The 71,916-nt window shown below is 43.2% G+C and overlaps 2 protein-coding genes and 1 pseudogene across 3 annotated transcripts; 2 read left to right on the plus strand and 1 right to left on the minus strand.

Moving 5' to 3' along the window:
• The first annotated feature begins 7,469 nt into the window (after nt 1-7,469).
• Nucleotides 7,470-10,732, plus strand: LOC102911613 (protein kinase C iota type pseudogene; annotated as a pseudogene).
• A 12,472-nt stretch (nt 10,733-23,204) lies between these two features.
• LOC102906846 (cytochrome P450 4A10) lies at nt 23,205-36,887 on the plus strand. 2 transcript variants are annotated; one of them, XM_006986607.4, is made up of 13 exons: nt 23,205-23,485; nt 24,551-24,695; nt 25,265-25,309; nt 28,435-28,562; nt 29,448-29,572; nt 30,353-30,507; nt 30,933-31,039; nt 31,141-31,331; nt 31,428-31,561; nt 33,220-33,284; nt 33,428-33,504; nt 35,819-35,992; nt 36,377-36,887. In XM_006986607.4, the coding sequence occupies exons 1-12, from the start codon at nt 23,297-23,299 to the stop codon at nt 35,985-35,987; spliced, it is 1,530 nt and encodes a 509-aa protein (XP_006986669.2). In that variant the 5' UTR covers nt 23,205-23,296; the 3' UTR covers nt 35,988-35,992; nt 36,377-36,887. The 2 variants fall into 2 exon arrangements, with proteins under 2 accessions (XP_006986669.2, XP_042127557.2); XM_042271623.2 differs by having other exon boundaries at nt 23,215-23,485; nt 36,363-36,887.
• Nucleotides 36,888-38,874: 1,987 nt separating this feature from the next.
• Nucleotides 38,875-56,812, minus strand: Cyp4b1 (cytochrome P450 family 4 subfamily B member 1). Its single transcript, XM_006986606.4, has 12 exons — nt 56,574-56,812; nt 50,018-50,159; nt 49,790-49,834; nt 48,429-48,556; nt 44,851-44,975; nt 44,469-44,620; nt 44,225-44,331; nt 43,280-43,470; nt 41,468-41,601; nt 40,120-40,184; nt 39,939-40,021; nt 38,875-39,582 (listed from the first exon to the last, which is right to left on the minus strand). Exons 1-12 carry the CDS (start codon nt 56,751-56,753, stop codon nt 39,405-39,407), a joined length of 1,530 nt encoding a protein of 509 aa, XP_006986668.2. The 5' UTR covers nt 56,754-56,812; the 3' UTR covers nt 38,875-39,404.
• Between the last annotated feature and the right edge of the window lie 15,104 nt (nt 56,813-71,916).

Raw genomic sequence — 71,916 nt, forward strand, 5'->3', positions numbered from 1 at the left:
TTAAGAAATTTTCTACTCACTCCACATGCTATTCACAGACCCCCCCTTCCTCTCTCCTCCCACCCCCAGCCCTCTTTTCCAAGCCACCCCGCATCCCCACATCCCCCAAATCAAAGTCTTCCAAGGGAATCAGCAGAGCTTGGCACACTGAGCCTAGGCAGGTCCAAGCCAATTACCACTGCACCAAGGCTGTGCAAGGTGTCACACCACAGGCACCAATTTCCAGAAGCCTACCCATAGACTAGGGACAGATCCTGATCTCCCTGCCTGGGTACCCCCCAAACAGTTCGAGCCAAATAACCGTCTTCCATATCCAGAGGGCCTAGTCCAGTCCCATGGGGGCTCCACAGCCACCAATCCACAGTTCATGGGCTTCCACTAATGTGGCTGGTCATCTCTGCATGACCTCCCATCATGATCTCAATGTCCCTCACCTGCAGTATCTCTCCTCTCTCTCATCAATTGGATTCCCGGAGCTCAGCCTGGTGCCTGGCCATGGATCTCTGTATCTGCCTCCATCTGTCACTGGACAAAGGCTTCTATGATAACAGCTAGGTTATTTGCTAGGCTGGTCACCAGAGTAGACCGGTCCAGGCACCTTCTGGACCACTGCCAGCAGACCAAGGTGGGGTCAACCTTGTAGATTCCTGAGAGCCTCCCCAGCACTCTGCCTCTTCCTATTCCCATGATGTCCTCATCTATCATGATATCTTCTTCTCTGCCCTCCCACTCTGTCCCTGTTCCAGCTTGACCCTCTCATTTCCCTATGTTCTCATCCCCCACTCCTCACCCTCTGCCACCCCCGACCCAGTCCACTCATGTAGATATCATCCACTTCTCCTTCACAGGATCATTCATGTGTCCTTCCTAGGGTCTTTTCCTGTTAGATAGCCTCTCTGGAGCTGTGAGTTGCAGTCTGACCATCCCTTCCCTCCCATTTAGTATCCAGTTATGAGTGAGTACATACTATGTTTGTCCTTCTGAGTCTGAGTTACCTCACTCAAGATGATATTTTCTAGATCCATCCATTTGCCTGCAAATATCATTGTTTTTTACTGCTAAGTATTACTCCATCGTGTATATGTGCCATATTTTCTTTATCCATTCTTCAATTGAGGGGCATCTAGGTTGTTTTCAGGTTCTTGGAATACAAAATAATGCTGATATGAACATAGTTGAGCATGTGTCCTTGTGGTAAGATTGAGCATTCCTTGGGTATATGTCCAAGAGTGGTATAACTGGGTCTTGAGGAAGAAATATTCCCAATTTTCTGAGAAACTGCCATACTGATTTCCAGAGTGGCTGTACAAGTTTGCATTCCCACCAACAGTGGAGGAGTGTTCCCCTTACTCCATATCCTCTCCAACATAAGCTGTCTTCAGTGTTTTTGATCTTAGCCATTCTGACAGGTGTTAGATAGTATCTCAGAGTCATTTTGTTTTGCATTTCCCTGATGACTAAGGATGTTGAACAATTCCTTAAATGCCTTTCAGCCATTTGAGATTCTTCTGTTGAGAATTCTCTCTTAAGCTCTGTAGCCCATTTTTTAATTGGATTGTTCAGTATTTTTATGTCTAGCTTTTTTGAGTTCTTTATATATTTTGGAGATCAGCCCCTCTGTCAGATGTAGGGTTGGTGAAGATCTTTTCCCATTCTGTAGGCTGTCGTTTGGTCTTATTGACCATGTCTTTTGCCTTACAAAAGCTTCTCAGTTTCAGGAGGTCCCATTTATTAATTGTCACTCTCAGTGTCTGTGCTACTTGTGTTATATTTAGGAAGTGATCTCCTGTGCCAATTCAGTCCAGGCTACTTCCTACTTTCTCTTCTCAAGTTCAGTGTAACTGGACTTATGTTGAGGTCTTTGATCCACTTGGACTTAAGTTTTGTGCATGGCAACAGATATGGATCTATTTGCAATCTTCTGCATGTTGATATCCAGTTATGCCAGTACCAATTGTTGAAAATATTTTCTTTTTTATGGTACATTTTTGGCTTCTTTGTAAAAAATCATATGTTCACAGGTGTGTGGATTAATATCAGGGTCTTCAATTTGATTCCATTGGTCCACATGTCAGTTTTTATGCCAGTACCAAGCTGTTTTTATTATTATATCTCTATAGTAGAGCTTGAGGTCAGGGATCATGATGCCTCCAGAGGTTGCTTTATTATACAGGATTCTTTTAGCTATCCTAGGTTTTTTGTTTTTCCATATAAACTTAAGTATTGTTCTTTCCAAGTCTGTGAAGAATTGTGTTGGGATTTTGATGGGGATTGCATTGAATCTGTAGATTGCTTTTGGTAAGATTGCCATTTTTACTATGTTGATTCTACCTATCCATGAGCATGGGAGATCTTTCCATTTTCTGAGATCTTCTTCAGTTTCTTTCTTCAGAGACTTAAAGTTCTTATCATACAGGTCTTTCACTTGCTTAGTTAGAGTTACCCCAAGGTATTTTATATTATTTGTAGCTATTGTAAAGGGTGATGTTTCTCTGATTTCTCTCTCAGCCCCTTTTTCATTTGTATATAGGAGGGCTAATGATTTTTTTGAATTAATCTTGTATCCTGCCACCTTACTGAAGGAGTTTATCAGCTGTAGGAGTTCCCTGGTAGAATTTTTGGGGTCACTTATGTATACTATCATATCATCTGCAAATAATTTCTGTAGATATCTATTAAGTCTATTTGAGTCATAATTTCTGTTGTTTTCCTTATTTCTCTGTTAAGTTTCTGTCTGGCAGACCTGTCCATTGGTGAGAGTGGGGTGATGAAGTCTCCCATTACTAGTGTATGGGGTTTGATGTGCGATGTAAGCTTTAGTAATGTTTCTTTTACGAATGCCGTTGCCCTTCTAGTTGGGGCATAAATATTCAGAATTGAGACTTCATCTTGTAGGATTTTCCCTGTGATAAATATGTAGTGTCCTTCCTGATCTCTTTCAGTTGATTTTAGTTTGAAGTCTATTTTATTAGATATTAGGATAGCTACATCAGCTTGCTTCTTAAATCCATTTGATTGCAAAGTCTTCCCAGCCTTTTATTCTGGGGCGGTATCTGTCTTTGAAGTTGAGGTATATTTTTTGTATGCAGCAAATGGATGGATCTTGTTTTTGTATCCATTCTGTTAGCCTATGTCTTTTTATAGGTGAATTGAGACCATTGACATTGATGGATATTAATGACCAGTTATTGTTAATTCCTGTTATTTTTTGGTGGTAGTGTTGTATGTTTCCCTTCTTTGGTATTTGTTGGTATGGGACTATCTATTGCCTGTGTTTTCATGGGTATGTCTAACTTCCTTAGGTTGGATTTTTCCTTTGAGTGCTTTCTGTAGGGCTGGATTTGTGGAAAGATATTGTTTAAATCTGGTTTTATCATGGAATATTTGGTTTACTCTGTCTATGTTGATTGAGAGTTTTGCTGGGTATAATAGTCTGGGTTGGCATCCATGGTCTTTTAGTATCTGCATAACATCTGTCCAGGACCTTCTGGCTTTTAGAGTCTCCATTGAGAAGTCAGGTATTATTCTTATGGGTCTGCCTTTATATGTTACTTGGCCTTTTTCCTTTGCAGCTCTTAATATTTTTTCTTTATTCTGTATGTTTAGTGGTTTGATTATTATATGGCAAGGGGATTTTTTTTGATCCAGTCTATTTGGCATTCTGTAATCTTCTTTTATTTGTATAGGCATTTCCTTCTTTAGGTTGGGAAAGTTTTTTTCTATGATTTTGTTGAGTATATTTTCTGTGCCTTTGAGTTGGTATTCTTCTCCTTCTTCTATCCCTATTCTTCTTCAGTTTATTCTTTTCATAGTGTCCCAAATTTCCTGGACATTTTGGGTTATGACTTTGTTGGTTTTAGTGTTTTCTTTGACTGATGAATCTATTTCTTCTACCGTATCTTCAATGCCAGAGATCTGCTCTTCCATCTCTTGCATTCTGTTGGTTATACTTGCATCTGTAGTTCCTGTTCGTTTATTCAGATTTTCCACTTCCAGCATTCTCTCAGTTTGTGTCTTCTTTATTGTCTTCATTTCAGTTTTGAAATCTTGAACTGTTTCCCTCACTTGTTTAATTGCTTTCTCTTGGCTTTCAAGGGATTTATTGATTTCTTCCCATTTTTTGTTTGACTTTTCCTCGATTTCTTTAAGGGAATTTTTCATTCCTCTTTTAAGATCTCTAATATCTTCTTAAAGTCATTTTATGGTAGATATCTTCTGTTTTTTTCTGTGTTGGGATGTTCAGGTCTTGCTGATGTAGGTTCTGATGGAGCCATATTAGTTTTTATGTTGTTGACTGTATTTTTGCACTGGCATCTACCCATCTCTTTCTCCACTTAGTGCAAGCAGTGTCTGTGTCTGAGGGAGTCTCTCTTGGTCTGATTGATACTCTTGATCCAGTGGGAGCTCTTGGTCTAGTCGATGCTGATGGACTTTTTGTCTTAGGGAGCAGCTCTTAGTCCAACTGGTGCTAGTGGGCTCTGTCTCAGGGAGTAACTGCAGTCTTACCGTGTGGTAGATGGTGGTAGTCTGACCTGTCTGCAGGATGTCTGCCTGCCAACTGGCCTCTTAGTACAGTTGGGTGCTGGCAGGCTCTGTCTCAGAGAACAGTTGCAGTCTTGGAGAGTGGGTGGAATTTGGGGAGGTGGGGCTTGGGTTACAGGGTCTGATGGAGGATGGTGGTGATCTGTCCTGTATGCAGGAGGTCTGCCTGCCAACTGGCCTGAAACTGGAACTGCAATGGGTGGGGGTGGAAGGGAGGAGGGTTGTGCCCCTGGGCCCAAAGCCTAGGGGCTGGGGTGTTTGAGTATGAGGATAAAGACTCACCTCTTAGTCCAGTTGGGTACTGGCAGGCTCTCGAACAACAAATTGTTTAACCAAATATTTTTTTAAATTTTTAATACATCCCTACTGCAGTTTCCCCTCACTTCTCTCCTCCCAGTCCTCCTTCATCTCCTCTCTGCTTTGCCTCTCCTCATTAACTCCTCCAGAAGAGGCAGGCCTCCCCTGGATCAACCAAACGTCATATTAAGTTGCAATGTGATTAGGGATCTCCCCTTGTATTACGGCTGGACAATGCAACCCAGTATGAGTAAAAGGGTCCCCAAAGCCAGTAAGAAAAGTCAGAGACAGCACCTGCTCCTTCTTTAGGAGTCCCACAAGAAGACCAAGCTACACAACTGTAACATATTTGCAGAGGGCCTAGGTCAGTTCTGGGCAGGCTCCATGGTTGTTGAAGATCAACAAACTCTCACCAAAACTAACCAAAAGAAAAGGGAGGCAAGGGCAGCATATCTCTGTGAGTTCAAGGCCAGCCTGATACACAAAGTGAGTTCCAGGCCAGCCAGAGCTACACAGTGAGACTCTATAGAAGGAAAGCAAGAGGGGGCGGGGAGAGGGGGAGTAAGTGAGAGAGAAAGAAAGAGAGAGAAAGAAAGAAAGGAAGGAAGAAAGAAAGAAAGAAAGAAAGAAAGAAAGAAAGAAAGAAAGAAAGAAGAGAGGGGAGGGGGAGAGAGAGAAAGAAAGAAAGAAAGAAAGAAAGAAAGAAAGAAAGAAAGAAAGAAAGAAAGAAAGAAAGAAAGAAGAGAGGGGAGGGGGAGAGAGAGAGAAAGAAAGAAAGAAAGAAAGAAAGAAAGAAAGAAAGAAAGAAAGAAAGAAAGAAAGAAAGAAAGAAAGAAAGGGAGAGAAAGAACAAGTTAATAAAATTAGAGTTTAAAGGTGGAGGAGTTACAATTGATTCCATAAAAAGAATCATTTAAGAACATATACTCAAAAACAAATAAAAACCCTTGAGCCAGGCATAGTAGCACAAGTCTTTAACCCAGCACTCCAGAGGCAGAGGCAGGCAGATTTCTGAGTTCCAGTCCAGGCTGGTCTACCAAGCAAGTTCCAGGACAACCAAGGTTACATAGAAAAACCCTGTCTCAAAAAAGAAAAACCCTGAAAATCTAGAAGAAATTGATAAATTCCTTGTCATGCAACCTACTAAAATTAAATCAAGATGATAAAAATAACTTAAACAGATACATAACAACAAGATCTGAACAATAATTTTTAAAAAGTCTCCCAGACCTGCAAGATAAAGGTGCTTAAAACCAAGCCTGATGATCTGACTTAAAAATTTGGAAGAAACATAGAAAAGGAGAGAAAAAAATCCCCTTGACCTCCGCATGCACACACACATACACATCAATATTTTTGTTTGTTTTACAACAGAGAAAAATCTGACATTGCATAGATTCACAGGTGAATTCCATAAACCCTTAGAGAAGACCTAACACTGATGCTCCTCCAATTGCTCCATGAAATAGAAAAGGGAATACACCTACCAAACTCATTCTCTTAATCAAAGCCAGCACTGCTCTGATGTCAACAGTGGATGGAAAAGACACAAAAAGAAAGAAAACTATAAACTAATTCCCATGATAAAAATAAATGCAAAATTATGTAGTTGGTGTTTCTTGTCTGGGCCATCAGTTCCCCAATAATGACACAGAGACTTATAATTACGAAAGCTCAACTGATAGCTTAGGCTTGTTTCTAACTAGCTCTTATAACTTAAATTAATCCATTACTGTTGATTTACTTTCTGCCTCATGGCTTTATTACCTCATCTCCATAGTGCCCATCCTGCTCGTTCTGCATCTCCTGGTGTCTCTACCTTCTTCCTTCCAGTGTCCTCTCTGCCCCCAAAATCCTGCCTAGCTATTGGCCATTCAGCTTCCTATTAAACCAATCAGAGTGACACATCTTCACAGTGTACAAAAAGATTATTACACAACAATTCCCCCTTTTATCTAAATAAAAAGGAAAGGTTTTAACCCCGACATAGGAAAACTATTAATAATAAGAACAATTATCGAGTAAGAATTACATTCACAATGTCCCATCCATTTGTATTTGGCATATTCAGAGAAAATAATCTATTATCTGTCTTATCTTGATGAACTTAAAGTTTTATACCTAAACTATTTTCTATTATAATTTGTATTACCATCTTAAAACTATCTTTTTAGACCACAAAACATTTTTTTAGATAAACAATTTAAGCTTTTATGTCTCTCAGACTTATACACTTTATACCTCTGTTGTGAATTTCTTTTCTGAATTTGGTAACAAGGAAAACTGTAACTATAACTATTTAGTCTTCAACTCCATCAGAGTTGCAAGAAGGATATATTACCCGAGAAAACAGGAAGTGCAGAGCAAACAACTTCCAAAGCCATAAAAATGACAGAAAGAGCTTTTGCTTTCCACAAATTATCAGGATAGAAAATCAATATGCAAAACCCACCACCTGTTCTTAGACCTATAGTAAGTTTGTTAAAAAATAAATTAGGGGTCAGGGTTCGGGCTGTGGCGGCAAGGCGACCCTTCGCTCAGCGCTGTAGGCAGCGGCCGGGTAGGTGAGGCAGCATCTGGGGGAGCCCCGGCCCCCTCGGCCTCCGGCGGCGAGGCGGGGGAGTGAGGAGATGCCGACCCAGAGGGGCAGCAGCACTATGTCCCACAAGGTCGTGGGCAGCGGCGACGGGAACCATTCCCACCAGGTTCGGGTGAAAGCCTACTATCTCGGAGACATTATGATAACAAACACACTTTGAGCCTTCCATCTCCTTTGAGGGACTTTGCAGTGAGGTTCGAGATAATGTTTTCTTTTGACAATGAACAGCCATTCACCATGAAATGGATAGATGAGGAAGGAGATTCGTGTACAGTGTCTTCTCAGTTGGAATTAGAAGAAGCTTTCCGGCTTTATGAGTTGAACAAGGATTCTGAACTCTTGATCCATGTATTTCCTTGTGTACCAGAACGTCCTGGAATGCCTTGCCCAGGAGAAGACAAATCCATTTACCGAAGAGGGGCACGCCGGTAGAGAAAGCTTTATTGTGCAAATGGCCACACTTTTCAAGCCAAACGGTTCAACAGGAGTGCTCACTGTGCCATCTGCACAGACAGAATCTGGGGGTTTGTATGACAAGGATACAAGTGCATCAATTGCAAACTTTTGGTTCATAAGAAGTGCCACAAGCTTGTCACAATTGAGTGTGGGCGGCATTCTTTGCCACCGGAACCAATGATGCCAATGAACCAGTCATCCATGTGTCCGGACCATGCACAGACACTAATTCCATATAATCCTTCAAGTCATGAAAGTTTGGACCAAGTTGGTGAAGAAAAGGAGGCGACCAACACCAGGGAAAGTGGTAAAGCATCATCAAGTCTGGGTCTCCAGGATTTCGATTTGCTTCGAGTTATAGGGAGAGGAAGCTATGCCAAAGTACTGCTGGTTCGATTAAAAACAAACAAACAAACAAACAAAAAAACAGATCGCATTTATGCAATGAAAGCTGTGAAAAAAGAGCTTGTCAATGATGAGGAGGAGGATATTGACTGGGTGAAGACAGAGAAGCATGTTTTCAAGCAGGCATCCAATCATCCTTTTCTTGTTGGGCTGCATTTTTGCTTCCAGACAGAAAGCAGGTTGTTCTTTGTCATAGAGAATGTCAATGGAGGGAACCTAATGTTCCACATGCAGTGACAGAGAAAGCTTCCTGAAGAGCATGCCCCATTTTACTCTGCAGAAATCAGTCTAGCTCTAAATTATCTTCATGAGCGAGGGATCATTTATAGAGATTTGAAGTTGGACAATGTGCTGCTGGACTCTGAAGGACACATTAAACTCACTGACTACAGCATGTGTAAGGAAGGATTACAGCCTGGAGATACAACTAGCACTTTCTGTGGAACTCCCAATTGCATTGCTCCTGAAATTTTAAGAGAAGACTATGGCTTCAGTGTTGACTGGTGGGCTCTTGGAACGCTCATGTTTGAGATGATGGCGGGAAGGTCTCCATTTGATATTGTTGGAAGCTCAGATAACCCCCATCAAAATACAGAGGATTATCTATTCCAAGTTATTTTGGAAAAGCAAATTCGCATACCACGTTCTCTGTCTGTAAAAGCAGCAAGTGTGCTGAAGAGTTTTCTCAACAAGGACCCAAAGGAATGATTGGGTTGTCACCCTTAAACTGGATTTGCTGACAGCCAAGGACACCCATTCTTCAGAAACGTGGACTGGGACATGATGGAGCAAAAGCAGGTGATGCCACCCTTTAAACCAAACATTTCCGGAGAGTTTGGTTTGGATAACTTTGACTCCCAGTTTACTAATGAACCAGTCCAACTCACTCCAGATGATGATGACATCGTGAGGCAGATTGATCAGTCTGAATTGGAAGGTTTTGAGTATATCAACCCTCTTTTGATGTCTGCAGAAGAATGTGTCTGATCCTCCCTTTCAGCTCTCATTTGCTTACTGTCATTTAGTGCATGGATCAACCTGTTAGCCTGGTCACAGTTGACATTCTGTATCGTCACCTACAGAAATCTCACTGTCCTCTTACAGAGGACAGGACTCATAGAGCTAAGTAGAGCTAAGGGAAAAAAAAATGAAACTAGCTTCCCCACAGATAGGTCAGACTTCAGTTACACTTGCTCTCCAGAGGCCTAGGAATGAGTGAGGAAATTGTCTTTTGTTTAAAGGAAATACCACAGCTTCTCAAATAGAGTCTCTGTTGTGCTCTGACACACGGTGGGATGACATCATCAGTCTCCCACAGTTGGTGCCATCTTGTGTTAAATCAGTTGAAGGCTTGATTGTGTAATGGAGGGTAATTCACAATACATCTTGTATTCCTAGTTTCAGAGTTCCTTGAGTTTAAGAATCCTCCTATAAATTTTCTCATTACTTGGGTAATTATTGCTATTTAAAGGAGCAGTTATCAAATTGATATACAATTGACTAGTTTTACTAAGAATTGGGTTATAAATTAGTAGCCATGTTTGAAAAACTGGCACAATGATTTATTTATTTTGTGTTTTAAAATTCTTTTTTTCAGACTAAGGGCTTAGCTTCTGAGCTTGCCTTTTCAGTGAAAACTAGCATGCTGATACATGTAGTTCAGAGACCCAGAAGGCACATGAATGGACAGTTGTTCAGTACATATAAATGAAAAAATAGACATTTAAAGCTGCAGAAAGAGCAGTGGTGGTGTGTTATTTCTTATTGGGAATGAATCCTACAGTTGGACTTTGAGATTTGGTTTAAATAGTGAGGAGACACTCACTTCTTACCCAATTAGAAGAGCACTCCAGTCATTCAGGGGAGGCAGAATGTACATACATGTTTTATTATTTAGTGTACAGGAAAATAATTTATCTTCTAAGTAAAATGTCTTGACTACTTTTGATTCCTTCCTCAAAGTACATTTCTTGTACTTTTGAGACCTGTTAATGGTGTCTGCAATGAAATCAAGAACAATAGTAAAAGAACTTGAGTATAACACATGTGTACTCACATCACAGTTCTAGCTCTTCCTGAGTTTTTATGTCTTAGGTAACAAATGTAATATATAATAGAATGCATTTCAGGGGCAGAGTTATTTAGTTCTCCACAATATTTTTATTAATAGTAGTAGTTAGCAACATTTTATTTTAAAAAGTACCATTTTTTAGGATCATTCTGCTGTTTATTTTAAATATTTTTATATAAAGAACTTTAAAATAATTATCTAAATAAACTACGGTTATCAAATCAGTAAAATTTAATTTTAGGGATGCTCTCTAGTGTTCTGCTTATAATGATTTAAACCATGTAGGCATTTGAAAATGATCTTTTGGGGGATGCTACATTTCATTAGAAGTGTAAGTGTCCCCAGGTTTGTGTCACGTATTTACTTTTCTTCAAATAATTTACGACTGAGAACAATGAAAACCTCCATTGATTGAGACCAAATAAGGGGCCAGTGAGGTGGCTCAGCAGGGAAAGCCGCTTGCTGCCAAGCCTGATAACCTGAGTTTGATGCCTGAAACTCACATGGTAAAGGAAAGAACCAGATCCCACAAGTTGGTACACATGGCACATGCACACCCCTCCCCTGCAGAAAGGAAATGTGTGGGAGTGGGGAGCAGCCAAATAAATGCAGGAAATGCACATCAGAAAGCAGTTGCTTATGTGCATTTTCATGTTTGAGAGGTATATATGTTTCCCTAATACTTAGAACTTAGTTTAAATCAAAAGGCAATGTTCGCATCATAAACTTGTAGAGAATTCTGGTGTCAGTATGTTTATGACCTTTTAAGTGGTGCTGTTTTCCTTGGGGCATTTTGGAATATAGAATAATCACTGAGAGTTTGTTTAAAAATGCACATCATTGGACCTACCATAAGGTCCAATCTTGAGATTAAGAGGGATAATCAGTGAATTATCATACACATTTGTCAACAAATTTAGATGGATTAATTAAAGTTTTTAATTAATTAAAATTAATTAAAGTTAGATGGATTAATTAATTAAAGTAAATATCTTACCTACCCTCACCCCCAATAAAACCTGTCTGTTTTCTGCCAATACTGTACAAAAATGATGAGCATTTTTCTATGATGAGGTTTTAACCATTATTAATGGTGGTCTTTGTCTTTAAATCTTTTTTTAAATAAGATTTACTGTGTGTATTTTATACAGAACTATTGCAAATGTTTTTAATTGAGTTCTGGTTTTCAGTCCTAACGTGCCATGCCAGCTCTGTGTATGTCCTGTGAAAGTTCTCTCAGAATACTCATCAGGGGTAATGGTATGGATGGGCGGAGTGGTTAGCATTTGGTGTCTTAGAAATCATTTATTTTGCATAAGCTGTGGTCAGATAGTTTTAATCACATGCAGCTGGATTGGATGTCTAGTTCCATGTGTCCTCAGTGCTGGTACATTTAGTTTAGAAATTTGTTTTAATTTTTGTCATGTAGAATACTGCCTTGTTCACTATAATGTAATCTGTATTTGCATAATTTTTTACATTAAAACCTTTCAATAAAATGTTTAATATCTATGGAAAAAAATAAATTAGGAGGAAATGCTTTTTGCAATGGCCTCAAAAATAGTTATGGAGCTGGAGAAATAGTTCAGCAGTTAAGAACACCAGCTGTTCTTTCAGAGGACCTAGGTTTGATTTCCACCACCCACATGGCAGCTTACAACCACCTGTAATTCTTCTTGCCTCCTTGGGTACCAGTCACACACATGGTGCTCACGTACACACACACAGTTTGTGTGTGTGTGTGTGTGTGTGTGTGTGTGTGTGTGTGTGTGTACAAAGCACCAATATGCATAAAATAATTTAAAATTAAAAACAAATACTTAGCAATAAATCTATTCAAGGAAGTGAAAAAAAAACCTCTATAATGAAAACTTTAAGACACTGAAAAATGAAACTGGAGAAGATGGAATTACCTTCATGGTTTGGTAGAATTTATATTGTGAAAATGACTATATTACTGGAAATAATCTACAGATTCAATGCAATCTGCATCAAAATCTCAATGACTCTCTTTACAGAACTAGAAAAAGCAATCCTAAAATCTATATGTATGCACAAAGGACTAAAAATGTCAAAACAATCTTTAGGAGAAAGAAATTCTGGAGATATCACAATACCAGACCTCAAATTACAGAACAGAACCATAATAACAAAAGTAGCATATTACTGTCACAGAAACAGATACAAAACCAACAGAATAAAATCAGGAACTCAGAAAAAAAAAAAGCCTACATAGTTACAGCCACCTACCTAATTTGGAAAAATGGGATGCCCACATTTAAAAGAATAAAATTAGACCCTTATCTCTTACCATGCACAAAAACAAACTCAGATCATATAATACCTGAAACTTTGAAACTTCTAAGAGAAAACATTTCAAAATATAGGCATAAGAAAGGATATCCAGAAAGAATTTCAGTAACACAGGAAATGAACCTCCCCCCAAACAAAACAAAACCCTAAAAATTGGACTACCATATGACCCAACAGTACCACTCTTGGGTATACGCCAAAAGGACTGTAAACCAATATGCAACAGGGATACCTGTATATCCATGTTTCTGTCTGCATTATTCACAATAGCCAGGGGATGGAGCCAACCATATATCCATCCATAGGTGAATGAATAAGAAAAGGCAATACATATGCACCATGGAAATTTGCATATCTCCCCCCCCCCGTGTGTGTGTGTGTGTGTGTGTGTGTGTGTGTGTGTGTGTGTGTGTGTGTGTGTTATATGTGTGTGTTATATGTGTGTGGTATATGTGCATATGTGAGGGAGGCGGGGTTCAGGCACCTGTGCCCCATACACAGAGGCCAGAGAAAAGTGTTCAGTGCCCTCCTCTGTAATTCTCTGTCTTATCCCTTTGAGACAGGTCTCTTGCTGTACCTGCAACTCACGTTTTTCAACTCGCCTGGTAGCCAGCACACCCCAGCGCTCCTCCCCTCTGCCCTACCGTGCTGGGGCTACAGGTGCGTGTGCGAACACATCTGGCTTTCACACGGGTGAGGGGGTCTGATCTGGTCTTCATGCTTTCACAGCAAGCGCTCTTCATTGTTGAGCTATTTCTCTAGTCCCCACACAATGGAATTGTATGTGTCATAAAGAAAAATGAAACCATAACATTTTGTAGGAAATTTGAAACAATTGGAAATCAGTATGCTAAAATAAGCAAGATTCAGAGAGAAAAATACTGAATGTTTTCTCACGTGTGTGTGTGTGTGTGTGTGTGTGTGTGTGTGTGTGTGTGTGTGTGTGTTTACCTATACGTGTGTACAAGTTGTAGAACTAAGAAGGGAACCCTGAGAGGGGAGGAGGAGATCTTAAGGGAGGCAGGAAATAGAGAAGATGATGTAGTACTTGTGATAAGAAAGCAGAAGGGAACTAACTGGGAAAAGAAAGGGAACCAGATGAAGTGGGGGGACAGGCAGGGGAAGGAGAAGTAGAAGGAGAATGAAAGTATAACAACACAGATGTAAAAAGATGTCACTCCAGGTGGCGGTGGGTCATGCCTTTAATCCCAGCCCTCGGGAGGCAGAGCCAGGTGGATCTCTGTGGGTTCGAGGCCAGCCTGGTCTACAGAGTGAGATCCAAGACAGGCACCAAAACTACACAGATGTTACAATGAAGAACATTTGTATGCTAACCTAAAAAATGAATTGTTTTTAAAAAGGCAGAGAGACACAGACTGGTAATCCCAACCTATTAGGAGGCTGAAGAAAGAGGATCACAAGTTCAAAGCATGCCTGGGCTAAAGTGTGATTTCAAGTGCAGCCTGGGTAACTTAATGAAGCCCAGCCTAAAAGTCAAAAGAAGTAGCTCAGTGGTGGAGCACTTGCCTAGCATTGATTAGACCCTGGATTCAACCCTCCCCTACTGCAAAACACAAAAATGAACATAAAATGGGAAACAAAATGTGCCTGGGGTAGTCCATCCACAGGAGTATATAGTTCAAGATGCTACTGTAGAGACACAGAACCATTAAGTACACAAAAAGAAAAGCATTATTTTCTTTTTTAAACTATGGTATCACAAACATAACCTTGCCTATGTAAGATGGAGATCCAACCACTTCAACATCTTACTTAGGGTTGGGGCTGTAGCTCAGTAGTAGAGCACTTGCCTAATATGCTCAAGGCCAACATTCAAAATGGAGTACTTCCTCCCCAAAAAAAAGTTTACTCACTTCCCCTTCATTATTTGCCAAATCAGTCAGTATTTGTTGGACATCATTAATGAGCATTAATAGGTCTCTGATCCATCCTACAAAAATCATCCAGACATGAATGCCTAGTCACAACCTCTCAGGATCATTATTTGAACTGTCGACACCAGTTAGATAGGAAACTATTTATTTGTTAATAAATATTGATGCTACCAGGACAATTTTTGTAAAAATTAAGCTAATCAAAACAAAAAAAAAACTGTAGTGAGTAGCTGTTCCAGCTTTGACCTCTAAGCCCTGCCCCTAGTGTGGCAACAAGTAACTGCCACACTTGCCTATCACCTGCCCCTGGTGTGTGGCCGAGAAGAGACCCCTTAAGACCCAAGATGCATACGTGCTTGCTCTCTTAGCTCCTCATGGTCCTGGAGGCTGGATTGCAGACCAAGTTAGAGTTCTCAAAGAACTACGCTGGATTGTACCTCATCTCTCCTGGATTCTGTAATCAATCCCTTATTGGTTGTAAGTTACCCCTGAAATAAATCTCTTTCAATTACCAGATAAACTACATGGAATTGCCTCATTAATTGCCGCTATACAAAACAAAACAGGTGACAGTGGCACATGCCTTTAATCCCTGCACTGGACGCAGAGGCATGTAATCGGCCTTTCTTATGGAGACTACCAGCCTGCAAATAATGGCATGGAAACTTATTATTAGTTATGAAAGCTTGGCCTTAGCTTAGGCTTGTTCCCAACTAGCTCTTATAACTCAGATTAACATGTTTTTATTAATCTACATTCTGCCATGTGGCTTGTGGCTCACTACTTCTGCTCCATTCTGTATATCCAACTCCTTCCATACCTCATTGGCATCTTTGCCTTTCTTCTTCCCAGAGTCCTCTCTTTCCCCAGAAAGCCTGCCTATTCTTTCCTGCCTAGCTAATGGCCATTCGGCTCTTTATTAAATCAATCAGAAGGCATCTTGGCAAAGACACATCTTCACAGTGTACAAAAAGATTATCCCACAACATAGCCTGGTGGATCTCTGAGTTTGAGCCAGCCTAATCAACAGAGAGAGTTCCAGGACAGCCAGGCAGGGCTACACAGCAAAATCCTATCTCAAAAAACAAAAAAACAAACAAACAAAAAAAGAATTAAGTTAATCTTATACATGTGGGTATATATTCTACTTTCTTGTAAGTTTGACTTATACCCTTTCAAATTCCTCATGAAAATCATTGAAAAGACATGTCCGTATCTAGCCATAAAGCTTGCCATACACCTCACAAGAGCTCCCCAGAAGCTTTGTGCCAACATAGATAATTTGTGACATCTTCTGCTATGTGGGAATATTAAAGGAAATTTGAAATGCCTCCTGGGATGCCATATGGACCAAAGGCTCAACCCAGCCATCACTTTCTTGCATCAATAGTTAACAATAAAGTCTGACAACCAGACAGCCTGGGATAGAATCTTGGCTGTACCTCTCACCAGCAAGGTGATCCTGGGAAAGCAAATTCTATTTTCTATGTTATGTTTATATATCCCATCTATGGTACAAAATATTTATTTAAAAATGCTATGTAGTATTTTGAAAAGAAATGTATGAAAGTTTTTATTAGTACCTGATCCTTTAAACATACTCACTGAATGTTCACTATTATTACATTATGGACCTAACTACAAAGAAGATATGAGGGTTTCTTTTTTTTAAGGATTTTTTTTATTCATTTTACATACCAATCACAGATCTCCCTCTCATCTCTTCTTCAGCTCCCCAATCCTTCCCCTTCCCCACCACCCATTCCCTATTCTGAAAAGGTAAGGCCTCCCATGGGGAGTCAGGAAAGCCTGGTACATTCAGTTGAGGCAGGTCCAAGCCCTTTGCCCCTGCATCAAGGCTGTGCAAGACAAGATGTCTCACCATAGGTAATGGGCTCCAAAAGGCCAGCTCTTGCACCAGGGACAGATCCTGATCTCACAGCCAGGGGTCTCCCAAACAGACCAAGTTATACAACTGTCTCCTGTATGCAGAGGGCCTGGTCCGGTCTCATGCAGGCTCCACAGCTGTCAGTCTAAAGTTCATGAGTTCCCATACACTTGGCTCAGTTGTCTCTGTAGATTTCCCCATCATGACCTTGACCCGCCCTCTTCCCTCTCTTCAACTGGACTCTGGGAGGAGCTCAGCCTGGTGCTTGGCTGTGGATCTCTGTATCTGCTTCCATCAGTTACTGGATGAAGGCTCTATGATGACAGTTAAGGTATTCATCTATCTGATTACTGGGGCAGGCCAGTTTGGGCACCCTTATTTAAAATTTTTATCTTTCTCTCTTTTTTGAGAATTTTATACATGAGTACTGTATTTATAACATTTCTACCCCTCCTGCTCCCTCTCCTACTACTCCCATCCCCCCTCACAGTCTCTCAAATTCAAGATCTTCTTTAAGTATATACTGAGTACGTACTTGCATTTAGGGCTGATGGCTTGACTTATATGGGGGCTCATCCCCAAGATAAAACAAATTCTCCCCTTCTCAGCAGCCATTTATTGCCTAAAGCTCTTCACCTAGGGGTAAATTCTTGTGACATTTTTCACATCCATGTTGGCATGTTGGTTGGTGTTGTGATTATACAAGTCTTGTTTGGGTAACTATATTGTTGAGATTTATGGATATAACTTCCCTGCCATGTCTTGAAGACACTTTACAGCAGCAGGCATCTGATCTTCTGACTCTTAAAATCTTTTCACCACCACCACTTCTATGATGTTCCCAAAGCCTTAGGTATATAGGTTGTATTGTAGGTGTACTAAGAGGTGGCTAAGCATCCCATGATCACTTTCTCTGCATTTTGACAAGAGAATCTGTCTGTTGTAAAAGAAGCAGAAGCGGAAGCAGGAAGAGGAGGAGGAAGAGGAAGAGGAAGAAGAAGAAGAGGAGGAGGAAGAGGAGGAAGTAGAGGAGGTGGAAGAAGATGAGGAGGAGGAAGAGAAAAACAATAGGAGGAGGAGAAGAGAATGGAAAAGAAAAACAAAAGAAGGAGGAGGAAGAGAAGAAGAAGATTTGATAAAGGATGAGAGTGACATTTGTCTGCGGGTATAAGGATAATATTTACAATATATTTAGAAATTGCATTGGTTTTGGAAATTGGAATAGTAAGTTCTCCTCCAAGGACAACACCTAAAGACTTTTGAACATGGAAGGAGGAAAGCTCATGAGGACTCAACCCTATGCAAAGAACTACAGGCAGCTAAGAAATGCTGAGAACAAGGAAGAGCACATCAATTGAATATCCGAAAACAAATAATCAGCCCCCAAACATACATACAAATGACATTATATGGATTGATCAGGTGTTATTTATATATTTAGGATCACACACATATACATATATGTATAAATACATATAAATGTATATATGTGTGTGTAACAACATATATACATTTGAAGAAAGGAGATGAGTTTGAAAGAGAGCAAGGTGGTTTGTGGAAAGGAGAAGGAAAGGGGGAAATGATGCACTTACACTACAATCTCAAAAAACAATTTTAAAATAGGCTATGGGATCTGAACAGAGAATTCTCAAAAGAAAAAATAAACTTCTAGAAAAATGTCTTTTAAGAGTGTCCAACATTCCTAGTTGTTAGAGAAATGCTAATTTTAAGACTCTGTCAAAGCTAAGATCAAAAAAACACTGAAAACAAATTCTGGCAAAGATGTAGGGATAAGGGTCAACCCCTGGTAGGTTCAGTGAATGGCCACACACACAAGTGTATATGGGTAGCACAAATTGGACTTGACAGGGTTAGGGTAGGGGAAGAAGACACTGAGTGGAGTATGTAGGGAAGTGTGGCACAGATCTGGATTGGGAGAGGGGATGAATATGATCAAAATACATTGTATAAAATTCTCAAATAACTCATAAGTAATTTTAAAGAATAAAAGACACATGACTGTAACTGACAGTCAGTTTCAAACTCCAAAACTCTTTCCACTCTATTCCTTCATTTTAAGGGTCAAAAAAATAGATTCTTGGGAAAAAGAGGGAAAAGGTCACAGTCCAAGAGTCCGAGGCCAGAAGGTAATTGCAGGTTATTACAAAAAGTAGGCACGAAACTAGGATAAAGTTCAGTGAGAGGGGAGTGTAAATTGTTACATTCCCCTTTGCTCTAGTTTTTGACGGAGCACAGGATTTAGCAGAGTAAGAAAGAACCTTTGGCCCTGTGGGTTGAGAAATGAATCCCTTGTTATTAGGAAAGGCAGAGGAGAAAACTTTTAGGAGCATGTCAGCAGTTTCTGGGGAGGCAGTCTTGTAGTCCAATAGGGAAGGTGATGAATACTACCATGGACTCTCAATGATTGATTTCCTTTTTACAATGTCACTTTGCCTCTCTGTTATCTGTTTCTCATCATTGAAATAAGGGCAAGGGTACAATTAACCATACTTATTGAACTAGACTGGGTTCTTTTAAGTCAAGGTTAGTATCTGTTTTGCTTGCTGTGTGCAAACCCCCTACCACCCTGCCTGGCACACAGTAAGTGTTCAGTGGAAAGTCACCAGCAAAACAGCTGACTAGATGTATCTGCCATGTTCCCCTCTATAACAAGGGCCAAAACCAAGAAAAATCAAGTATTATTCCATTGGAATAGTGTTTGAAGGGAGTAACAAACATTGCACAGAGCGCAGAGACCCTAGATATCTGTGTAAAAGGGGGATGGAGGACGCAACATGTATTGTTATAGTTCTAACGTGAGAGCAAACCTAAGCTTCACACCTTAGTGAATGCAGATGTTGGAGATGTTTAGCAGTCCCTGTTCAAGACACAAGCATCTAAAACACTTGCTCTCAGGGAAGCCAGAGCCCAGTTAGCAGCACTGTCAGGTAATCTTACACTGCAGCATTAACTCAGGCACAGCCACCACTCCAGCTTCTCCTGCAGGACACCAGCTTGAGCCCCACCCTTCCCCCCAGAATCCCATGATGTAGCCAATCAGCACCAATCAACTTCCTAACTTTCCACAAAGCACCCTGCCCTACCAAGGCCATAGGAAATAGATTAGAGGCCCTTTCCTCCCACCAGAAGCCCTAGGAGTAACTGGGCATTCCTATCCTCATCAATTCAGTGAGTTAAGTCCCCATGAAGAAACAATGTGCAGCCGATTAACATTCACTAGTCTCCTACCTGAGCCTACTGTTATATCTTAGCCCCTGCATGGTCCTCAGACAATTGCGGAGAATGGGAAAGGCCCTGAATAAATGAAGCCTTGAGTGAATGTGTGTTGTTGACATGGGCATGGCTATGGCAAGGACCCTAGCTCAAACATGTACGAAAACGGCAGTTTCACTTTCCTGGGATGAGGCTCAGAGGGATAGCAAAGCCTTTTTTTTTTCTGTCCATGTACAGATACTGATTGCATGTACAGAAAGTGTCCACCATAGCTTTCTCCCCCTGAAGATGCTGAAGAATGCTCCCCTAATAGAGGCTTCAACTACCACGATCAACTAAACCTGCCCCACGGATCAGCTGTGTGCAAAAACCTGCCTCTCTGTTCAACCATATAAGTAAACACAGTGAGCTTAGGAAGGGGAACTTCAGCTTCTCCATCACAGACCCCAGTCCACTCAACTGTAGCTTTTTCTGTGTGTCTGTGTTTCTGTATGTGTTTGTCATTTCTTCACTCCCTCACCACCCCAGTCAGCTCTGTCCCTGGAGCCATGCAAGACAGAGTAGATATGCAAGAGTGCCACATTCCTGCTACCAGGCTTGCTGTGTTCTGTCTGCTCAGAACTTCCAGAGACTGGGCATGGTGGCACAAACCTTTAGTCCCAGCACTCAGGAGGCAGAGGCAGGTGGATCTACATGAGTTCCAGGCCAGCCTGGCCTACAAAGAGAGCTCCAGGATATCAAGGACTACACAGAGAAACCCTGTCTGGAAAAACAAACAAACAAACAAACAAACAAAAAACCTCCAGAGGAGCCTGGACCACCCAGCCCTCAGACGCTGATATATGCCTTTTCATTACTAATCACACAATAATAAACCTTTGTGATCCTTCAGCAGCCTTGTCCCTTGTGGCCCTCAGAAACTGGCTAGCTTGGTCCCTTCCAGTGATATGCCAGTCATGCCTTGCTTTCCTGGGTCCACCACATCAGCCATACCTGGTGGAAACAACAGAAACTAAAATGTGACCTCCCACCCTCAGACACAGCAGCATGCATTGCCCTCACAGCTACAGAGAGGCTAACTTTCTAAGGAGACCTACCAGAAAAACCCCACAAATACCTGTGGGCTAGACCACTGAAACACACACACACACACACACACACACACACACACACACACACACACACGTGTCATCAGTGTTGATATTGTACATGAAGAAGCTTCACAGACACCACGATGCGGGAACTAAAGCCAGTGTAACTATTCTACTGACACACTGGAGCCCATCTCCAGAAAAAAAGTCCCTTGCAAAAAACCAAAAAACAAAACCAAAAACTATCCCACAAAAGCCGCAGAAGCAAGTGATCGACCACAGACACAAGTATAAAAATAAAGACACAACTAACGTAACAAAGAATCTCTTTCTAGCAAGTGTTACAAAAGAAATTAATGGATTGCCTTAAGAAAAAAATCAAAATAATGATTTTAAGGAAACTTGACAAGATGTGGAAGAATACAGATTTTATTAAAACAAAAAAAAAATCCATCACTTGAATAAGAAACTCAAAAAAGAAATTCAGAGCAACATGAGAAGTATTGAGGCTACAAGTCAATCAAACAATCAATTGGTCAATCATTTAAAACAAGTGAGAGTTGGTTATAGATGTTGCTAAATAATTAGAGAAATTGCAATTCATAACAATTAGAGTATATTTTCTATGTTCAAAACATTATGCTGAATTTTCTTTTTCTTAAATAAAGAGGCTTATAGATCATAAAAAGAACCAAACAGATACCACAGAGAACTCAATTAATGAAATAAAAATACCATTTTGAGTCTCAATAGCAGATTACATCATACAGAAGGAAGAGTTCTGAGCTTGAAGACAAGCTTTTGAAATAACCAGACAAAAGAAAAAAAGGGAAAGGAAAAGGACAAAGAATAAAGTAGATAAGGCCAACAAGATGCTCTAAGTGAAAAGTATTCGCATTATAGGAGTTACAGAATGAAAAGAAACCTACTTTGTGAGGGCAGGTGAGGTTGCCCAGTGGTTAGAGGTGCTTGCTTCCAAGTTGACAATATGAGTTCATCTCTGGAAGCCACAAGATAGAGGGAGAAAATCGCCTCCTATAAGCTGTCCTCTGACCTCCACACACACATTATGGCATGTGCAACACACATGCAAATAAATAAATAGGTAGATCTATTTAGTTAAATAATAGCTTAAAGCCTTCCAAATATTGAGAAATATATGGGCACCCAAGTGCAATAAATTCAAAGGACTCTGTTTAAACTGATATGGTCCTATCAAAGACAAACAATATTCAAGCTCTCAAATGTCCAAGGCAAGAACTTCTAAAAACAAGAGAAATATGCCAAGTCACATATGAGAAAGTCTCTAGTAAACATTAGAGTCCACAACAGAAATTTTTTATAAATGGATGAAACTTTTCCATTAAAAGAGTTAGTTTGGCTGAATAGATTTTAAAAGTGGAATTCAACTGTATGCTGTCCACAAATCCTCATAAGAGGGTGTGGAAGAACAGAAAGAAACCCATTAACTCGAAAAAAAGCAAAACAAAACAGAGATGAGGAAGGAAGACCTGCAGTCCATGTTGCTAAAATGGCACTCGTGACCCTGCATAGCCTGACTCCCTTTGCTATTATTGACAGAAATTAGGGCAGAAAGAGTCAACAATCAGAAAAACTTGATGTCAAGGAAAACCAGATCCATGTCATCTATTGCCCCATAGAAATAGAGCCTAGACTGAACTGAAGCAGTAGAAATAATAGAATCCCAAGCATCACTATGACCCTGCAAGAATAAAGGATAACACAGAAAAAAATGCATATGTGTGTGTGTGTGTGTGTGTGTGTTGATATGTTCAGAGAACGTCCCATGAGCTGAAGCTTAGACTTATCCAGTCAAAAGAAACTGGAGATGGAAGATGTGCTCAGTATCCATCTGGGATGCTCAACAACTTTCAGGCAGATGATGAATGCCTCAGGAACAATGCCAGACATTCACTAGAAACTTTAGCATCATGAGGCATGGCCTGCCCATGAAACCTAGAGGGAGAAGGGCAGAAGTGCCTGGATGCTCTGCAGTCTGAATTAGAACCACTCACCATCCACTTGGCATGGACAATTCAGAAGAAACTATGCAAGTGTTGGGTATGCTGTGGGAACTGAAGGACCTCCCAAGAGCAACTAGCAAAGCCACAGACTGGGGAAAGAGTCAGGGTATGGTGACCCCATGTCATATACTACTTCATACTGTACCCCATAAATGTATACAAGAAATAATGAAAAGGAAAAGAAGGCGGCAAATAAATAAATGTTTTTGACTAGCACAAAGAGAGGAAAGTAGGTGCAGTTTGGGCCCTTTGCCACTCTAAGTCGACAAATCATTTCTCCGCCTCCCAAGGTAAAACATTCACTTTAATTGGCCAAGTGCACTTTGAGAGCAAGCTCTATCTGCCTTAACCTTTCTCCCTCCCACTGATGGGTGGGCAGTCCTTACAGGAATTAGGCAGGAGGTAAAAAGGATTCGTGAGAGTGAGGACAGACAGTCTGTGACTCAGGAGTGCCTGCACCATGAGTGTCTCTGCTCTGAGCCCCGTCAGATTCGCAGGCAGCATCTCTGGCTTCCTGCAGGTGGCCTCCGTGCTTGGCTTGCTCCTGCTGCTGCTGCAAGCAGTCCAGTTCTACCTGCGCAGACAATGGCTACTCAAGGCTTTCCAGCAGTTCCCATCCCCACCCTTTCACTGGTTCTTTGGGCACAAGGTATGAAGGAAAGGGAAGGGTGGGTGGGACAGCAGGGAGGATGGGGGTCTCACAGACTGGCCATCAAGTTCACAGGACAAAGCCCCCTGTATAAGAGTCCAAGTACTTCATGAGACACACAGCTCAGGCTGAGACACATTCCAGCATTAGGGTGACTCAACTTGTCTGGCTGTTGCTCAGCTCTGTACTGATAGCCCTGCACTTGCAAGGCTGTGGTTGAGCCTACCTAGTCTCCTCTTCAGACTGAGCCCCTTCAGTAGCCTCTGCTGTTCTCCAATAGCTTCTGGGTGGTTCCTTGCTTAGTGACTCCTGGCTATTCTCTCCCAAGCTTAGAGACTGCCTGGGAATGAAGACATCGGTGAGATGAAACCTTGCCCTGTGGGGTTCCTGGTGTGGCAATGGCACACATCTCAGGAGCTGTCAGACACAGGAAGAGTTCACACTGCTGGGATGAGTGGGTAGCTGGCCTAGAAAACTCCCCCTGGAGGGGAGCAATTTTCAGGATGAATGAATTACAAGATGAAATCCTGAAGCCATGGCACATAAAGGAAAAAGGCTGTGTAGTGTCCTCACATGAGGGCACTGATGTAAGCTACTTGGATTCAAGCACACCATCACTTCCCTGTACCACAGTGCTCAGCTCAAGAGCCAGGCACATGTGTCTGAGATCTCCTAGAAAGGAGATGTTGTAGCACCCTGTCTATTGGGAATGGGCAGTACTGATTCTTTCCACTCTTGCCCCAGGAAACAAGGCACAGAGCCAAGTAGGAGGATACATGGGAAGGTATTCAACAAATGACTGTGCAATGGATGCTCTTAGAAGGAGATGGGTATGAGGGTGCTTGTGTGCAGAACTGAGGATTCACCCAACAGACTATCAAATCCAGCTCAGGAGCAGTCCCTGCTGTAGCAAAGCTCTGAGTGACAGCATACATAATCCACCAAACTGCTCCAAATTTCTGGCTGCCTCTGTAAAATCTAGAACTGTTCCTGTGCTTATCCTGCTCTTGTCTCCAATCCAAAAAACTAAACTAGAGTCCCACTGCTTTGTCTTTCCCTCAACAGCAGTTCCAAAGTGACCAGGAGCTATCGCAGATTATGAAGTGTGTGGAGAACTTTCCAAGTGGCTTCCCTCGCTGGTTCTGGGGGAGCAAAGCTTACTTTACTGTCTACGACCCTGACTACATGAAGGTGATTCTGGGGCGATCAGGTGAGAGAGACATAGCAGTGTGAAGAGATAAGTTCCTCTTTGTAGCTCACCCCAGGCTGTCACATTCCAGAAGAGTGTAGCACTCCACCATTGCCCTACACACTCTACCTACCATTTCTCCCTGGCCACAACCCAGTAAATGGCCAACAACACTCCATACTGAAATTTCCATCCCTTAGCCAAAAGAATTCATCTTTTTTTGTTATTTAATTAAATTAAAATAATAAATCATGAAAATTGTTCCAGGTCTGAAAAACACACTTCTAATGCATATTGGTTTGAGGTTTGAAATCTCTGTTACCTGCCCAGAATCATAAATAAGCCATGATCCACTGTAACACACACACACACACACACACACACACACACACACACACACACACTCCTCATCAATTCATCATCCCTGCTCTGGGGGAGTTCAGCTGCTGGTACATGAATCCTGGCTTCCTAAGCCTGACTGTTTGGACATTTGCCAACAGACAGCCCTTAAAAGATGACAGAAGCCAGTGGCTTCAACCACACCTGCCTTGGAGCTGCCTTATTTATCCCATTCCTTGTTTCTGTTTCAGATCCAAAGGCTAATGGTGCCTACAGATTGCTGGCTCCTTGGATTGGTATGTATGTCTTAATTGGGAATGTGGTCTAGTCTCAATTAGGTTTTTCAAGCGCTGTGACTCTTTTTCACAGAGAACAAAATGTGACAGGCTACCACCATCTTGATCTAGCCCCAATCCCACCTGGAAGAAGTAGGTCTATTGTGACCCTTCACTTCTCCTAACAGTCTTATCTAAACATTGTGTATGTCCCTCGTTGGTGTACCATCAACTCTTTTGTAATTTTTATCTCACAGTGTAACATAAATCTTAAAAGGTCTTATTAATAAAAATTTTTAAAATGGAGCCACTTATTGGAGTGAAAGCTGAAAGATCAGAGAAACAGAACAAGCCAGCCACATTCTTACCTCTACAAAATCCTCAGCCTCAAGAGAGTGAGTTCCTGTTTCCTTGTGCCTTATATACCTTTCTCTACCCAGACATCAATTCCCGGGATTAAAGGCATGTGTGCTTCCTAGTACTGGGATTAAAGTTGTATGCCACCACTTCCTGGCTCTGTTTCCAAGGTGACCTTGAACTCATAGAGATCCAGAAGATATCTGCCTCCCAAGTGATAGGATTATGGGTGTGTGCTACTACTGTCTGGCTTCTACGTCTAATCTAGTGACTGGCTCTGTCCTCTAATCCCCAGGAAAGTTTATTAGGGAACACAATATATCACTAGATTTCCCCTTTTTGTCTAAAATAATAAAAGGTTATAACTAATATAAGAAAAACTATATATAATAAGCACAATAAGTATATACAATATATGCAGTCAAGAATTATATTAACAATGCCCAGTCCATTAATATTTGATAGAATCAGAGAAAATACTCCACTATCTATCTTATTTTGATGAGTCCAAAATGTTGTACCTATTTCACTTTCTATCCTAACTTGTATTACCAGCCAAAAATATCTTTTGATGTCTTTCAATCTTATAGCGCTTTACATCTCTTCAGTGAGTTTCTGTTCTGAATTTGTTAATAATGAAAACTATAACTATTTAATCTTAAACTCCCTCAGAGACCTGAGAAGGAAATAATATTAACTGAGAAAGGAGGAAGTGCAAACAAGCAACTTCCAAAAAATATGAGAAATGACAGAAATAACTGGTTGCCTGGACAGCCACCCAAGGTTTCTCTGCAACGTTAGGGCATCCATCTTCGGCCCACAGGCCTAGCATATTGACAGACTCATCTGTGAAGCAGGATTTTTTAAAGAGCTTTCCTACTTTGTCTTGGCAAGAATCGGCAGTCCTTTCTTTTGTATCCTTCTTATCCATCTTGGACAGCATACTGTCAGCAGTCAAGGCAAGGGCACTTTCTTGCCCAGTGGCTGCAGTGAAAGCAAACTCCCTAAGAGTTTTTTCAATGCCCATCATCTTCTCTGAAGTAGATTGGTGCTGCCATGAGCAGACATGTCTCATTGTCATTAAAAAAAGAAAGAAAGAAAAGAAAAAATGTGTTATTAAAATATCTTAAATGCCATATTCTGTAGGTCTCTGAAGTGTTTGAAGATGGCCTATCTAAAATAAATCTGTTTGACCTTAAAAACATACCTAATACAACTACAAGTTCGATTGTAACAACTAACTACTAACCTGCATTTCTTTATTATCCTAAATTGTTGGTAATAACTTTCAAGGACTAGAAAATTGCATTACATTGTTAAATGAGCTGTATAGTTACAATACCTTGAACAAGAATAGAAATATATGTATAGTATTTTCTAACAAAATCAATCTCAAATTTGTATCAATATACATAATTTGTATACAATATACAAAAATCCAATCCAATGTAAAATATTTAAAACTAGTAGTTGCTTTCTAAAAGCAGATTCAATAATCTCCCTTTTTATCTTATCATATCCATATTCTCCCTTTTTAAAAGTAGATTCAATAATCTACCTTTTTATCTTATCATCCATATTCTCTTTTTTTCTTTTCAGAGTAGATTCAATAATTTTCCCTTTATTCATCATTTCTATAACTTTTTTAGAGTAGATTTAATAATCTACCTTTTATCTTATTATACCTATATCCTCTTTTTTTCTTTTTCTTTTTTTCAAACAAAAACTCTGAATCTAATCTCCTTGTTTAGCTTTTTTTCCTGACCATTATCAATTAACAACTTGTAACCAACCATCATAAACAATGACAATTATCCATAACCCATTGAATGACCAAAAAACCACCCACCCCACCTCTTGGGAATGTGGGCTTCATGTTCTTAAATTACTTCCTGCTGTCTGGGGGCAACAGCATCTTTAAGGGATCCTGTAAAGAAAATTTTTGAGGGTTAATTGTCAAGTCCTGGGAGAGGTAGCTGTATCATTTGTTGTTTAGTCTCCACATAATGCAAAAATGTAGGGCTTGTCTCAAGTCCTTGGATGAGTAGTCTGTGAGGCTGGATCATCTCAGCTAGTCAATCAAATTGTCCTGAGCAGTTTGTAGTCCAAAGCTGATCTGTGGGTGGTTTTTGTCAGCTTGGTGACATTATCATAGTCCTAATGAAATCATTGTTGTGGGGTCCCATCTTTTTTTGTGATATCTTGTGTACCCTTATATACTTTCCTGGAATTGGAAGACAGAACCAGCCACTAGATTAAACATAGAGGCCAGATGCTGGTGTCACACACCCTTAATTCTGTCTTTTGGGAGGCAGAGATCCCTCCAGATTGCTGTGAGTTCAAGGCTACCCTGGAAACAGAGCCAGGCAGTGGTGGCACATACCTTTAATCCTAGTACTGGAAAGCACACATACCTTTAATCTCAGGAAGTGATGTCTGGGTAGAGAAAAGGTATATAAGGCATGAGGAAACAGGAACTCACTCTCTTGAGGCTGAGAATTTCGTAGAGGTAAAAATGTGACTGGCTTGTTCTGTTTCTCTGATCTTTCAGCTTTCACCCCAATATCTGGTTCTGGGTTTTTATTAATACGATCATTTAGCAATTCATGTTACATCACAGATGTCATAATCACAGATTGTATGCCAGTCTCACAAGCTAGGGAATTCAAGCTTTAAACAGTACCATTCTTCAGAGTTCTCATTCTCAGTTCCATTACACACCCCTCCCCAAGTTTATCTAATTGTCTCTCTGATGCCATCTCACACATACACACCCATCTCTGTCCCAGGCTATGGTTTGCTCTTGCTAAATGGACAGCCATGGTTCCAGCACCGGCGGATGCTAACCCCAGCCTTCCACTATGACATTCTGAAGCCCTATGTGAAGACCATGGCTGATTCTGTCCGGTTGATGCTGGTGAGTTCATTTGACTTTCTGCTCTGCTCCCCTCAGATCTGCTGGCCTTTCTACAACAGCTGCTGTTTCTGCAATTGCTGCTACTACTACAACTTCAGCAGCAGCAGCAGCAGCAGCAACAGCAGCATCTTCCTTCTCATCTTGCTCCTCATACTCCCCTCTCCTTTCTCTCTCTCAAGCTCTGTCTTCACCTACTCAGAGTATACAACAAACTCCACGTGTGTATTCTACTATGAATATAGGTTCTTCAAAAATAGCTGGACCAGAAATATTACAGGTACCAGGATATGGCCATACTTTCTCATTGCCCAAGGCAAAGAAAATCATGGTAGATAGAGACCTCAATTCCCTCTTCAAATCCTCAACTTCAGAGGGACTTTCCAGGATGATACTGACTCAGGGTTTCCCTTGGTCTCAGTGCTTCTGCATGGACTTGAGTGACACAGCAGGGTAATGGAGGCCAGATCCACATTGCCATAGCCAAAGCTGCCATACCACAAACTTTCAACAGGACTCTAGACTCTGACTCAATTGTTCTAGACAAGCTTTGATGAATACATAGTAATTGAAGTCACTGTTGACCCCATTAGAAATGCCCATAGTGGCTACTTGGGCTTTCTTATGCTTGATACATGGAAGTCCTACCATTATCTCAGGTTGGGCTCAGCTCTTCAAACACTGATGCATCATTTTCTTTACTGCCCTACAAATAGCACTGCTTGTCAAATAAAACATGGTAACTAGTTGCAAATATTTGAAATTGTTCCCTATCTTATGAGTTTGTAAAGGACTTAGAACATGGTATATGAAAATATAGGGAAATAACTAAGTCTATTGAGCACAAGTCTTCTGTGGAAATTAGGTCACTGTTTCCTCCCACTGCAGGACAAATGGGAACAACTGGCTGGTCAGAACTTCTCTATAGAGATCTTTCAACCCATCTCCTTGATGACCCTAGACACCGTCATGAAGTGTGCCTTCAGTCACAAGGGTAGTGTCCAGGTGGATGGGTGAGTGACAACCCTTGAACTTCAGGGTCTTTGGTCTTACCAACTGGTGTAGCCTCATCTGACATGCAGGTGGGGCAGCTTGGATACTTACCTCCACAAAAAAAAAAAAATCAAGAGTCTGACTCCAGCCTGTAGCTGAAGCTTTTCTGGTCCTGCCAGGCTCACGGTCAAGACAAATCTCTCTCACCTGCCAGTCCCACAGCCGCTCGGACCCAAGCAAACACATAGAGACTTATATTACTTATAAACTGTATGGCTGTGGCAGGCTTCTTGCTATCTAGTTCTTATATCTCAAATTAACTCATTTCTGTAAATCTATATCTTTCCATGTGGCTAGTGGCTTACTGATACCTTACATCTTGCTTCTCATGGCAGCAGTGGCTGGCAGCATCTCCTGACTCAGCCTTCCACCTCCCAGAATTCTCCTCTCTCCTTATCCCACCTACACTATACTTCCTGCCTGGCTATTGGCCAATCAGCATTTTATTTATCAATCAATAAGAGCAATACATTCACAGTATCCCCAGCACCAGCCCCAGGTCAATTCCTGACACAATCCAACCCTGTCCCAACCACAGAGCACTGATCCCTAGCTGAGGTGGATGCCTAGATATTCATTCCCCATTCTGCAGTCTTGAAAATTATAAGGGTTAAAAGACAGAATTAATGTGTACCTCAATGCTGTCTGTCTTATCATACAGAAAATCTCTTACCAGAGTCCATTCTATCTACAGGTCAGATCTCTCCACGGTCTAATCTGTTCTGTATCTTCTTCCTCAGAAATTACAAGACCTACATCCAGGCCATTGGGGACCTCAACAACCTGTTTCATTCCCGTGTGCGGAACCTCTTTCATCAGAATGACACTATCTACAATCTGTCCTCCAATGGCCGCTTGGCCAACCGTGCCTGTCAACTTGCTCATGATCACACAGGTTCTGTCTGTACTTCCTGTCTCTCCTCCTTTCCTAGGATTAGCTCAAAGGGGCTGGCTGTTGATGACCTCTGAGGCAGATCTAGGCCCTGCAGTGCCCCAATAGCACTAGGGTCTCACACACACGTGGATGCTTTCACACTGCAAATGTTTGAGTTGGGATCTCAGAATGCCTCGTGCTGTGTGGATGTCATCACATTGGCAAAGTTTAGTGAGATCTGACCCATCATCTCAAGCAGAACTTCCTTGGCCCGTGGTCCTGAGAGGGGGTCTAACCTACATCAGATGGCACTGGTCTTCTAATGTTGCCCACTCCTTACTTCCTCATCTACATATAGCACTTAGCTTTAGGCAAGGAGACACATGGAACTATGTGGGGGTTACTGCAGCTCTCGGGCCTATGTGATAACTGATGTTCTGGAACAGATGGAGTGATCAAGATGAGAAAGGATCAGCTGCAGGATGAGGGAGAGCTGGAGAAGGTCAAAAAGAAGAGACGTTTGGATTTTCTGGACATTCTCTTGTTTGCCAGGGTGAGTGTGTGTCACAGAGGCCTGTGCATCACAGAGAGTCTGCCTGGGAGCACACAGCAAGGAACAAGCACAGCTCTGATGACACCTGTTGCCTCCCCCAGATGGAGAATGGGGATAGCTTGTCTGACAAGGACCTACGTGCAGAGGTGGACACATTCATGTTTGAGGGCCATGACACCACAGCCAGTGGAGTCTCATGGATCTTCTATGCTCTGGCCACACACCCTGAACACCAGCAGAGATGCAGGGAGGAAGTTCAGAGCCTCCTAGGGGATGGATCGTCCATTACCTGGTAAGAGTTCAAAAGGTGGAAGAACTCTTATTCTTTGGGCAGGGAGCAGACCCTGGTCTCCAGTCTACCTGCTCTTCACAATGGACCTTGTTTTAGGGATGACCTGGACAAAATGCCCTATACCACCATGTGCATCAAGGAGGCCCTGAGGCTCTACCCACCTGTCCCAGGCATTGTTAGAGAGCTCAGCAAACCTATCACCTTCCCTGATGGCCGCTCTTTACCCCAAGGTATGAGTTTCCCAGGCCCATTCACCTAAACTCTTTCCAGAGGTAAGGAAGGATCAAAAGTCTGTGTGCTTTAACTCATAAAGTGCATCTTCTAATGTGGGTCATAAGCTTAAATGACCTCCTATAAAGTTAAATGATCTCCTATTCTGCTGCTTTGCATGGATAATTGTAAGCATCTTTTGTTCATCAGCTAACACTCCTTCTTTTGAATCCATGTCCTTATCATGAGGCATCAATTCCAGTTTGGGAACACTGACATTCTTTGATTCTTATATTCCAGACAAAATTCCAGATGCCAACACCGTGTAATTCATAGCCACTCTTATCTTCATGTGTCCTTACTGTCACATGTGTGTGTTTTCATGGTGAGGCTGGGAACACAGGTTTATGTTTGCACATACAAGTGGAAGCCAAAGTTCAACATTAGTTTCATTCAGCAGGTACTGTTTGCCTTGATACTTTTCATTCAGGAGGTCTCTCACTGACCTGTAACTCACCTATTAGGCTAGGCTGGATAGTCAGTGGGTACCTGCCCCTGCCTCACCAGCAATGTGATGACAAATCTGTGCTACTACACACAGCTTTTTATACAGGCTCTGCAAATGAAACATAGGTCCCCATGCTTGCACAACAAACACCTTCCTACCAGTTTATCTGTCTCTCCATACCGTTGTCACATCTTTTTATCATCCTCTACATTTGATATTAATTTGTGGAATTTTTATTTATAAAGAACTGCTATTTATATATAAATCAGTAACTGCAATGTGACTCCAGACTCTTGCCAAGGCTATTGGTTATTCTCCATAACTTGATGGTAAGGGGAAATGACCTGGTACCCATTTAGTAGCCCTAATTTTTAACCCAAATATTAAATAGGGTTTTTCTTCAAGCTTGTTTCACTGATAGTTTTACATTTATACACGTACAAAACACACACACATACATACACATACAACATGACTCAATCCTTGGAAAATTCTTCACAAAGAAACCTTTGAATCTGGTACTATGACTTCAGCTCTCAAATACTATTTGCTGGCATGCATAGGATAGATAAAGAATCATACAGGGGCTAGGGAGATGTGTTTCTTTCTTGAGTCAGAGCAAATGAAGGAGATCAATGGATCCTATGTCATGGGTCATACATGGTCCAGTCTCTGAGAAGCACTCAGGTTAATGGCAGAGGTGAACTGAAGAGCAGATACTGGACCCCTGCAACATCAGGAAATCACCCTTTGTCTCACACCTCATTCTGTCAAAATCCTAGTTCTACCACATACTACTTTGGAGATAATATTTAATTCCTCTCTGAAACTTTATTAACTGACCTGAAAAACCAGACTAAAACAACTGGGAGATCATTGTGGGGACTGAATTATTACACATCTTTACTGAAAATCTTCATCAAATTTAAGTTCTAATTTGATTTATTCCCAGAACTCAGGTTCATGTCTTTCTTGCTTCTCTTTCTTTAACTCCATTTTTATACTCCTCATTTGTGCCTCAAGCTCATTTCCAAGTCACCCACATCTCCCAAAGCGATGATCTGTAGTATCCAGACCTTTCGTGCATGCAAGTCCCCCGCTGTCTCAGGAACCGAGGATTCACAACCTGGGTATAACCCATCTTCTCTCCTATTCCTGTCTGCTCCACAGGTGTCTCAGTCACACTCTCCATTTATGCACTCCACCACAACCCGAAGGTGTGGCCAAACCCAGAGGTAGGAGGCCCCAGAGGAGGGCATGGGAAGCTCTCTCCAGACCAATAGCTCCTCTGTTCCCACCTCTAGGCATTGCCTCCTGGTGGGTTGAAAGCAGGAGTTTAACCTCTACCTGTCCTGACTGAGGTGCTCTCTCCCTGCAGGTGTTTGACCCTTCCAGGTTTGCACCGGATTCTCCCCGACACAGCCACTCATTCCTGCCCTTCTCAGGAGGAGCAAGGTGAGACAGCCTGTGTATATTGGTGGGATATACTGTGGGGGGTATTTGTAGCATACCTTGATGTTTTTTACCTCCTGCCTACATGACATCTCCAGGTATGTCCTTATTGGTGGACTGGATGGAAAAACTCCTTGGGGATGTGTCTATGAACAACGGGAGGGTAGCATTTCAGAAGACACTATGAAGACATTAACCCATTGCCCTTCCCATTGGCCAGACAAATTTTTATGTCAGTGGATACCATACACTTGCATGTGTTCTGATTTTTCCCTCACTTTAGGGGCAGTACTTTAAGTTGATTTATTTTTCATGTGAATTTAACTTTATGTGTCTAGATTTTCAAGTTTCAGAATTCTTAAAGGTCCTGCCTTTTTCCACACCTCAGCCAGGCCCACCACCCTTGCTGGTCCAGAATCACTGTGGCAAGTGATTAGTTTGCTTGAGTGTCTGCATGGACAACGGTCTAGTTAGAATCTTGAGGAGTTACAGTGGGCCTTTTAAGGAAAGGTTTACCCCAAGTGCATCGACTCCACCCGTGCAGTCACTCCCAGCACAACCCAGGAATCAGTGTTGATGTTCACAGCCCTCTCCTGGTTGCCCAATGGCCAAACCTTGACAGAGAATATATATTCCTTGAAGTTACACTTAGAGCCTGAGTGGTCTTTCTTCAGTCAAAAAGCATTGAAGAGGAGTAGAATAACCTGTTTTTGAGTAAACCCTCTGTTTTATAAATAACACATAGCATTTTTTAAGATTCCTGGTGAGTGAAATGTAAAACACTCTTGAAATAGCTAGTGAACCGGACAAAGGCTTTCCAATGGCTTCTAGGAAAATCCTCGAAGGCTCCCATGGGATCTGACTCACTGTGGGCTTTACAAGGCAGTGCAGAAGCAGGCTTTTCTGAGTCTATAATTCGTGGATTTCTCAAGTGGCGAATAAGCTTTCACAGAGCAGACTTTAAGCCAGTTGTTCTTCCAGACACGGGCTATCTAGCTTTTGATGTACCTCAGGATTGAACGTTCCCACCTCTGCTCACTGCAAACCATGTCACTGACACTAGAAGACAGGAGAGTATTGGGTAACTCAGCTTAAGTTGGAATGAACCATGCTGCTGCTGGTGTTGTCTGAGACAGTCTCAGGCTTGTCTGGAGCTCAGGATCCCTCTGCCTCAACTTCCTAGTTCTGAAATTCAGGTACAGGCCGCCACACCTTGCTTTGTTCAGAAGTATTTTAATTTTCATTGTATTTCATTCCATTTTTTCATTCTTTAAATTCAAATGAATTACATTTTAGAGTCAAATAAAAATAATTATTTTAAATGTAAAATAACTTACGAAGGCACTCTTGTGTGTCAGGTGCTATGGTAGATAAAAACATGAGAATGAATGATATGATCCTATCCCTGTCTCCAGTTCAAAATTGTATAATATGTCTGTGGTCCAAAAATATATTCTTCCTCCATTCTTCACTCATTCATTGAGCAGTTTGCAAAATGTTCCATGTTCATGACATCATCCCATGCCCTGACTATAGCATGCCCTTGAATATAGCACTGGTGATGCCTTGGGTGCCCAGGAGCAACAGGGAAGTCAGCAAAGTAAGGAAGCCAGCTGCACATTGGCCTGAGCTTTGGGAATATGCAGCCTATTAAAGTGCTGTTAATCATCTTAACAACTTGATCCGAAGCAGGAAGTGAGATGGGTGGGAAAGAGCTGAGGGCACCAGCCAGTAGAGGGTATGGCTGTAGTTAGGCATCTGAATACAGCCCTACCTGATGGATGCACAGAGGGTCATCATGGTACGGGGGTCAGGAAGATCAGAGAAGCACAGGAAAGAAGACTGGAGGAGAAACAAGGGACATTTCTGAAGTAGAGTTAGGAGGCTAAAGATGCTGAAGGATGAAGAAGGTAGAGGTACCCTAAGTAGGATGCAGATGGGATAGCCAATTGAGGAGCCCCAACTCAGTGCCCCTGTAGGATCTTCCTACTGAAATCTCACTTCACTCTTTGGAACCCATGCCCAAGATCTCCCTAGATGGAGTAAACTATGCAATGCTTAACTTATTAAATAATTTACAAGTTTGAGCTCTAATCCTAAGAATACTGGCCTAATAGATTTTGTAAATCTAAAATAACTAGGGTCAAAGTAGCCTTGAAAACTATAGAGGCTGTATCAAAATCAGGAGAGCCAAGGCCCGAGGAAGAAGTGGGTGTGGCCTGTAATGACGAAGGTTAGACTGGACCTGCGAAGGCAGGGCTTGAATGATATTCTGGGGCCAGAGGTCATTGAGTTTTATTGTCCCTTTCTGACCCAGGAACTGCATTGGCAAACAATTTGCCATGAATGAGCTGAAAGTGGTTGTGGCCCTGACCCTGCTCCGCTTTGAGCTGCTGCCAGATCCCACCAGGGTCCCCATCCTCTTACCACGACTTGTGTTGAAATCCAAGAATGGGATCTACCTGTATCTCAAGAAGATCCACTAATTCTGGTAGGGACAAGGACAGACTCTATGAGCATGCTGCCTGACATCCTGTCTTCAGGCCATCTGTTCCTGTCACCATCTTACTTTCTATCTGCTCATCTTTCCTCACCTTTTTTTTGCTCCTGTGCTTCCTGTCCTCCTGTCTATCCATCCCTCTCTCTCTTTCTCTCTCTCTCTCTCCTTCCTCTAGATTCCCTAGTTTCTGTCTACCTACTACCTGTTTTCCTACTACCTATATCTGGTCCCTAATCTCCTTTGTCCTCTACCTTCTCTCCTTGCTTCTTATGTTTCTGTCATCTTATTTTTCCCTACATGACTTCTTCATTACATCAATAATCAACTGTTAAAACCCTTGGTTGTCTAAAGTGACAGAAAGTTATTATCTTACAGTTCTGGACCTCAGAAGTCTGAAATGAGCGTCACTGGCAGAAAACCAAGTTGTTGGGGTGGCGAACCTCCTCCTGAAGAGTCCTCTGGAGAGTCCTTCTCCCCCACTTTCAATATAAGTGATCATTCCTTGGCGCTGGACCCCTGCTTTAAAGCCAGCATCCTCCGAACCCCTCTCTTCTAAATTCCTTTCCTTCTGCAAAGACTCTTGTGACATCATCAACCTCACTAAAAAAAAAAAAAAAAATCCAAGATAATTTTCCAGCTCAGTATGTCTTACTCAATCCAACATACTAAGCCTTTTTGAATTATGAGGAAATAAACATTCATGGGCTCCAAGATGCAGGCTTGATCATCATTGTGAAGCCATTGTGAAACCTGGCATCCCCTTTACAGGACTGTCGCCTGGTCTGTTTGTCTACTTCTCTCCTGCACAGTATCTCTCTACCTGACTGTCCTTCACACAAGTTTCTCCGTCCTCCCTCCTTTCAGCAATAAAGTTCCTAGTGCCACATATGGTGTTTGTCATGTTCCCACGTTGCTTCAAACTGCTCCTGGACCAGGATTCATGATGCCATGGACAGACTTTCCTGGTATGCCATGTTCTGCTTCTTAGAACGGGCTTCTCTTTGAAGCCACTGTCTGCAACCAGGACCTCCTTCCTAGTTTCCGAACCTACCAATTTGCTGGGCTAAAGCAGGCAGGTTCTGAGGAAGGGCAGGAGAGGATAGACTGGATACCCAGTGCCTGACCAAGGGGAGAGCTGGGCAGGAACATGAGCCCAAATCATCATGCACAGAATGTTCAAGCAATATAGAAAGTCTCATGCTGGCCATGCTAAGAGAAGACAGGAAAAGTAAGAGCACAGTACTCTGGGTGCTCAGCCAAGTACTCTAACCACAAGATTCCAAATGGGATAAAATGTGTAACAGAAAGTGATTCTACTGCCTGGAAGCAATGAGCAAGACAGGCTCAATTCACTGTACCATGCATTCCCCCTCCTTGACACACACAAAGTGACACTCATGTAAACACTCTATACACACCCATAACACATTCCACCCACACCTGTGCATATGCATGTGCATGCCCAAGACCAATGGAGCCTTAGGCTGTGTTTGAAAAGTCATAAAGATGAAGCTGTGGTCATCTGTTATGGCCACCAGTCCCAGAATCCACTCGCCCTCACTCAGGAGGTCCCAGTACACACACACACACACACACACACACACACACACACACACACACCAGTCAGAGTTCTTGACTTTATTCCCACTGATACATATACTCAGAAAGAACTGATGTTAATGATAGAGTTTTGAACAAAAGACATCAGAGTCAGAAAGCAGCTCAACTTCCTCCTAGATTAGAGTCTCTCAATATTCTTCCCTTAACATTAAAATGCAGTCACAGTTTCCTCCAATTAGAGAAGGGGTGCCTCCATCCTGTCCATACCTCATGATGGCCAAGGCTCTGAAGATCTAAAATGATATTGTTTAGATATTGTTCAGGTGCCGCCTAGAGGCACATGGTGGTTATGACCACAGAATCAGCACTGAGTGATAACTGTTGAAACCTTACTACATTTGTTCAGAGAGCAATTTATCTGGTGTTAGGACAAAAGGGCAAGTTAGTTGCATTAGGGCTCATAGCCAACAGGCACACTATAATGGGACCTTTGCATCCCAGCTTCAAGTTTACAAGATCTGGGTCCTGATGTGGCTTTGTAGGAGTTAGCAAGTGTCCTAGGGCAGATTTGCCAAGATGTAGCCTTCTTCCAAGTGGAAAATAATCAGTAGTAAAAAGTATATGGCACATAACCCAGGACACTCTAGGGCAGTGGTACTCAACCTTCCTAATGATGCAACCCTTTAATCCAGTTCCTCGTGTTGTGGTGACTCCAACTATAAAATTATTTTCATTGCTTCTTCACAACTGTAATTTTGCTACTGTTATGAATTGCCATGCAAGTATCTGTGTTTTCCAGGGGTCTTAGGAGTACAATATGAAAGGTTTATTAAACCCTATCCCACCCCCTGGGTTGAGTACTGCTGCCCTAGAGACTTCACCAAGTCCCAGGGCTAGAATTCCTAACTATTGCCTCTGATCCTAGTTTCTAGTGCCCTTCCTTCCCCATGGGGCTAATTCCTACATTTGAACCTCCTAGTGACCTTAGGCCTTTAACCCTAGAGATACAGGTACTCATGGCCATCAAGCAGCTTCTGCAAGGACTGCCAGGAAAATATCTCTAAGTCATCATGAGGGTCCCACCCCGAACTCCACCCCAAAAGTCCTTTTTGCACAGTCATTCTCTTGCACAATCTTGCACAGAATTCCTCTTTAGTGTACACCTTCCCTAGGAATACTGTGAATGCCCAGAGCACTGTATGACTATGAGACACCACTGTTGCAGATGACAAGAATGCCACAGGGACATATCCCAAGAAAGAAATCACATGAGTAAAGACACCTTTCACATTCTTTCACTTTAGTGATGGGAGTGTGCTTTAGGAATTATTCTTTATTTTGTAGAGATTTAGTTTAAACTGTTTTTTGTTGTGTCTGTTATATTCCAAATACACAGAGGCAGTTAAAGAAATGCAAGTCAATGAAGAGTCACCTTCTATCCAAACCATCCCTCCTTCACATCCATCTTCCACAAATGTCAAGGCAACATTTCCATGGTCTTCACCAAGATTTTTCAAGGGCTGGAATGTATTTTTCTGGTTGTGGTTTGTTTGTTTTTGAAAGACATGTAGTTACGAGAAACAAATGAAGTTTCTCAAGACACCCAGATGTTCAACAAATGTTTTCGGAGTGGAGGAATGAGCTGTAGAGTCCAGTCATCAAGTCATTAGACACATGTGTTTACAAGGGACTGCCTTCACGAGACTGTCAATGCCAATGCTTTCACATCTATAAGCCCCCCCCCCAAAAGCAGGGATCCATGATGACTCTACATTCAAGCTAGGAGGACAACATCCCTGAAAAAGCCACAGCCTGTGCTGTCTAAGCTGTGGTCTCTGAAGACCTATTTCCCAGAGCCCAGTGGTTTCAGGTGGAGGTGGATGCCATTTTTAGAGCGCAGGACCAGCTGGGGAAGCTTGATGGGCAGCTTTGAGGGATCCAGCGAGAATTCAAAGCGCAGCAAACAAAGGGCTGTGACCACCTTCATCTCATTCATGGCAAACTGCTGCCCAATGCAGTTCCTGCAGCGAGCAGCACAAAGAAACATCAAGCTGTTGACTATCCAGTGTTCTTAGAGACCCACAAAAAACAAGTAACAGTTTTTGAATGCATAATGATTGATTTGTTGACCTGGGCTTAAAAGGCAAAACTTCGGGAGCATGGTAATGGGTCCCACAGGGTATTGTCCCATTGGGAGTTCTGGCTTGCAGTCTCTCACAGAAGGAAACACGTACCCCACCCATTTACCAGAAACAGGAAAAAAAATAGCAAAAAGCCCTCATTATCACAGAGAACTCCATATTGATGCCTCCCCAATGATGACCTTCACTTTTCACCCCCAGTCTTGAGGGCCTGAGAATGTTGTCCCTCTCCCTACCTGGGCCCCGCAGAAAAAGGCATGAAGGCAAAGGGGTGGCGTCCTGTCACGTTCTCAGGAGAAAAGCGCAAGGGATCAAAGACCTAAGGAGATAGGGCTTGCTTAAACACTCCCCAGATGCTGCCAGAGGTGACCCCACAGCCCACACCCTGTCTACCCTCCAAACCCAGAGATGCAGTACCTCTGGATCAGGCCACACAGCACTGTTCCTGTGGAGGGCATAGATGTGCATAGAGACGAGACTGCCTGGAAGCAGAGAAGAGACCTGATGACCAAGTGTTGTGAGGCCGTCAGGTGACCTCCACATTAGGACTGAATCCCCTAAGGTCCCCCTATCTAGGACACTGGCCTCTGTCTGTGCACTGCCAGTGACACTGAGCTCTAAGTATTTTTAATCGTCATAATCAACAGCTCCAGGAGCCAGGTACTGAGAATAGTGCCTAACCTCTACATCTGTGGAATGAAAACCAAGAATGGTGAGCCCACCCTACCACAAAGTGGAATAAATGGGAGCTGCTTGTTACAGCTTTTTAACTTTCAATTAACTAACTCTTAGGAAGTTATTATGCTATTAACAATAAGAGATACCCTTCATTTGATGCTTACTACATGTCAGGCTCAGGTCTGAACATTTTTATGAAGCCTCAACACAGAGTTGAACATGTTATACACGCATTGCATCATAGTCTATGTGAATCATCTCCTGGAGTTGTCCAGGGTGCAATCAGATAGGCACAGTGTGAATGAAAACTCTGAAGATGATTGTCATGAAAAAATGTATTCTCCCCCCCCATTTTCATTTTTTGTTTTATTTTACACATATCATTACAATCTGCTTGTTAAAGAGCACCACAGTAGAATCATTTGATACAGTTTTTTTTTTCTTTTTTGTTTTTTCAAGACAGGGTTTCTCTGTGTAGTTTTGGTGCCTGTCCTGGATCTCCTTCTGTTAACCAGGCTGGCCTCTAAGTGACAGAGATCCACCTGGCTCTGCCTCCCAAGTGCTAGGATTAAAGGCATGCATCACTGCCACCTAGCTTGATACAGTTTTAAACAGAGGAAAAAAAGAAAAATTCAGGTTACAAGAACCCCTCCCCTGTGAACAAAGCAGCAACAGTACCCAGTGATTGGCCATGCCTGGGTCCTACTGCACTAACAGTTAAAAAGAAAAGCCAACTTTCACAATCACTGCCTCAAAGGAATAACTCATGTTGGATTCTTTTGGAAGACAAAAAATAGTTCTTGCTACTTCAATCTGCAAAAAGATGAATCCACATAATCACCCTAAAACCCAGGGGGGAAATGAAGCTTATATTCTCATACCCATATTTATATCCTCAGCCCTGTTTTAGAGAAGAGAAAGTGGAGGTTTGGAGGCAGAAACAAGTTTACTTTATGAGGCCAGTGCTCCGGCCCAGGGCTCAGCACACAAAGCCTGAACTCTCTCCGCCTGATGTAAAGATCGTCCAATGGCACAGTTAATATCAGAGAGGACTTTCATTCCACCCTCACCGTTTTTCCCAACGCACCTGCAGGCAGAGAGCGGCCATCCACAAAGGTGACTGGCTTGCTGAGCTGGCGGTACACCTGGGGCACCGGTGGGTAGAGGCGGAAGCACTCCTTGATACACATAGTCAGGTAAGTCATCTTGGCCAGATCGTCCCTGCCAGCAACACGGGACACTTGGGAACTGGGAACAGGGATCCCAGGAGAGGGTAGACCCCATTCCCAACTTCACCATGATATCATTTTCACCTTCTGTCACCACCACACTTCCAACAGAAGAGGAGTCGAGAGGGTTTCAAGTGCCTAAAGCATTAATGTCATACTGGGTGGCCAGAGAAACCTAGTGCTCTGGGAGGAGAAGGCACAGGATCCAAGAGACATGCGTGTACCCAACCCTCAAAGACAAGGCCACTTTTGTGTTATTCAGTGCCTACAGAAGTCCCACAAGGGACATTTCTTTAGTTTCTGCTTGGCTTCCCTTGTGGCCCTGGAATGGAAAAGGTGGCCTGATACTTGTTAGTTAAATAAATCAACCAATGTCCATGGATGAATAATGATAAATTCACATAAATACCCACTTTGGACACCATGAAGTTCAGACCAAATGTAAAGTTCAATCATCAGAACTATATAATACCTTCTTACAGAGCCCCAAATTCCAACTCACTCTCCCCCAATCCTGACTTTTTTCAGTTCTTGTACTATTTTATTAAATAAGCATCCTCTAAGTTGCTTCAAATTCTGGATAAAACTATGTGAAAACAAAATAAGTATTTAATTCCCTGCCTCAGACTGTATACATGATTATCTGGCTAGAGAGCATAGCTCTCTTCACCTGAGTTTCAACCTTCTTTCTAAAGTCAACTCAAGCCCCTCCCCTCCTCACCCTCTACCCTCAACATCCTTGCTACTCAGTGTTACTCCATCCTGCAGCCTTCTCTGGATTTCAACCATGTGAGTCTGACTTTCTGAGAACTCCCCAAGAGCAGCAAATTGTCTGCTCCTCTCCTCTTCATACTTGCAGTGCGCTCCAGATAGCACCGTGCACATGGCTGGACCCCTGGAAGGTTTCCTACATCCCACAAGTACACATTAGCTATGGAGACTCCATCCTTCAAATCTCAGATGCTGGAATTACAAATCAGTCCCACTTGGGAGAACAGGCCAATTTCTCAATCCCTGCTGTGTGTCCTGCCCCATGCTGGAGGTGGATCAGGAACTCAGTGGGATGAGGGACTGTCAGGCTCCAAAGGCCTAAGAGGAGGAAGCAACAGAAGAGGCCTGGGTGGGACTCTCAGAGACCACTCTGAACTGGAAGTTGGTTCAGCTGGTGTTACATTCAGGACTTCAGACTTGAGCTGAGGAGCAAGTAGGGACACATAGCAGTTTTTGGCATTTAGGATCTGTCTCCTTTAACATGATGAGGGATGTGGAGTCTGGGGCTTCTGTGCTGTCATCCAAAGGCAGATGGCAAGGGACTGGCTTTTTCCCATCTGTCTTCCCACGGTCATCTCCGACTTCTTCCACTTTCTCAGCCCTCTCTACTCTATCCAGAAGCCCAGTAGGGGTCCACATTCTGTCATTATGAAATTCAGCCTCTGTTGACAACTTCGTGACACTGAAAAGCCTCCATTTGGGGAGACTGGTTAAAGGGGGTACATCTAGAGTTAACCCCCCAAGAAAGCTACACAACCAAAAGAAAGGGAACAACTGTTGCCAACTTCACCTCATTTCCAGAACAGGTGTGAGTTGTCCTTGGCAGGCACTGGCAGGATAGGCACAACCCCTCCCTGGGCTGAGCAAGAAGAGCCGAGCTCCCTCTCAGATTCACTCACCACTGGAAGGAGTCCTGGTCTCCTAGGATCTCACGGACCTCCTCCCTACACCGCTGCTGGTGCTCAGGGTAAAGGGCCATGCAGTAGAGAAACCAAGAGATACCACTGGTGGTGGTGTCATGGCCTTCAAACATGAAGGTATCCACTTCAGCCCTGAGGTCTGCATCTGACAGCTTGATCCCACCTTCATCCTGAAAGAAGGCACCATGGCAGAGCTCAAGGCCTTTGAGTTAGGTCGAAGAAGATGCCCAAGCACAGCTGTCAGATGCAGGTCTGACGAAGCATATGAACACTTATTGGTAAACTTGGAGTCTTCCTCCAGATTCCTCTGTCCCTTCCAATTCTAGCCAAGATGCTTCTCATTCATGAAACCCTCCCTCAGCCCTCTGGACACATGTAACTTTACTCAGCTACAATATTGCTCATTAGGGATACCACTTCTAGCTGGCAGGGGAAAAAAATCTTTGTCAACATCTACCTACGACCTCCCCCAATCCAGCCACTATACCATATGCAGATGGATGGCCATGCCAGGTCTTTCTTATCTCTGCATCCTAGCACAGGCATTGATTCAGGGTAGGCACTGAGTTTTGTGGAATGGAGGAAGGGAGGGAAGGAGAAGCGGGGAGGAAGAAGGGAGGGACAGAGGTAAAGAAAAGGAAAGAAGGAAAGAAAATGAAATCTAACTTCTAAGCTCCTACGATGCCAAGATGTTTAGGGATCTCAGAAGTCTAGAAATGTCTTCAAGCTGCTACCATGTGACCCAGGCTGCCAGCTCCCTGGTGTCACAGCCCAGCCACCCACGTGCTGCATTTTTACCTTCGTTGATTTGTGCAATGGGTAAGCAGTAGGTTATATTTGCTGAGCAAGGAGCCTGTCTTAGAAGCAGAGTCTAAAGGCCGCCCTGGGGCCAGCTGTCAGGTAGGATGGACTGTGTTCACTCACCCGAGCACCCAGGAGAATGTCCAGGAAGTCCAGATGTTTCCGCTGCTGGATCTTTTTCTGTTCCTTCTCATCCTGAAGGGCTGCCTTCCGCTGCCTGATGACCTGGTCTGGACCAAGAGCATAGGTGTCACTGTCTACTTTGGCCCTATATCAGGAAGGGTGGAAAGGATTCCAGGGGAAGAACCAAGGATTCCTGGTTGGCATGCGGGGGCAGGGGGAGAGGGGGCTTGAAGGAAAGGCCCACCTGTATGGTCATGGGCTATCTGGCAGGCCCGCAGGAAACGCTGGCCATGTGGAGTGCGCCAGTAAAGGAAGTCATTGTGGTACTGGAAGGATTCGATGCGCTGCTGCACCAGCAATGTGAGCTCACTGACTGCCAGGTAGTAGCTGCTGTCTCTATGCAGAACGGGTTGGGAGAGGGAAGAGGCCTGAGTAGCTTTCTTTTAGGAATCCTATCCAAAATACTTCCCGTTCCTCTTCTTGCCTCCTTCAGCCTCCTCACTAACACCAAATGTGTCTTCCACCACAAGTAGGGCCAGGGCAAATCAAGGCAGGACCTCTGCAACCAGAGATCAGGAGCCTTTCAGCTTCCTTATCTGAGAGCTTTGGGTAGAGGTGACTCTGACCTGTTGCTTAGGCCACTGTCTCCTTTGCCAAAGGTGCACTTCATGAGGCTGTCCAGCGCCATGTGTCCTACGTCACAGAAGATGTCGAAGCTCTTATTCTCGCTGGCCTTTTTCTCCCATTTGTCCTGGAATCCAGAGAGAGAGGAGATGTAATGTGCACAAGAGCTGGGCTACTTGGCCAGGGAAGCAGGTAGGCTAACTACAGAGCTTTACTTCTCCCTCCTCTCCTCCAAATCCATCCCCCAGTCTCATCCCCAGCTCTGTAACAGACCATCTGCTGTGGTCTCCCTACTCCCCCTCCCCCCATCTCCAGTGGATCACACAAATCTTCCTCTCCAAATTTCCTTCCCCCAACTCATGGCTGTATTCCAGTCCCCAACTCCAGCAGGCACTCCTAGCAGCCACGCCTGCCAGAGAATTAAGTATGTCCCTATAGCAGGTAGGTGAGCTTCAGATCTTCACTCTCACACCCATTTCTCCAAATCCAATACCCCAGTCTCATTCCTAGATTTGTAGCAGACTCCCTGTCTGTGCCTCTTCTCACTCTTGGCCCCATTCCCAGGGGACTAAAGCACATCCTGTGGAACACCCTGATTTCCTCTCTTCTGTGGACCCCCTCACTCCTCCCAGGCCTTCTCCATTCCTAAGTGCCAGCTCCCATACCTAGAAATCCATTTTACCAGGACCCCTCTCCCATGGCAACACCTATCTGAGAAAAATTCCCTACCAGGCAACACACAGCAACTACACTCTCCTAACAACCAGAGAGGGCAACAGGAAGCAAGGAACAAAACATCTGTGCAACAAAGACAAGACCAGACATCAGCACCTAGAATTACAATCTTCCCAAACCCAAATGCCTAGAAGCCAGCATGAAAATACAATCAACAATAGCTAGAACAATATATTTCCACTAGAACCCAGCAACCCTAGCACAGCAGGCCCCTGAGAAATGCAACATAGCTGAAGCACAAGATAAAGATCATAAAATAGCATTTATTAATATGATAGAGGTCCTTAAAGAGGAAGTCGATAAACCCCTTAAAAATCTATGAAAGCATAAATAAACAGTGGAAGGAAATGAACAAAACCATTCAAGTCATGAAAGTGGAAATAGAATGAATAAAATTAATGAATAAAAGAAAACCCAAACTACAGGAAATCTGGAGATGAAAACTTTAGGAACTCCAACAGGAACTTCAGAGGCAAGACTTACCAACATAATACAAGAGACAGCCATTTGAGACAAGATAGAAGAAATGGATACCTCAGACAAATAAAACATAAGACCTAAAAAGCTCCTGGCACAAAACATCCAGGAAATCTGGGACACTATGAAAGACCAAACAAGAATAGTCAGAATAGAAGGAGAAGAATCTCACCACAAAGACACAGAAATATCCTCAACAAAATCATAAAAGAAAATTTCCCTAACATTAAGAAGGAGATGCTTATGAAGATACAAGAAGCATACAGAACACCAAATAGATTGGACCAGAAATGAAATTCCCCTTGGCACATAATAATCAAAGCACTAAACATACAAAACAAAGAAAGAGTATTAGAAGCTGCAACGGAAAAATGCCAAGTAACATATAAAGGCAGTCCTATAAGAATGACACCTGACTTCTCAGTGAAGACTCTAAAAGCCAAAATGGCCTGGATAGATGTTTTACAAACTCTGAGAGATCACAGATACCACTTCTGAATACTATATGCAGCAAAACTTTTTATTACACTAGATAGAGAAAACAAAACATTTTGTGATAAAATCAAATTTAAGCAGTATCTATTTACAAATTCAGCCCCACAGAAGGTATATAAGGAAAACTCCAATCTAAAAAAGTTTACCACACCTGGAAAAACACAAGGAAATCTAAATCAGGCCATCAGATCTAAAGAGGGGGAACACACACACACACCATCACAACAAAATAACAGGAATCAACAAACACTGTTCATTCCCAACATCAGTGTTCTCAATTCTGCAATAAAAAAGACACATGTTAACAGAATGGATGCAGGGCCCATCACTCTGCTGCACCCAAGAAACACACCTCAACATCAACGATAGCAATTACCTCAGGGTAAAGGGTTGGAAGAAGATATCCCAAGCAAATGGACCTAAGAAGCACGCTGCTGTGGCCATTTTAATATTTAACAAAGTAGACTTCAAAGCAAAACTAATCAGAAGAGATAGGGAGGTACACTATATACTCACCAAAGAAAAAATACACCAATAGGACGTTTCGATTCTTAGCATCTATGCACTGAACATAAGGGCTGTTTGTAAAAAAAAAAAAAAAAAAAAAAAAAAAAAAAAAAAAAAAACAAACACTAATACTGATACTCACATACTGATAGTGGGAGACTTCAATACCCCACTCTCATCAAGAGACAGGTCAACCAGACAAAAACTAAGCAGAGAAATGCTGGAGCTAACAAGTGTTATAAACCAAATGGACCTAACAGATATTTTCAGAACATTTCACCTAAACTCAAAAGAATAGACCTTCTTCTCAGCACCTTATAGAACATTCTCTAAAATAACACATACTCAGACACAAAGCAAGTCTCAACAAATACAGAAAAATTGAAATAACACCCAGTATCAGACCACCACAGACTAAAGCTAGATCTCAACAACAACAGAAACAACAGAAAGCCTACAAACTCTTAGAAACTGAACAACACACTACTGAATGAAAAATGGGTCAAGATAGAAATTAAAGGCTTGAATTGAATGGATTCTAGAACTGAATGGAAAAATCTAGACTTGAAGGAAAATGAATAAACATATCTGAATTTACAGGACACAATGAAGGCAGTTCTAAGAGGCAAGTGCATAGCACTAAATGCCTACATTTAAAAAAAAATGGAGAGATTTCATACTAGTAACAGCACACATGAAAGCTCTAGGACAAAATGAAGAAATCACACCCAAAAACATAGAAGGCAAGAAATAATTAAACTCAGGGTGAAATGAATAAAATAGAAGCAAACAAAAAATATTTTAAAAACCCATGATGCAAAGAGTTGGCTCTTTGACAGAATCAATAAGGTTGATAAACCCTTATTCACAGTAGTTTTCAACATTCCTAATGCTGTGACCTTTAAAATAGTTCATGTTTTGGTGATTCACAGCCATAAAATTATTTTGTTGCTGCTTTATAACTATAACTTTGTTACTGTTATGAATCATAATGTAAATATCTGATATGCAGGATATATGATATGTGACCCCTGTGAAAGTGTCGTTTGACCTCCAAAGGGGTCATGACCCACAGGTTGAGAACTGCAGCCTTATCTAAATTAACTAAAGGCAAAGAGACTATCCAAACTAACGAAATTAGAGATGAAGGGGGACGTAACAACAGACACCAAGGAAATCCAGAGGATCATGAGGATATACTTTAAAAACTTTTGGCTCCATTGTTGAAGTTAATGAAGACAGGGCTTCAGGGACCCTCTCCACAGGAGAGCACCACTTGCCTTCACCCAAGGCAAATTGGGATAGGTACAGAAGGCTGGTCCAGCAGCCCACAATCCCAGGATCCTGCCATAGGGAGGGTACTCACCAGCATGATACGTGTGGACTCAGCAAATATGGCCACGTAGGGCTTCAGCACATCATAATGGAACCCAGGTGTGAGCAGCTTGCGGTGCTGATACCATTTGGGCCCATCAAGAACCAGTAAGCCTTTCCCTGAGGAGGGAAGGGAGACAGAGGCCATGGAATCCAGGCAATCCTGCTTTACCCATGAGATCTGGGATCAACCACAACCTCTGCCACTCCCAAACCTGGAACACCCTGTGGGGAGGCACTACAATAACCAATATAGATAGACCTCTGGTACCCAATTGCGACCTCCCAACATAGAAACCTCCCAACTGAGACCTCCCAACATAGAGAAGGTAGCAGATCTTGACTAAGTCAATCGTCTAAGACCGTTACCTTCCTACCAAGCAGCCCTTTCTTAGCTCCCAGGAAGCTTCCAAGGGTAAATAAATAAATAAAGGAACTTTGGAGAAGCATATGGCCTTGGATCAAGAAGATTCAGAGGAGGTTGGAGAGATGGGTCAATGATCAAGGGCCCTCACTGCTCTTATGAAGACCTGTGGTCAGTTCCCAGAACACACATGACAGCTCACAACCACATATAAGTCCAGTTCTAGGGGAGCCAACATAGATACCTGTGCTCAAGTGGCATAATCTACACAACCACACATAGAGATAAATAAAAGTGAGAATAAGAATAAGGCCAGGTGTGGTAGTGTACATCATTAATGCCAGCACTCACTCAGAAGTCAGAGGCCAGTGGATCTCTGTGAGTTCAAAGCCAGCCTAGTCTACATAGAGAGTTCTAGGCCAGCTAAGGCAACCTAGTGAAACTCTGTCTCAAAGTCAATTAATTAATCAACTAATCAATTAATTAAAAGAAGTAGATGACTCAGTGGCTCCCTCCACCTTTACAACATCAGTGTACATAGTGACAGCCAACACTGGCTCATCTTCCCTGACTGGCCCCATCTCCTAACCAAAGTCTGCCTTTCAGCCACTTGCAGCCTCCATGGTCCTACAACTATTACACCTTTTCTCAGACCCTTCTTCCAGAAACAAACATCACTAGAATATCCTGTAGGATCAACTCTAGGGTTGCCTCCTCTAGCAAGCCATTCTTCAAAGACACATTGCCTTGCCTCTGCTTAAGAGAGAGGGAAGATGAATGTCCAGCAAGGGGAAGTGTCTGACTCCTGCAACAGGCAGGAGCTCTCTTGCTGCTCTCCTGCCTCCCCACAGAGATGCTAAGCTTAGGACCGGCACTCGGGAGCCAGGCAGTCCACTAGCGGGATAACCGGCTGAGTATGGCAGGGCAGGATTCTGGTCACTTAGCACAAGGGAGGGAAGGGAGGTACAGTAAAACAGATGTTCACTTACCGATCCACTGGAGTAAGAAGTCATACACATCTGGAGCCTTTGGGTCTGCAGAACAAACGATTTCAGTCACAGAGAAACAGGATATTCCCAGGCGAGGCATAGTGATAAATGAGGTAGGGACTTGATTATTCTCATCCAAGATGTTAGACACAGGCCCTGACCTTCCCCAACTTGGTCCCTGAGCCCATCATTCCCAGGAAACCCCACCCTCTCCCCAGGGCACCTCACCCCCACGGCTGTATACAGCTTTGGCATAGTCAGGCTCGTAGATGTTCAGGAAACCAATGAATTGTCCAAGCCAGAGAGAATGAGCATAGGGGAACTGTTGGGACCAGGATACCACCTTGTCCAGGCTCCCTAACTTCTGGATCTGAAATGATAATAGAAGACAAGGACCACTCAGGAACCAGTATAGCCAGAAGACCCCAGGTTTCTGGGAAAAGAAGGAAGGACACTGCCCGGGCAGAGCCTGGAACCTCCTTCCTTCCTCCTGTACCCCCACTCTCCTGCACATTTCTAATACCCTCTCCAGTCCCAGAGCTGCTGCTCTAAGCCCAGGAATGCTGGTCACTCCCAAGCCACTCCCTTCAAAATCACCAGTTGTGCCTTCTCTGCAGCTCTGGCTCCCAGTCCTAGATAGATAGATAGATAGATAGATAGATAGACAGACAGACAGACAGACAGACAGACAGACAGATAGATAGATAGATAGAGATATAGATGATATAGATATAGATGTAATCTGCCTATAGAGTCATCTTTCTGAATCCTGAATTCAACCAACAGGTTGCCTTATGCATGCAATGTCAGGGAGTGAAAGTGATAAAAATCATCTTTACCTATAGATAAAGGGACATTTGTGGTGCTCTTCCTCCTTTCTAGCTGGTAATTCCTGGACTTCTCTCCCTTCTCTTAGGTCTCTCTTCTTTCCTGCCTGCCCCTGAAGTAACTAAGGTAACACCATTTTGTCCTGACTCCATTTTGTGTCCACTTAGAGAATTTCCAAGCCTCTAGACTCTCAATAACCATGTCTGTCTTGGCAATACATTCAGGATGTCTGTGATTTGGACCATGGTGCAGATGTACTAACCAAAATAATTAATGTTTAAGTCAAAAATAATTGTCATGTTATGTCTAAATAACTACTATGTTCTGCTGAAACAAATGTTGCAAGGTTACTCTGACCCTCATCTAACATTGAAGTCACTGTGGTTTCTGTCTTTAAAAATGCTGTGCCCCTGAGCTTCACCACCAAGAGGCTCTGAGGCATTGGCTCACTCTTGGTTGCTGCCCAGAATTAAGGATCTCTGATACTCTTAACTGGCTTAATCGGTTGTCTGTATCACTCTTGAGTGAATTATTTCCCCCACATGTGGTTTCCTTACATTCTGCTCCCTATATTTCCCAACTCCTGAGAACCATGCCTGTGCCCTTCTGCAGTATCCCAGCTGCAGACACAAGACCTTGGCCTCAGTCACGGATTGTCATGACCTCCCTAGAGACAGCCTTCTCCAATGGGCCCTGATTGTCCCCAGGAGTCCAGTGAGAGTGAGGACAGCTCCCAGGGTCTGGTCCCACTTCTGCACTGCAGTCCTTCAAAATGGCTGTTGAGACATTGTTCTAAGGGTCATGTGGCTGCTGGCAAACTTCTCTGAGTTACGCAACAAATGTCTCAGATTTATCCTCAGATGCCTTAAGCTTGGATACTTACTATCAGATCTAGAACAGCTTGTTTTCTCCCAAAGGAAGGAAGCAGGGGGAAAACAGGAAATAGATGTAAGTCACTGCACCCAGCTCTCAGCAACCTGCCTCATCCATTCATTTGCACCGGGGTTGACCCCGGCAGCAGTGAACAATAGGAAGGTCTTGTTCTCCAAGAGTAAGTTAGACTCCAAGAACAAAATCAGAGAGGGACAGCAATGAAGTTTAGTTGAACCATGACCTACCTCTTCATAGGTGGGAACAGTGCATTCTAAGGCCAACAGAACAGTCTCACATGACACAACAGAACAGGGATCATGACTGAGCTTGTCCTGCCGTCCTTCCTGTCAACAAATCTGCTCAGGCCATTCGCTAATGGACCTAAAGATCAGTTGGCTAGTGTCCAAGGAGCAAGCTCCCTGCTTCACCAGTCTGCCGCAGCCAAAGCTCTCTTGGAGACTGCTAGAGGACAATATTAATCTGTGTGGGGAGGTGGCTCAGTAGAGGAAGCACTTGCTTCCCATGCAAGAAGACCTGAGTTTGAACCTTAGGCCCTTACTTAAAAGCCAGACACGGTGGCGATATCTGTAACCTCAGAGTCAGATAAAAAGATCAGGGGAGGGGCTTGCCGACCTGCCAGTCTTTCCAAAATAGGGAGAGCTCTGGGTTTAATAAGAGACCTTGCCTTAAAAAGTGAAATGGAAGGGGCTATAGATATGGCTCAGCAGTTAAGAGCCATACTGCTCTTGAAAAAGACCCAAGTTCAGTTCCCAGCACATACATGGGACTGCCCATAATTTCTTGTAAATCTAGCTCCTGGGAATTTGACACCCTCTTCTGGACTCTGCCAGCACCTGCACTCACATGTACACCTTCACTACACACACACACACACACACACACACACACACACACACACAAGCACGCACTTATGTAATTTTTAGTTTTTAAAAATCTTTTTAAAGGGTCTGGAGAGATTGCTCAGCAGTTAAGAATACTGGCTGCTCTTCCAGACAACTGGGGTTCAGTTCCCAGGACACACTTGGTGGCTCACAACCATCTGTAACTACAGTTCCAGAGGCTCTGACACCCTCTTCTGGCCTCTATGAGCACCAGGTACACATGATACACATATGTACATATAGACAAAATACCCACATACATAAAATAAACTGAAGCAAGTTTTTTAATTCTCAAAAATGAATTAAAAAGGTGGAGAGTCATAGGAGACATACAACATGAGCCTCTGGTCTTCGCACACACACACAGATGAATATACATACATAACACACACACACACACACACACACTCACAAATTCATCTGCTTGCAAAACAGAGGTGAATATTTAGAAAAGCCAACCATTGAAAGGTAGAAGACAGGGACTTTTCTTCTCCAACATGCTCAGGAGCTCAGGTATCTCCAGTATAAAAATTTAACTCAACAGCCATCTTTTGACTTCCCAGATCTTAACAAGATCTCTCAGTCCCTGAACCGAATGCCACCTGCCAGGACCCTTCCCATGATTCTCTACTGTGCCGTCTGAGGCCACCCAGGGAAGTCTTGTGGGGGTCAGCATAGTTGCTCTCCTCAATTGCTATCCCTTGGTGTCCTTGTGTGTCTAGAATCAGTCATCTTGACCTTTAGGTTCTCTTCTTAACACATATAAGACTATTAGGGCCTGGTATGCGTGAGTCCAAGCCACTGTTGAGACTTCAAATAAGAGACAGAACTACCAGGAGGTCTGCTGTGAAACAATCCCTCCTAGAAATGGCTGAGTAAGCAAGACCAGAACAATGGCAGTATCAATGAGCATGTTAACATGAAAGGCAGAAATTTCTCAGGGTCCACCCCTAGACAAAGAACGGCAAGCAACTAATGAGTGTTGGGAGAGTGAGAATGAGCCTCTCTCAGGGAAAGAAGGAGAATTAGCCTCTCCCAAGGGTGAACTCCTTATTGGTTTTCCAGTGCAGAGTGATCAGTCTTGAAATGGTATCAACAATAAAAACAGACTGAGGAGGAGTGTGTGTGTGTGTGTGTGTGTGTGTGTGTGTGTGTGTGTGTAAACACACATAGGTAACAATAATAAGGAAAAAGAGGCTGTCAATTTGAGGGGGACGTGGGAGGGGTTTGAGAGAGAGTAACTGGGAGTCGCTGGAAGAAAGAAAAGGGGTAGAGGTATAATTCCATTCCAATTAAAAATATACAATTTTTTAAGATTTTTAAATAAAGCTGAAGAGTAGGAGCACCTGCAGGAAGAATCAACCAAAACAAGAAGCACCAGCTCTGGAGTAGCCCTGACCCCCCCTCCTCCTGCTTGCCCTTAACCCTGGCCCCCTGGCTGCTGTTTGCCCTTCACCCTGGTCCCTGCCCCTCTGCCTCCTCTTTCATAGAATTCTTCAGACATCTTTGTTGGGAGGACTGGGGGAAACCAAGGACCAGATGGATTTGGGAGGAAAGAAAGAAAAGAAAGCAAATGTGTCACAGTATTTTGCATCAAGCATCCTCTACAGAAATTTCACATCTGACATTTAGCTGCCCAGCTGTTAGCTATGCCCTTATAGTTTGTCCTATGGATACTCATCTAACTCAGCAGTCTGAAGATGACTACCCCCGTTTTATCAATAACAAAGAGCAGAGAGGAGGGATGACTTAACAAACAGGGCACAGCAAAGGTCAATGATCAGTGTTGGCTGAACAGAACCAACCAGAGTTCTTAGTATACAGGGCAATGCTAAGGGGACTGCTCCAGTGATAAGCAGGGCCAGAGATGCGGCCTCTGAGGTCACAGAGGATTGATTTCCTTTCCTTGAGCTGGAAACCAATACCCACTACACACACACACACACACACACACACACACACACACACACACACACACCACTGCACACAGGTTAGATATGTCAGCTCCCCATTAACTCCTCAACTTAAGCCCACAGAGAATATCCCTGTGCTCCTCAGGAAAAGCACACACACACACACACACACACACACACACACACACACACACACACACCTGCCTCAAAAGGACACATTCTGAGATCTGAATAGGATGAAAGGTAGATGCTACCACTGCCTCCAGATTGTAACTGGAAATCAAGAAGGGAGAAACTAACCCTGGTAGAAACTTCCACCCCCCAGACCTACACCCACCTACCCTCCTTTCCTTCCCATGCGCATCCCCACTGCATTAGAATCAAATGTCAGTTACTTGGCTCTTTTATTTGTTTATTGGGTTATTTGGTTAGTTTCTTGTTTGCTTTTTTGATTCACTGTGTCTGGATTAAAATGCAGGAGGTTCCCGGTCCAGCCTTGATTTGAATCCTGAACCATTATATGTCCTTAAGTGAACACCTTGTCCATTTGAATCTCAACTTCCTCATCTTTTGTCACACTAGGGAAACAAATCCACACCCTGCCCTTCACAGGTTTAGGTGTGAATCCAACCCACAGCAGAGACAGGTGCCAAGTCCTGAAGGAATGCAATGGTGGTATGTCTATGATGGTTCCCCAGGGAACTTGTATAGTACTCAAGATCACCCACCACTCCAATCTTGGCATGCCCTTCCTAGAGTCAAGCCAAAGCCCTCCAGATAGTGGTATTGGCAACAAGCAGCTGAAGCTAGGCTGTGTTCCAGGCTCTTTGTGTACTTCCAAGGTGGGGTGGAGGACCTGGGAAGAAGAGGGCAGCCAGCTCGGGCATGCAGTTATGAGAGAGTAAGAACTACATGCTATGGAAGTCTACTGATTGGGGGTCCTCCCCAACTCTGAAGAAAGCAGCTAAGCACAAAGTAGGAGGTACAGAGGGCCCCTTCCCATGTGTCTCTCATGCTCTTTCAGGGTGTAACCTCAACCTCCCAGAGTTGTCAGAGATCCTCCCAAGTCCTCCTGATCCCTCACCTCTCTTCCCCACTACTCTCTGGCCTCTGCAGACACCTCTCCCTATAATCTAGCCTTTTGGGTTTATTCATTCAGCCATGCCTGGTCTGTATCAAGTTTTGTGCTGTACCTTGAGGGCACAGAAATAAATCAGACCAGATCTCCATTCTCCAGAAGCCTCAGACTAGTAGGAACAATAAACGGTGCCAAGATGAAAAGAATGAAGCAGAGTGGACCCTGGGGAGGCACCTCTACCGTCCTGGGAGCAGGGGAGGCTCTAGTGTTTGTTTTCTCCCACCCAAACCATCCTTTTTTAAGATTAATTCTGGATGCTCAGTGGTACAGCGAAGTCCATAGGCTATCCCCAACATGGGACAAGAATAAGATTAGAGATTAAGTTCATTTCCAGTGTCAATTCCAAAAGATAGGCAATTCCCAGATGGAGGAATAAGGAAGTAGAAAGAATTATACTCCCTTTCTGCAACTATCCCTGGCATCCATGCCTAGGCTCCCAAACCTGCCTGCAGCTCAAAACATTCAGGAAGACTTTTAATCTTAGGTGCCTAGTTACAACCTGACATATTAGAATCTCCAGAAGTTGGAGGGGGACATCTGCTTCTCCCATTTCGCTTCAAACCCCCAGAAGGTCTGGATCCCCATGACAGGAGTTCCGGAGACTGGATGTTGAGGTGGACCCCTACTGTGCTGCCTTTACCGGAGAACCAACCAGGATCTGAGCCTGGGAAAATGCCATAGTTTCTCAGCTACAGGAAGGAGACACAGAAGGCACCTCCTGGCTTTGCAGACACCAACCTCTCAGACATTCTGGGAAGTCTCAGGAGGCAGCACTTGTTGGTAGTAGAAATCTTTACACTACACAGAGCAGGACACATAAGAAATCTAAACATGACTGCCTAGTTATTGGGTCTCACTTTGAGGATTCAATCTCTCCCCTGTGTGATCCATCAACAAACCTCAACACAGACTTGCACTTTGGGCCTCAGAATAATGGAAAAGTATCTTGGGCCTTCTTAAGCTCCGCCTCTGAAGTACTGTGTTGCTTCTGAAGCCAGCTTGAAAGGCAAGAGTGGGAAAGCTGACTAGGAGTCTTGGTTCCAGGCATTACCCCCTGCCCAAACTGATGGCCTCCTTCCTAGTCTCCGGAGAATTAGTCCTGATTCTCCCACATCCCCCTCTCCACCTACCTCAAGAGCATGACCAAAAAGCCAGTGAGTGGGGGGCCCTGGGAAGCTGTCCAGAGCCCTGGCCAGCTTCTGCCTCCGCACCAACAGGCTGAGGAGCTTGAGGACGATTACGATCAGGATCACTACAGAAGCCCACAGGCCCAGGCGGGACAGGCTCGGGGAGAGGAGGCTGAGTGCCATGGCTAAACTTGCAGGGTCCAGACTCCCAGCTGCCTCCAGCTGCCCACAGGTTGCCTTATACTCTGGACACAGGCACCCTGCCAGTTCCCACCTCCTTGCCACGCCCGACAGCCAGCAGCAGCCCAAACTGGGCTGAGTGCCATGGGGTGGAGATAGTTGCCTCAAAGTTCATAGCAACAGAGAGAGCATGACTGGATTCGACCAAAATACAGCTTAATAGAGACCAGACCATGAGCATCCCACCTTGGTTTCTTGGAGAAGAGAACATAGGGCAGTTCTTGGTTCGATCATTGCAACTACCTTCTTATTTACAAGTACCTTCTATGTTTAAGAGACTTTGTATACACTTTAACCACAGAGGTCATAGGTACTCTTTCTTTACATCTGTTTCCCAGATAAGATCATCTGTGCTTTCTCATTAGACAGCTTCCACGGTCCCCTTAATGTGGACCAATGATGGGACTCATATTTTTGCCTGTTTCATAATGTTTTGAGTCCCTTTTCTGTGAGATGACTTTAGGGACTATGTTATAGCCCCCAAAAGGATCAAAGGAGGATGAACTACTACCCCTAAAACCATAGTACAAATTGGACAGGAATATAGAATAGACTTTCAAGATGATGAAGATAAATCATCAAATCCCTCTTGAATAGGTGGAGCCACTCAGGCCCAATGATGAGTAGAGAGATGCCCAGTGTCCCAGAAAGACAGTAGTTGCTCTGAATGCCACAGCCAAGGTTCTGTTGAAGGACAATCTTAGCTGAAGCACCTGCCCTGACAGAGGATCCCTGCTGTCTTCCCTCCAATGTAGAGTTGTATCATTCGGGACAGCCACAAAACACAGAATTCACCACCAATTTTGATGTAAGGGTCCTTTCAGAGGGGTAGATAGGGTTATAAAGCACCAGACAAGATCTGACATGGCATCCATAAATTAGCAACAAGAATCCCATCAACACGCTTGCAAAAAGGAACAAGAATGGTATGTCCACAAATAAGTTGGAACTGCATTTGCTAGACATAATGCTGGCACAGGGAACTGTACTCCAAACCTTTTCTTTTTCCACTTTTCAACCTCGTACTGATGTCCCCCAGTAGTCAACTAAATCAGGAGATAGCAAGGGCATAAAGGAGGGTCAATCTGTGGAAGTCAGATCTTCAGTAGGGACAGAAAAAAAAGAGACTGAGTGCAGTGCAGAGGTGACAGGGCCAACCCAGGGCATGGGTGGACTTGGAACTCCAACAGGAGGTTCTGACTCAGAGAATGGTGCATTGTTAACATGGCTTTCTTGTCCTTTCTTGCAGAGGAGACCAAGTCTCCTCCCTGTTGGGGAGATAGCATATCCAGACCTACTCAGGTAGAAAAACAAGATATAAAATGATGAAAGGAACTCCAATGGTTTCTTTTCTATTGGTCTATCCCACTCCTGAAAATTCATATCCAGGATTCACTTTATCCCAGATCAGAGAATTAGCAAACGTGATGAGCTATCTGCTGACTTTTCACATTTTATAGTAAATTTGTATATTAGCATGGCCCTATCAGGAAGTGTGATAAAGGATGTGTTTGAGGAAGGACCTAAGAGAGCATCAAGCTGCTGAACAAGTCATAGCCCCTGTCAAGGACCACATGAGGGTCACCAAAAGTGAAAAGGGCTAACTTAGAAAGCTTTGAGTGGTTGGAGTAGACTTCGGCTGAGTGAATCCCCAGTATCATCTTCCTGAACCCCTCTTCTGCCCAGTGCCATTCATTTAATGTCTCAGGAGTATGTTGAGATTGGCCTTACCCCCAGTTTCAGAATGGCCTTATGTTTATATAACACAAAATTTATAGTCTATTTGTCACACCCTGCTATCTACTTTCTGATACAATCTGGCAGCTAGTTACCCTTCTAGGGCAAAAGGCAGGTCACCCTGTGGTCAAAGTCATGGGCTAGGCAACAACTAACTCCAAGGTCCTGACCTTACCTATCACTGGCCATTTGGTAGTATAATTAAAAATGTCTGTATTTATTCACCTTCCCCATAGTGATTCATTTTTTCCAGGATAATTACAGAACCAATGTCATCTAACCAAAGCTAATGAAACTTGACTTCTAGTCTTAAATTAAGGAGTCTAGATACTTTCTCTCTCTCTCTCTCTCTCTCTCTCTCTCTCTCTCTCTCTCTCTCTCTCTCTCTCTCTCTCTCTCTCTCTCTCTCTCTCTCCTCTCTCTCTCTCTCTCTCTCTCATTCCCTCTCCTCTCTCTTCTCTCTCTCTCCTCTCTCTCTCTCTCTCTCTCTCTCTCTCTCTCTCTCTCTCTCTCTCGTTTCTCATTGGATTTTATCTGGAAGAATATAATCTCATGTGCTATTGATATGAGAAAAGCTGAAAAAGAATTTACTCACCATCTAAGAGAATTGAGAAATACTCACACTGAAACAGTATTCATCCATTTTCCATCACTATAAAAAAATATATACCTAAGACTGTAGTTTTTAAAGAGAAGAAATTGTTTCACTAATAGTTTGGGAGATACAAAGGCACAGCACTGCCATCAGCTTGGCTCTGGGAAGGACCTCATGTCAGATGGCATTATGGCAAATACATTCAATAGACAGGAATTATATTGCAAGAAAGTAAGCCCCAAAGCGATTCAGAAGTCTAGCATTCTCTTATAACAAGTATTTCGCAAAAACTAACCAGGGATCACATGACTACATCAATTCCTTGTGGGGGTATCACCCTTAATGACCTATAACTTTCTATTAGAGCCCTCTTTTAAAGGTCCAACTACCTCTTAAGAGAGCCACCATGGTAAACCCCTAGGAAAATCATTCAAATTGCGGCCACCAATTATGTTGTTCGAACTCATACCTCAAACTTCACTAATAGTTCCAAATAACTTTAACCCATTTACTTATACGAGCCAGTAAATTCCTTTATTGCTTAAACTCAAGTTAGGATTTCCATTGCTTGGAACTTTGGGAATCATACAAGATGTACCAGAGAAAACTCAGGAAATTGGCAAAGGTCTTGTTAAATGGGGCTAAAACATATTTAGAGCATTAACCTGAGGCACACTGAATGAAATTAACCTAAGAATGAACACATGAGATTAACCTAGTGCCTTCTGAGAAGCACTGAAGGAGAGTTCACAGAGGAGTTGGGAGATAGACCCAGGGAAAGGTCCCATAAAGAGAGCACAGAGTCAAGGGTGGTCAGAAGGAGGTTCCAGAAAGATCCTCTCCTACCCCCCACCCCATCTCTCTCTCTCTCTCTCTCTCTCTCTCTCTCTCTCTCTCTCTCTCTCTCTCTCTCTCTCTCTCTCTCTCTCTCTCTCTGGAAGTCTGATTCTGGGATGCTTTTCTGGGAGGGGCCTGAGGCTTCGCTAAGGCTGGCAAACTAGGAGATGAAGTTAGAAAGAGGACGTCACTGGTAGCCTCAGAAACTCTACTTATCTTCTCATGCTAGAAACAAGGCCCAGGGCCCATGATGAATGCCGAGGGCCGTGGGAGAATACAGAGGTGACAACTAGTGTTTGACAAGTTGACCCACCAGTTGTATAACTCCCTGATGGGGAGCCCCATCTGGCAAAGCCAGGGGGTCACTGACTGTGGAAACGGATTTTCTGTCTGTAACTTTTTCAGGTGCCACTGCTGTGCCTCCCGAATAAGAACAGCTGTGGGGTGATTTCCACGGCCCTTTAGTCATGTGTTTTACATCTCTGGGCACACATTTAGCTGTGGATTTCTGTTTAAGCTGTAAGATTCTGATGTATAGAAATATTACCAGAGGAAAGTAACAGTATTCTCAGTCTCAAAGACAGCCTTTTGTACATTTTGCAAAGACCTTAGAACTGGTCCAAAACAGACTAAGGTGCCCAATAGAATATACACAGACTAACTCTCAAGTATTGTTTATTGCTAAATCAAGGCCAGGCTGTTTACACTGGGATTGGCTCCTTGCAGTAGCTCCCTTTCTGCATGTACCCTGACCACTCAAGGTTCAGCCAATTGTTGACTGTCTGGGACCCCTCACCAACTTAGAGCTACGTGCAGGGGTCAATGTGACATTACTAGCACATTGGAAAGCTGGTGTACTATGTGAGACATCATCATTAGTGTATGAAGTGGGTAAAATAATGGGAGATCACTGCCTCATCCTGACATCTGGAATTTTCTAATCTTTGTGTTCTACCAAGGTCTTTCCCTTCCACCCAAACTGCATTTGCACAGGGACAATCTCAGCCAGCTTTGGATGAGTATCTTGGTCATGAAAGTGTGAAGGGAGAAGGAGGATGGTGGAGATGGTGAGGGCAGGAGAGCAGTCAGGAATGTGAGGCAGCTGGGCTGGACCAAGTCAGTTATTCTACAGGCTCGATCCAGAGTTGAGCCTCCCAAGAATACAAGACTTCTTCCAAAATGTTCCAGTGCCCCACGCACAACACAAGAATGACTTTGCCATGTCCTCATAAGAATATAGCATGACAGAGAAAACACAGACTCAGAAACCCTGCTTCTCCAGAGCTCCCTGCCCCTTCTGTGTAGGATGCTGTGATCATGTTTTCTGTGTGACATTTGTATGTATGTACAGGTGTGTAGAGAAGGGAGGTAAATGTTCAGTATCTTTTTCCACCCATTGCTTTCCATCTTTTTTTTTTTTTTTTTTGAGACGAAGTCTCTCCCTGAACCTGGAGCTCACCTGCTGTACTAGATTCCCTGTTCAGCAAGCCCAGGGATTATCCTGTCTCTGCCTCCTCAGCACTGGGATTACAAATGTGCACCATCAAGCCTGAATTATTTCACATGGGTGCTGGGAATGTTTTTTAAAAATTAAGAAAAAGAATTTTACAGATACAGTTCTTAGGTTGCAAATCCAATCTATGATTTTTCCATGATTGCTACTTTTCATAAAATTACCATAAGCCTAAATTTTAGTATTGAGAATTTTTTGCCCACTGTATCATAACTACTTTAAATTCCACCTGTATTCATATTGTCAATAATACAGTTGATTTAAGATATAGTCTCAAATAAGAAAAAAAAAAAGATGGAGCAGACAGGAATCAGCAGAGAGAATGGGAACTAGAGATGCATAGACCACTTGGCCTGCAGGCCCAGTCCTCAGCATGAAATCACTGCTGCTGCTGCCAGTTTGTGCTGCTCACCCTGCTGGAAGAAAGAGCGTATGGGCCAAGGTGCAGCCCTCAGGCTACAAACACAACAGTTATGCCTGGGGTCTAGCAGGGCAACCAGTGCCAAGGACACACTGCCCAACTACACAATCACCCTGATAAGATATCAGGGATGAAGAATGGTTCATTTTATGGGTTAAGCCTCCTCGAAAAACTTCAGTAATCCATGCTGCCATGGAAACCATGTTGATAGCCATGATCTCTGCTGCTGTGGAAATCATGGTGATGTCCATGATATGTGCTACTCCTGGAAACCATGTTGATATCCATGATATGTGCTGCTGCTGGAAACCATGTTGATGTCCATGATCTGTTCTGCTATGGAAACCATGGTGATATCCACGATGTGTGCTGCTGCTGGAAACCATGCTGATGTCCATGACCTGTGCTGCCATGGAAACCATGCTGATGTCCATGATCCGTGCTGCCACCAGCTGCTATGGGCAGGGAACCTCTTTTGCAGTGGTATCAATGACTGCAGACTCATAACTGAGAATGAGAGACACTGAAGGCTTCTGTGCAAACCTCTCTGCCCCAAACCCCCACCAAAAAAAGAAACAGTCCAGACATGGAACTACTGAAGAGAGTCAAAAAAAAAAACTGTGATAAAGATGCTGAGGCTGTAGCTCTTCACAACTGATGGCTTCTGGGGGATATGGAGGACTCAGCTATCTTTAAGGAGTTAGCCACTGGGAGTTTGACCATTCTCCAAAGAGTATATGGATAACACAAATTGAACTTAGAGGTTTTGGGGGTTACCTTTTGGGGGGCACAAAGGTGAGAGGGTGAACCTGGAAGGAATGAGAAGCAAGTGTGATCAGGGTACATTGTATGAAATTCCCAAATAATAAAAATATTATGTTGGGGAACAAAAAAAAAACTTCCAATAAAATCAGTATAGTTTATTGCTTCATCAGATAGTTCTTTTTGATATAACAATGAAATTGATTTGCTATTTACATTAGTTTGCAAAACTACATTATAAAACTTATATATATATAGGCTCAGGTCTAGAAAGATGACTCAGCAATTAAGAGTACTTGTTGCTCTTCCAAAAAACCCAGGTTTGGTTCTCAGCACTCACATGTTGGCTCACAACCATCTATAACTCCATTTTTATGGATATGACACCTTCTCTGACCTCCACAGGAACCAGGCACACACATACATGCAGTCAAACATTCAAAGCACAAAAATAAAATAATATGATATACACAAAAAAATAGATTCTTATAGTGAAACCTACTATTCCATAAGATGTGTGTGTGTGTGTGCGTGTGTGTGTGTGTGTGTGTGTGTGTGTGTGTGTGTGTGTATTCTACCTAAACAGGTGGGCTTAGCTTGTATAAGAAAGGAAGCTGAAAGTCCCCATTGCAGTCCTCAGCTTCTACTTTTGAATCTTTGGTCCAATAGGATAACAGCTCTGATGGGGGCACAATGATAAGAGCGCAGCAAATTACGTAAGAACACATTTGTACTTTATTCTGTAAAAAGAGATCCACGTGTACACATGGCTAATGGCTTGTTTGCACTACCTTAACCTTCAATCTAGATGGCATCCAAATGACCGTCTCTCAAGAGGAATTCAAGATTTAGTGGCTTTGGCATTTGTGAACCTTCCTCTGCTCTGGGGAGATAATAAGGAAAAACATGAACACAAATCTCAGAGACAAGATTGATCACATGACCACAGAGGTGACCAAAGTCTGGAATGATCGATTAACTGCTTCTGATTCCCCTTCCTATAAAACCTGCTGACTAAGGATGAGATAGGAGATAGAGCTTTAGGACAGTAACTCATTATCTTCTCAGATTCCTGCTTCTCTGAATAAAATACCGCTTAAAGATTCAGCTTCTGGCTTGTACATGTGATGGGCAGAGTGGGCTGCCACTTATGTATCTAGAGCACTGGCACAATCATGAGTTTAGACTTCTCACAAAGAATAGTACAAGTAACCACAGACTGACTCATTTCCTGATATACAAGCCCATCTCATATGTTTAATAACAAATCTTTATTTTGTCAAGGAAGCATTATATAGATCACAGTTTTAAAGAGCAGGGCTGCAAAAATGGCAAGGTGGTTTGTTTGCTGTTTGTTTTGGCTGAGTGGTACAGATTAACTAGAAGAAATGTCAAAAGATTTCAACAGCCACTTAGATAGATGTAAACAGTCAAGATACAGTGAGCAAAACAGCATTTGTTGTTCATTTTACATGTTTTAGAATTCTGTCTTTAACTGCAAGCTTTTGTATAATACACAAAGTTTCAGACACACAGCTATACATGTATGGGCACATAGGGTATTAAATGTTTTCTTATAAAGTTGTCATTTAAAGAATTTAACACAAACTTAAATGAACTGTTGTTGTTTGTATTTGCTCTTTTGGGGGGCCCACCACCCAGCTCCCAAATAAATCATACACAGAGGCTTATTCTTAATTACAAATGCCTGGCCTTAGCTTGGCTTATTTCTAGCCAGCTTTTCTTAACTTTAAATTATCCCTTCTACCTTTTGCCTCTGGGCTTTTTCCTTTTCTTACTTCTGTATATCTTACTTTCACTTTTACCTTGTGGCTGGCTGTGTAGCTAAGTGGCTGGGCCATAATGTCTTCCTTCTTCTCTAGCTACTCCTCTCCTCCGAGATTTCTCCTTCTATTAATTCTTTCTGCCTGCCAGTTCCACCTTTCCTTTCTCTTGCCTCACTATTGGCTGTTCAACTCTTTATTAGACCACCAGGTATTTTAGACAGGCAAAGTAACACAGCTTCACAGAGTTAAACAAATGCAACACAAACAAAAGTAACACACCTTAAAATAATATTCTACAACAATGAACTTGGACATTGTTAAGATTGGGGTCAAAAGTAGCCAAAAGCACCCAAACGTAAGCAGTTATTTTAAAAAGACAAAAAATTTTGATAAATTTTTAGACTCTTTTTTCTTTTTTGATTCTTTGTGGATTTTACATCATGCATCCTGATCCCATTCATTTCCCTGTCCCTTCATATCTACCCTCTGTCCTCACAACCTCCCCCATAAAATTGAAAATAAAAACAAACTAACATACAGAAAAGAAGGAGGAGGAGGAGGAGGAGGAGGAGGAGGAGGAGGAGGAGGAGGAGGAGGAGAAGAAGAAGAAGAAGAAGAAGAAGAAGAAGAAGAAGAAGAAGAAGAAGAAGAAGAAGAAGAAGAAGAAGAAGAAGAAGGAAGTCTCAGTGTGGACGCTGTAGTGTGACACAGTGAGTCATGCAGTAAACCCTTTAGTCCATATATCTTTATTTGTTCATTGCAATGAATCATTGGTCTGTCTCCAGGCCTCTGGCCTTTGTTACACCCTTGATACTGGGACACACCAGGACTCCTCTTGGATATCCTATCATTGCCTTATGTCAAAAAAGATCCTGTGGCTTTGGATCTGCAGGTCCAGCCCCTTCACATGCTCCAGCAGTTTATAGATGAGGTGGATGTTGGGGTGGGCCATCTCATAGCCCTGGTTCTGGGCCTAGATGGCAGCTGGGTTGGTCAGCCTGCCAGCTTCCCCTCATCAACACCACCAGGGTGAGCTCTCCAGCATTGCCCCAGCTAACTCACCCACTGCAACAGAGAGGGGCCAGTTCTTCCGCTCTCAGGCCCTCAGATCCAGTCCCCCTCACTCATATCACCAGAACCAGCTCTACTGTTTTGCCAAGGCAAGGTGCAGGGTCCTCTCTCTGGATTGCTGTAGGGGGCATACGGGAGAAGGGGAATGTCAGCTCTCCTGCTCTCACGTCCTGGTTGTTTTCTGCCAGCCCAGGCCAAGTGACCTGAGGTGGAGCTGTAGCTGTTCTCTTCACTGCCCCCAGACCTAAAGAGCTGGGTGGCTCATGGTCGTTTTCTCCCGGCCCAGGCCAAGTGTCCTGGGGCAGAGCTATAGCTGTCCTCAGTGCACCGGGGGTGCTGATCTTGATAATTTTACAATGTGCATAAGCACCAAAGTAGATGTTGAAACATTTAATCTTATAATATCATTTATGGCAAGATACATTATCTATTTATTAGGAATAAATTCATGTGCAGTGACAATTTTATTTTCCCACTAGCATAATTATACCATCTCAACATTAATTATATATATATATATGTGCATATACAAAATTCTAGATGGAGCAAAGCCCAGAAATAATGTAGCAATATCTCTATACACAGGCTAATCCTAAAACTAATTTTTATTTTTGTATTTTAAGTTAGCCTAACACAAAATAGTTTAGAATTTTTCTGAGAATTTAATAAAAATATATTTTAATAATGTAATCATTTTATAATGTAAGATATTGATTATCTCTCTTGTAAATCCTGTAACAAGATTTTTTTTCTCTACCTCAGTTTCTACCTATGGCCATGGGCACACTTCCCTGCCTATTCCTATTTTTCATGGGCCCCTTTTCCCACTGATCATTTGTACCTAGGAACTGAAAAAATATCAAAAGGAGATTTGAATGATATCTTTTGGTATGTCCTTTTACAATTGTTGGTGAGATATATGGACTCCACTCTCCTTGAGTTGAAACCATGGTATTCCTTCTTCCTTGTTTTGATATTTCAGACCTACATGTCTCAGGCCACTCCTTCTTCATGTGCACTTATGTCTTCTGCTAGACCCATGCTAACCTAACTCGATACCTTTCATCCACAATGAATGACTACACTTATTCAGTGTTTTCTGAGTATCTCTATTGCCATGTGGTGAGTGCATTTCCTATACTGGGTTAAGAAGGTACATCAGACCTCCAGAGTGGGTTCTTTGGGTTTGGGGGCATATTTTACATGCTCTATCTACTGAGTTCTAAAGGGGACTTAGAGCTTCCCCAGCCATGTGCTTCCTACACTAGCCAGATACCAAGGGAGCTAACACTCTGAGATGGCTAGATCTGAGAAGCTCACACAAATGCAAGGTAACACAGGGCCAAGCCATAGGAAAGCACAGATTCCTACCAGAAGCTGGACAGCAAAGTGCTAGGTATTGGACAAGCTGTGTCCAATAGGAAGGTGACCACAACATGTGTTGCTTTGGAAGCACATGAAGGAACTGAAAAGGAGAAGGCCTTCTGTGCCATTTTGTCCCACCTGAGCACAGTGGGAATGGGAATCAGACAGATTTGTGATTCTCTGTGTTGGTAGGCATTCGAGTCTCTTAGAAAACAAGTCGTGCCAGAAACCCCATTCAAGGACTGAGGAATCTGGATGTAGAGATCCACGGCTAGGCCCCGGGTGGAGCGCCAGGAGTCTAATTAGCAAGAAAGAGAAGGGTTTATATGAGCGAGAATTGTTGAAACCAAGGTTGGATAAAGCACAGGGACAAATAGCCACACGAATGGAAACACATGAACTATGAACCAAAGGCTGAGGGGCTCCCAACTGGATCACGCCCTCTGAATAGGTGAGACAGCTGATTGGCTTGATCTGTTTGGAAGGAATCCAGGCAGTGGTACCGGGTCCTGTGCTCATTGCATGAGTTGGCTGTTTGAAACCTGGGGCTTATGCAGGGACGCTTGGCTGAGTCTGGGAGGAGGGGACTGGACCTGCCTGGACTGAGTCTACCAGGTTGATCGCAGTCCTCGGGGGAGGCTTTGCCCTGGAGGAGGTGGGAATAGGGGTGGGCTGGGGGGAATGGGAAGGGGGCAGGAGGGGGGAGGACAAGGGAATCCGTGGCTGATATGTAGAACTGAATGGTATTGTAAAATAAAATAAAAGGAAAAAAATCAGTTAATTCTGAGGCTGGAGAGCCCACTTACTGCCCTTACAGAAGAGCCAGGTTGGGTTCCCAAAACCCTTATGGTAGCATTCAACCTCCTACAACCTCAAATCCAGGGGATCTGCCACTCCCTGACCTCTACAGACTCCTTCATACATGTGATACACATGACACACACACACACACACACACACACACACACACACACACAACTAAATAAATAATATAAAACAATCTTTATAAAATATTTTCAAATAGTTAATCCTGATTTAATACTTCAGCAGCCTATAGTGCTTCCACACAGAAATGCAGCTGCAGAGGGCTCATGTGTTTTAAGGCAGTGCCAGGAGCCTCCATTTTATTCAGGGACACAAAGGCCTAACCATGCCAAGCCACTCTATCTGTTCTCCTTCCTTTCAGAAGTCTCACCAGCTGTGACAAATAGCAGTAGTGATGGAGACCAGAAAGAACCCTGTACTCAGGGAGGGAGTGAAAGCTGGAACTATTGCCCCTCACCATATGGCCATCAGCCACAGACACAGAAAAACAATCCAAAAAGGAAGGGTGTTACATGTATGCACAAATGCTCCATATCCTGCCCTCTTCCTCCAAGGAAGAATTAGTTCTTGGAGAGAGAGAGAAAATAGAGACCTTTTTTTCTTTTCCTCAGAAGGGAAAGCACCAAAGCAAGAAGCTTCCAGGCCTGTGACAAGACAAAATGCTTCTGGACATGGTACAGCCATTATAGTCATGAACTCACAAAAGTTTTGGTAAGGGATGTGGCTACTGATAGGTAGTCCATGCTCCATCCAATGGCCACACACCCATGTCTATGTGGGTGTCATTAATTGTACTCAATGGGCTATTAAAAAAAAAAAGAAGAGAATATGAAAATGAAAGGGAGACATGGGGAGGTCTGGGGAGGGGGAAGGGGGAGTGAAGTCTATATAATCAAGATACACTGTCTAGACATATGAAATTGTCAATGAATAAAACTTTAAAACTTGTAATGATAGGATCTAATATCATCATTTATAGTTTCACTAAAACTCTCTCAGTATCAGCAGTATTTTCGTCATTTCAGAAAGTCTACCCATCCTCCTGGGGTGAGATGGCTGATTAGAAGTTTCCTGCATGGAACTCCCTGAATAAGAAGTCAGGATCGATAAAGAGAGTTCATAGTCCAAGGAAAGGAATAGAAGGACATCAGGAGTCAGTGAAGAGATGACAAGACAGCTACAAAACACAGAGAAACAGAACACAGTGAGGAAGGTTGTCGGAAGCAGCCTGCCACCAGCCTTGCAGCTTCCTCAGGGTCAGCAACCCGAAGCTATAACCGCAAGGTGAACCGGAATTGGGCCACAGTCCTGGGGGAAATGGACTAGCCGTCCTCATGCCAGCAGTTAAGTGAGGCAGGCACCCTTAGAGGCAAACTCTTATATTAACACACATTTCCTTTGATTTCCTCTAAAACCCCTGTGGCTAAAAGAAGTTGAACAAAACAAGCTGTTTTTCTGACAGCCATCTTTTCAAAACAAGCTAAGCGTTCCCCTAAAATACTTCTGTCTGCCCTTTATAAGGCAAACTGAGCATATTCAAAAGTGTCCCTGTCCACCATCTTAACCCTTCAAACCAAATGCTCCAGGACCTTGAGCTACATATACCCAGGACCCTGTCCATCATCCTTCCCACCCGAGCTGTGATCTTAACCTGAGAATGCTGGATAAAATGAGTGTGCTTGGGAATGTGCCCACCCCAAGTACTTTCCTTCGTAAATGTGTCTTGGTTCTCTTGAGTAAAAATCCTTTATCTATTTTGTCTAGGAACACATAGTTTGGGGGACTATCCCATTATCTGCTGCAGGGAATGAACTTTTCTCCATTCTTTTATTGTCTGGTTGTGCTTATTGACTTTGCACTCAACCAAGGGAAGAATCCACTGTGTTCAGCTACATGAGCCATAAGCAAGCCCCAGAGATCCTTCAAACATTAAGTCCAGTGTGAGGATTTGGTGCAATAGTAACTCTTCCTGCACAGCAGGTAGCATTAGAGAAGAAATCCACTGCATCACTTCTCATATCTTAGAATCTACAGCCAGGTACTATCTTGAAAGGGAGCCTCTTGTTTAAGACTGAGCTACTTCAGAGCCCAGAAAACACATAAGCCATAAATCCTAAGGACACTATGTCAGTTTTTGAATGGGAGTTAGTCACAAGAGGCAGTTATGAATAGAGGGGGGAATCAGATGCAGAATTTAAGTAACAGGGAGCTCGGGCTGTAAAGATCTGGTGATCATCTGTGGGTCCACCTCTAGAGTAAGGAAGAAGCCCAGCACTAGTGTTATTGCAATGACTTACGACCCCAACCCCCTAGCTGACACATTGCTCAATCCCTGGAGCATCATTTGCTTCGCTGCCAGAGAGTCCTGATCTGAAGATCCAGCATATCACACTCAGTGTCCAAAGCTCCCTTGTCTTGTGAAGTGGCTTGTTGATGGATACAGACTGATGAGCAGAGTGCTCGGTTTCCTCAGTTCTCCCATCAGGAGCAGAATCCAAGGGCTCCGGCAGTTTCCTCCTCTTTCCAACAGACTTAGGAAATATCTCTCAGCTTGAATGTACACAAACCAGAGATCATCTGGAGTGATAAATTGGAGCCAGAAGAGGCTTATAGTATGTAAAGGAGGGAAGCTTCTAAAGTGAATGTAGCCCTGATGCTGACAACATATTCTTGACTCGCCCAGCTTTCAGCCTCCACATAGCACCAGCCTGTACAGTAGGAAAGGAGAGAAAATACAACAGATAACAGCTATGACTCTCTGCCCTCTCCAGACCTAGCAGATTCCAATATTAGAGAACCTTCAAATTTTTGCAGGTTGGTTTTTGGTGTGAGGGCGTGGTGTGTGTTTGTATGTTTTTTAATAGAAGGAAGATTTTATTTGGGCTTATGGTTCCAGAGAGGTAAGAGTCCATCATGGCAGGGCAGCATGTCAGTAACCAGAAGGCAGGGCATCAGGAACAGAAATCTGAAAAACAACATATTTTGCTAAAAACATGGAGCAGAGAGGGTGAATTTGAAGTAAGGCAAGTTTATATATTTTCAAACCCTGCCTTCAGTGGCATGCTTCCTCCAGTTAGACAACACCTCCTAAATGTCCCCAAGCAGCCCTGTGCACTGGGACCAAGTGTCAAATGCCTGAACACTTCTCATTCAAACCATCACATAGGCTCATGGCCATGTCATGATGCAAAGTGCATTTAGATGAACTCCCAAAGTCCCCTAGCCTTTAGCATTCTTGGCATCATTTTTTAATAATTAAAACTTTACTGTGCCAGAAAGTAGTGGCACATGCCTTTAATTCCAGCACTTGGGAAGCAGAGGCAAGTGGATCTCTTTGAGTTCAAAGCCAGCCTGGTCTACAAAGTAAGTTCCAAGACAGCCAGAGTTGTTATACAAGGAAACCCTGTCTCAAACAACAACAACAGAAACTTTACTGTAAAGGACTTGCAAATAAAAAACATTATGCAGAGATAACTTTAGCTCATGCCAAGTTGACATAAAACTAGCCAGGACACCTGTATTATGTTGAAAATATTGTAAATCAAAAATACATGAATTGAATTAAAACTAGCCATCATGGGCGGAGACAAGCAGACGCAGGTAGGCCTGTGGCAGAGGCCCGCAGAGGTAGATGAGTCTGGCGGCAGCGGCCGACAGGGACATTTAGGCGCTGCGGCAGCTGGCGGAGACATTCAGGCCCAGCGGCAGTCCACAGAGGTGGACAGGCCCTGCAGCGAAGATAAGCAGACGGAGATGGACGGGCCCAGTGGAGGCGGCCGACAGAGACATTCAGGCCCGGCGGCGGCCCACAAAAGTAGACAGGCCACGCGGCGAAGACAGGCGGACGCAGGTCGGCGACTCGCGGAGGTGGAAGGGCCCAGTGGCAGCGGCCGACAGGGACATACAGGCCCGCGGTGGCAACCGGCAGAGACATACAGGCCCGGTGGCAGTTCGCAGAGGTGGATGGGCCCAGCAGCGGTGACAGACGGAGGTAGGTAGGCCCGCAGTGGCAGCCAGCAGAGACATACAGGCCCGTTGGCCACCCGCAGAGGCAGACAGACCCAGCGGCAGCTGACAGGGACATACAGGCCCGGCAGCGGAGACAAGCAGACACAAGTGGGCCTGTGGCGGCGGGCCACAGGGGTGGACAGGCCTGGGGACGGAGAGGGGCGGACGCAGCTTGGAACGGGGAC

The sequence above is a fragment of the Peromyscus maniculatus genome, chromosome 2 (genome assembly GCF_049852395.1).
Source record: "Peromyscus maniculatus bairdii isolate BWxNUB_F1_BW_parent chromosome 2, HU_Pman_BW_mat_3.1, whole genome shotgun sequence".
Classification (NCBI taxonomy): domain Eukaryota; kingdom Metazoa; phylum Chordata; class Mammalia; order Rodentia; family Cricetidae; genus Peromyscus; species Peromyscus maniculatus.

Excerpts from the sequence above, each read along its gene's own strand:
- Cyp4b1 (XM_006986606.4), bottom strand. The coding sequence starts at position 56,753 with ATGGCACTCAGCCTCCTCTCCCCGAGCCTGTCCCGCCTGGGCCTGTGG. Across the intron at positions 50,160-56,573 it reads TTTTTGGTCATGCTCTTGAG|ATCCAGAAGTTAGGGAGCCT; the intron begins GTAGGTGGAGAG and ends TTATCATTTCAG. Across the intron at positions 44,621-44,850 it reads GACAGTGGCCTAAGCAACAG|AGACAGCAGCTACTACCTGG; the intron begins GTCAGAGTCACC and ends CGTTCTGCATAG.
- LOC102906846 (XM_006986607.4), top strand. The coding sequence starts at position 23,297 with ATGAGTGTCTCTGCTCTGAGCCCCGTCAGATTCGCAGGCAGCATCTCT. Across the intron at positions 23,486-24,550 it reads ACTGGTTCTTTGGGCACAAG|CAGTTCCAAAGTGACCAGGA; the intron begins GTATGAAGGAAA and ends TTCCCTCAACAG. Across the intron at positions 31,562-33,219 it reads TGGCCGCTCTTTACCCCAAG|GTGTCTCAGTCACACTCTCC; the intron begins GTATGAGTTTCC and ends TCTGCTCCACAG.